Here is a 70,185-nt window from a genome sequence, read left to right on the forward strand (position 1 = left end):
TGAAAGCTCTTTCTCTTCTTCTCTTCAGCCACACAAAACACCAAAGCCGTGTTTCAACTTTCGACTCATTGACCAAAGAAACGCACACGATCATAATCATGTCTGCCACCCACCGTTACATTTCCTATCACTATCTATCCATTTTTATTTTGAATAATATTTGACAACATTTTTCTAATAACATTTTAACATTTTTTACGTGTCATTATATAATTAATCTAAAATTATTTCACAATCAATAATAATAATCATAAACATCAATATAGACCAGTCACATAATGACACGTAAATAATATTAAAATATTGTCAAAAAAATATTTCAAAATATCATTATCCTTTTATTTTTCCAATTAATTATGTCCTTCAAACCATTATCACTACTGCTCCCAATAACTAATATTTGAAAGAAGTATTACAAACACAATTAAGGAAAAAAAGAAGATTGTCATGGTTTTAAGCAAAATCAGTTTTTCAATAATTTTTAAAATTTTTAAAGATTAATTATGTTTTTAGTTACTTAATTTTTGAGCTTAACATTAAAGCAAACATTATTATACAGTATAAACAATTTAAATACCATCATGAAATTATTTAAAAAATTAAATAAATATAATAAAATTTAGTTATAATAATTAAATTATCAAACGATTAAATTGATTCAAAACTCCTCTAAGAAGTTATTCTAATTTTTATTTTTAGTTTAACTTTACAAAATCGCACAAATTAAAGTAAAAATAAATTAGGTATGTAATTGTATGAACCCTATGGCTTTTTATAGCTTTTTGGTCAAAGCAATTACTGTCCTATGTATTTAGGTAACTGTAGCACACACCATGTGACGAAAAGCAATTTTCAGCTGCTTCACCAATTGAAAGACTACACTAATGGCTGGTAGGCCATTCCACTTTCTCATCATATGTTCTACCCACTTCATTATTATTGTCCTTCTTCTATTTACTCAACCCTCTCGTTCTATTTCTTTTATTTATTTTTATATAAAAATAACGATTATCATGATAATAGATCTCTTTTCCATCATTCTCATAAGCCCAAGTTCGACTTGTTAATTTTTTATTGAATTTTATTAGCATACACGTGAAATATTTTTCTAGAAAACATTAGAAATATCTAGTTGAAAGAGAACGAATAAGATTATATTGTATATTTTATTCAATTTGCAATAATAAGTATTGTTTTTTTGCGTAACCAATGAGAAATTTTGTTTCAGCACTCTTTCTAGTAATGAGTGTTATCTAAGAATGTCCAAAATTAATTTTTGTCTTCTTTTTTTCTCTCACTTTCTTAAGAATGCCTATGTATATACGTAACTGAGAAAAAAAGCCAAAATCTTGAAAAAGAATCTAAATAGATTGCTTCTGGAATGGTTCGAGACCAAACGAGGCCACGTGTCACCTTCCCCAACATGTGTTAGTATTATTAACTCAACAATTTCAACGTCAATAATTTTCTTCTCAAAACACTTCAATAGCATGTTCTAAAAGGACTGCTTTAAAAATCTTCTACAAATCTCACATGTTTCAAACTAGATTTTGAAGCAATAAAATAGAAAATCGTAACACTACCAAATAGATGTAACATGTTTTTCACTTTCTGGTCTCTACTTATAAAATTCAACTTTTTGATAATATCGTAACTAAAGAAAATATCTAATCTTTGTTTTCTTTTTCAACACCACCATGCTTATCTTTAATAATTTTCTTTCTTCCCAACTGTTAATGATGTTTTTTTTTTCAGAATTAAAAATTAACTTAAAACTAGATTAAATCTGTTAGTTTAATGTTACATGTACTGTTTCCGTATAAGTCGATAATTTCTATAAAATGTCGGCAAAAGGGTCAGAAAAAAGAAGAAGAAAGCAATAAGAAACTGGGTTTAAAAATGAGATGTCAACGTCTTGGCCCTATATAATAATACGCGCTCCGCAATGAAAGAGTGTGAGAACTTGTAAGGGTGGGTAGTCAACATGTCATGTTGTCACCCATACTGGTAGCAGCAGAATTGGAAATCAAAAAAATCATTTTTTTATTATCTTTTTTGAAGACGTTCTCCGTGTTACTTTTCTACCTGAATGTTATGACAGTAATGGTATAAATGTGTTCCTTTGGCCCCTTTTAAACTTGACGCAGAGAATCTATCTAGCGAGGTTGAAAGTAAGAGAGAGTGAATTTGATAAAGATCAAAGGACGGAACAGAGGGAAAGAAGAGAGAACGAGATGAGGGTGTTTCCTAGATTCAGATCCCTGTCGAGAGCAGTTCATCAGGAACAAGAACAAGAGCATGACGAGGAGAAAAACAACGCAGAACAGTTGAGTACGTCCCTGACAGTTTGGAGAAAATCCTTGGTGATGAGTTGCAAAGGATTCACAGTCATCGATTGTTGTGGGAATTTGGTGTATCGGGTCGACAATTATATTGGTCGACCCAACGAAGTCACTCTCATGGATGCCTCGGGAAAATCTATCCTCACCATGTTCCGCCGCAGGGTATGTTTAAATTATTGTTCTTTATGTATCAGAGACTTTCTCTTGTTTCTTTTTGATTCGTTGTTTGTTGAAGATTGTTTATTAAATAGTTTATGCATGTTTGAGCATGTGCAGAGGCTTGGATTGTTGGAAGAATGGTTTGTGTATGAAGGGGAAGTGGGGAACATTAGAAGGAGAAGTAAATTGTCTGAGCCATCAAAGAGTCCAATTTGTTGTGTAAGGAAGCATGTCAATATTTTACATGGAAACTCCAATGTTCTGGCCTACGTGTTCCGTGGAGTCTCACATTCAGATAAACGGTGTGTGGCGTTCACTGTAGAAGGTTCCTACGCAAATCGTACGTGTAAGGTGTTGGATGAGTGTAGAAGGGTCGTGGCTGAAATTAAGAGGAAGGAAGCTAACACCAAAAACGTCTCTTTTGGGATAGAGATTTTTCAGTTGGTTGTGCATTCTGGCATTGATCCAGCCTTTGCCATGGCACTCGTCTTACTCCTCGATCAAATGTTTTCGTGACACTTTTTCATTCTATGTACGCTTTTTCTGCCTCGTGTTTTGTTAATATTTTGAGATGTAGTATATTTCTCAAGTTTTGATATGCTGGTCACGAGAGAGATCATAAATAAAGGATGAAAGGAAAACCAGATTCAACTGTTAACGTTCAGTTTCTCAATTCCTCATTTCTTTCTTTTTGATAAAATTGATAGAAATTCAACTCGTTTCTAGCAATTAATTTCCACTTTTCATTCATCCTTTTATTAAAAGAAAACAAATTATTGTGTGCTTGTGCTTTAATAAGATGAATAGACAAACAGTTCAAATTATGAGACTCCGGCAAACTACAGGAGAAAAATGTTACTGGTTTTTAGATAACACACGAAACTAAAAGTTATGGTCACATTCATGTATCACGTCTCTAATCAGTAAGTATGCACCGACTGACTACCCACGGTACCGTAAGTCACTCCAGCACTGAGCAATTACTTATGATGAGAAATAATACAGTAGTGGCATGCTATGGCATGTCTGTTACATAAAGTCATCCTACATAAGCACGCGCAAAAACAGAGAATCTGCTTGCTACTGTTGCCTCAAATGCTCTACATTACATTGAACAAAGAATGATGTTTTCTGTACACCTACAGTTAATTACAACATTTGAAACGAGTTTTCCCTTGACAATAACCTCTGCAACAATCTGATTGCAGCCATAAGGATAATATACAAAGCAGCCAATGACTGAATCTAACTTTCGGTAATCACAACAGCTGTCACAGCAATAGATGTTTCTACATGAGATAAGGCTTGATCAATCTCACTTGTCCTTTCCCCGTTTCCAATCCACTAATCCTAATTTTTTAACCTTGAATTGACTAACATAAGCCTTACCCTTATCCAAAATCCGATTAGTTGGGTGCATCATAGTAAGCTCCTTCAGTATGGTAGCTGTCGAGTGCTTGTTTTCTTTAATCAAGTCCCTAACCGGTTTACTGGGTAATGGCATACTTGATTTTGAAGAATAGGGTCCCTTCTTATCATAATGTGAACGAACACCATTCCTGTACTCGACTGTGGAAACCCGTGGCTTTTTTGCAGGAATTATTTCGTCAACAGATCTGGCCATCAGGTTGGATCCAACCACTGAAGTTGGTGCTGAAGACATTTCTTCATGGTTTGCAATTGGCTTCAAGTTTTTACCTTTCATGTTCTTATGTAAAGTCTTCTTCTGTGACCTCATGATTTCATATGGGTTATGTCCTGGAGAGTTTGTTGCCATTTCACACAGAATTTCTGCAGCTTCTAATAATCTTGGACAGTGCCCATCTGCCAGAGACCAAAATATTAAGCAGGGGAGAAGATGGAGACACCTAAAACCACTTGTAACTTCAGCAAATGATTTAAGATTTACAATACATGAAACGTATTTCAGGCTTGCTGTTCATGCTGGCTAGATTATAAGATTTAAAATGAAATTTCGTGAGGGAAATAACATAAAAGGAGGTTTTGAATGATTTGTCCTGAAGTCCAACCAAAGAAAAGAGCACGCATAAGAAGGAAAAGTAGGGTAAAGCAATAGACAGACAAGTGTGCAGATATACAAATTATGTGTTTTATTCAATAACATCACAGTGACGAAGGGGGGAAATATATTAGATACAGAACAAAAGGTAAAATAAAAAAATCAGGTAGCCGAAGAAAAAATTGTACCTGTAGTAGCCTCGAAATCTTTAGGGCGTGTTACAGAAGATGAGGAATTCCACTGACAGAAAGGAAGAATAGCAAATAAAGATGGGCAATCTTTATGGCTTGAACTACTGGTTGAAGGAACAAGGCTCTGATCATAACTGAATGAATCAAGGTTTGTAAAACAACCACGACTGATATCAGTAGAGCTAGCAATTAAATCTATCCGTGCCCATTTACCTTGACACGTGCTTCTACTTGTTGATAACTTAACTATGTCTGAATTAGTTCTAGAATGGCTTCCAAAAGCATGTGACCATGGGAAAGTTGGCAAGCTTGGTTGATCAGATACCTGCTTGCCAGAACGTAGATTATTACTATTCTTTTTTGGAACAACAGGCTTGGACTCATCAGGGAACAGAGAATCCAAGTCCTGGGATCGAGGGACTGCAATCCGTTCCAAGACATCCTTCGGTTGATATAATGGAAAGTCAAGTAGACTAGAGGAATTTTTGTTTTCAGTACAAAGATCCTGGATGTCAAGTACTACAGAGTATAAATAACATTACCATTATATAGTTTTACATTTGCTATCACTGAAGGTAAATTTGCTTGAGAACTAAAGAACAAGACCAACCAAAAAAAGTTATAGATACAGCTTTTATGCGCATGAGGTAGTCCATTATAAGTCATACCACTCCTATAAGATACAACTTGAAATAAAATGAATCTACTGAATAATAACTATTAAGTACTAACCTTGTGGCATGCAGACATGTCTGATGTGCAAGACTGCTCTTTATCCTTGATACCATTGCTTTCTACAGCACTAAATAAACTCATTTGGCTATCAGACATCTTGTATAAGGAACTATCAATGTCATCCATATTTTTGGATTGGACAGACTTTGGTAACTGAAGGAGAGAGCAAGCCTTTCTAACTGAATCAAAAATACTTCCACTTGTATTTGATGTCTTCTTCCTTACATCTTCACTCAAACTAAGGCAGTCAAAAGTTCCCCTAAGCAGTCCATCCAACGATGGGACATCCATAAGTTTTGTCACATCATGAATATCATGCTTCAGACCATATAACCCTGACAAGAATTTCCAAAATTTCTAGTTTAGAAATACGTAATCTTAATTCAGTAATGGCAGCTATATATCATAAAAACCAGAAAGCATTCTGGTAGAGAAGCTTACAGAAATAACAACAAAACCTTATCCAATTAGACGGTGCTCGCTAAATAGATAATTGTTATTGTGTTATAATGGCTCTGAGAGTTCTCTTTGGTCTTCTCCTACCTTTCTCTTAATCTGACCATCTTCCAGTGGATCCTTTCTTATTGGTAAAGAAACTTAGACTAGATATTTATATCCATGGAACCAAGAGTATATGGCCAAAACTTATAGGATGTTTGATCAGAATTCATACCAATAATATAGTACTTTGTTCATGTATAACAGCATTTGGGCTGGATACTAATAGATGGTAAATATTACTGGTAACTGATCCAAAATCATATTTATTAGGGGGGCTATTATTTTTAAATGCTCATATAGTAAATTTGGTTGACTTAAAAATGAGAGCAATAATTTAAATAAAATAAAATAATAACACATTAAATTTCTAGAAGTACAAAGAACTGAATATTGATAAAATGGCTTCAAAGTAATATAAATATAACCACAATGAAATTCATTTCAAGAATGATAATATAATATAGCATGTTTTTTCTTCAAACAAACATGTTACAAGAAACATTATCAAGTTCCTACATTTATCTTACGCAATCATTTAACTGAGACTAAACACATGTGGTTATGAAATCAGTTTCTGGCTTCCATAGCATCACCATCACAACATTAAGACTAAATAAAGACTTAGATATATTATGTACTTAGGTCTTAAAGAGAATATTTTAGTACATCAACATATAGCACAATAGTTAACTAGGAAGCTAGGGATGGGTGAATAGAGTTCCGACATAACTTACGTTAGAAACACCTAACCAGATTGCTAACAGGTTAAGAGTCATGACCTTAGGTAACACGCATAACGATACACTCACGCACAACCACAGTGAACCCAAGACTGCAAATAATCACATCAAAAAGTAATTCTATGCAAATAAAATGAAGAGTACAATAGAGTTATAGTTACATACCAAACAAGTTTTTCCCTCCATAAGCAGAAACAAAGATTGTGGCACCCGATTTCAAAGAAGAACCGCACTTAGCCGTAGAAGAAGCCACCTTGATGTTCCTTTTCTCTCCACACTTGGTAGAATGGCTCTTTTGCTTTGGAAATTGACTTTTTTCTGTACCAAAACAAAATCAAGGGAAAAGGTTGTGAAAATATATATATGAAGAAAATAACGTCTGCTTTCGGGGACAGAAAATACTAGGAGAAATACTCTTTATGTGGTCTGATCCAAGCCTTTCAGAAGCATCTCTTGACTCCTCTAGTTTATTCAGGCTTGAGAACTTTTCTGATTTAGACATCCTTGGTCTCTTTGAACACGAACTACCACTCCGGCTAACTTTTGTTGTTATTTGTTGTAATGACATAGCTTCTTCGACTTCAGGACAACTTTTGTCCTTTCCACTAGGCACATTTTCAGACAACTCCTTGCCCTCAAGACTGCGAAGCTGACTAGAATTCTTACACAGTTGAGTGTCTAGAAATTCATTTCCAGGGGAAAATTCAACTTCATATTTCATATTTGCAACATGTGGCACAAAAAAGTTAACTGGATAAAAATCCCGCAACGATTAACGTCTATAAAAGCAAAACACCAAACACCATGAAAAAGTTTTAAGAGTTGAGGCTGAAATTGATGTACTTTACCTAAAAGACAACAACTCAACCGATGTGGCATGCATAAAATGGGTAGTTGGAGATGGCAACCACCTCAATTCTCATATATATATATATATACGTATCTATTGCTGAAGTATTAAGCCCCTACTAAACAGTTAACAGGCAACACAGGGAGTAATTGCTATTTAAAACAAAAGTAGTGCCTATGTGATAGAATGAAACCCCATTAGGTGCCATGGAACTACTCAAAGAGCGAGAACCTCCAACATGTACATATGGCGTACCTAAACCTATACCTAGCTACTCCAATCCATTAAATGTTCTTTTTTTTTTTCTCTCGAAAGCATGGAGCGATGCAGACAAGTCATGTTAACAATGAATGGCATGATAATCTGAAGAATGCCAAACAAGTATAGAATAAAAATAATTCAAAAATGGATAACGAGTGAGTCACTTACCATCATCTCGTGAAACTGAGAAACCCTTCTGATCCCATCAGTTGAGTAAATCGAATTGCAGAGCAATTTCGAAAATTACACAACAGGTGGTTGTGCGAGTGTTGGTTATACACTTATGCATGATCGGGAAATGAAGGTGTATATTTACAAATGTGGCAAGTTCTGTTCGTCAGCAGGGAATATTCCGGCCAAGAACACCGCCGCACACACGGTCTTCTTTTTTTCTTGCTTTCTTTTTCTACTCCTCAAGCAATGGTTTGTGTCACTTTGTTTTCAGGATTCCTTTTCGCATACAAAATTGTCAGTATTTATATCTCTAAATATAAGAGTAAATACTTTAACATTTCTTATTTTATATTGCCAAATATGTGTTAGAAAAAAAAATATAATTCTAAGAATTATTTGTTAAACTTTTAAAATTATATTTTGTAGTTACATGTTAATATCTCATCACCATTTTATAAAAGTATATTATTATTTTTCGCTTATACTGATTATTTATTTTAACATGATAAATACTTTACATTGAAACAATAATTATTTAATTATATATTTATATTTTTTATATCTTTTGGTCCTACATTTGATTTTAACTTAATTGAGTCACATGGATGGTTAAATAGAGTTTATGTAATCTCTTTTATTAAAGGTGAGTAGTTTTTAATGAAAAAATTAATTAATTAATTAATAATTTATTTTCTATATTTTTCTTATGAGTTAATTGAATCTTTATATCTTTATATGAAGATAATATGGGTTTTTTTAGTCATTATCCATTAATCCTGAATTTAAAAATCATAATTATATTAATGTGTCTATCTTCAACATATAATAGACAAAAATGAAAATCTTATATTCGAAAAAGACTATGTCAATAAGATTATGTAGATAAAAAAAGGTTGAAAATGAATAAAATGATTTGAAATTACACATAATCACATCAAATTTAAAGATAATTTCGTACAAGGAACCAAATTAGCTTTATTTAAATAATATAATGACTCAATTAAATAAAAAATATATAAGAATAAAAATAAACCATAAACTTAAACATATAAATCAAATTATTAGTTAAGTATTTCATTATACTTATATGTGATCATTTTTTAATACAAATGTAAAGAAATAGATCATCCTATTTAACACATATTATAACTCAATTGAATAAAAAACACCCATAAGAACCAAAAGTAATAAAAATCTAAATGTAAAAATCAAATTACCATTTAAGTTAAGATTAATAAAAATCAAATTATCATTTAAGTCAAAATTATTTCATATATTTAAAGTTTAATAAACTGTAAATTATAATTAATCCATATAAACTATATAATTAAAAATTATAATAAACACAAACTTGCCCAATTTACGAGTGTTTTCAAATAATATAATGAACACAATTTTTTTTCTTCCCTATAATCAATTTCTACATATTGCAGGAATCCATGTCAATTTTGACGTATCTTGTAAAGTTTTCAAACGGTTTAACGTTATATTGTCAAAACAAAATATGAAGCATTTACATTCATTTTATCTGTATAAAAGTTGGTTTATCTTTTTATTAGCCGGCATAAAAATTGAATTTTAATGCATAATGTTTTTTTCTATAGAATCTGATATACCAACTTTTATTACTATATAAAAACTACAATCTCTCAATTTTTTTCCCTTAAAACTTATTTATCAATGTTTTCTTTTGATAGCTTTGACTTTATTCTTCCATTTTGAAAATCATAAACAAGATAAATGATTCTAAAAGAAAATTCTATACATTCAATTATCCATAATTTAAAACACAGTATGTTTACTTTTTTTTTTCTCCTTTTTTAGTTAAAAATATTGTTTTGAGTTGCACGTGTCTCTTTAGTCTATTATGTATCTAACTTAAAATAGCTCAATCTTTGTTTGTTTGTGACATCGAAGATCTATTATGATATTTTACAATACTGTTTTTTTATGTAGTTAGAACATTATGTAAAAATCATAACTTTAGGAACAACCTTTAAATCAATGATTTTTACTCCAACTCTACTGTTATATTTTTTTTACTTATTTATGCTTTGATTGATGTCTATAGGGATTTTTTGATAAATTGTACTATGTTTAGTTAAAATTGGAATGTTAACGTGCATGAATGTGGTGTTGGTTAAATTGATGTGAAATTATGTTGTAATTATGAATTTTGGATTGATGATTTTTTATGATGTATCACATTGCTCAATTTAGTCATCCAATACATTTTAAACTTATATTTGTGCTTTTTATGAAAAAAGAACATGTTACTTTTTGAAATTATATTATGTTAGATATTAACTATTTGAATATATGATAGAATATGATAATAAATTATTATATTATATGATATTAACAGTATATATCTTTAAAATATTTCACAATATTTTAGAAATAATATATTAAAAATATAACAAATTATGATAATAAGTTGTTATAAGCATTTATTATTTAATATTTATACTCTACAATACTTATTTACATTTAAATAACTGAATTTGTTTAATGTTTATTTATGATTTAGGAATCTTTTAAATATAGTATCCTATCATAAGAAGAGTCATTTGCACTTTGATTGATTTTTCTATGTTTATTCTCAAAACTCGAAGGTTTCTCACCAATAAGTAATAGCTTCATTTTTTAAAGCTTCATACTTCACCTTTAAAATCCGATAAAAACAAATAAAAAACACATTTTCAACATCATATAAACACTAAAACAAAGTAAATGCAACATCATATAAACACATTTTTGAAAGTTACAACTTTAGAATAATAATTTAAAAATTTAAACTTTCAATATCTACACCACTCAAAACACCATTTTTTTTTATCATCAAATAACAAAAATATATCATTACTCAAAAGAAATCATAATTTACTTCACTTCTCTCAAACTTAACAACAAACACATTTCATATCTTCAAAACAACATAAATTTAAATCACGACCAAACAAATGACAAAGACAAGTTAGTTTCCCTTTAGTTATTTTCAAAGGTTTAAAATAAAATATTTCAGCCTCCATTTTGAATTCAACCTCTTTTGCAACACTTTTCTTAAAAATCGTTTCAAAATTATTAACTTTTTTCTTTCCACTCTTTCATCTATGGAAAGACTTTTGTATTTGATAGTCTTATCCAACTCACTTATTTACTTTGAAATTCTCAGTTCAAAAGTTAAATTACATTCTAAAAAAATATTAATTAAAAACTCAATTTAGATATTATTCTATATTTATGGAATCCAATTCAATTTGTACATATGTTATAACTATTTTATTTCATACAAAATCTATATAATATCTTATTAATTGAAATAATGTTCACAAAATTTAACTTTTTTAAAACATGTTAGATAAATCATTTTATCTCTTATCATAATTTTTTTAACTAAATTAAATTTCATAAATTAAATAACTAATTTTAACATTTTATCTTTTCTCATAATCTTTTAAAATAAAATAGTTATTTTTAAATTATATAACTAACAAACTATTTTATCTTTTTACAACTAAACAATCCTTTTATCTTTATATAAAGAGTTTGCTAATTTACGTAAGCTTTTTTTTAGTTTCTACATTTTAGAAGAGTGTACCAAATTTTAATGGACAAAAAAAAATCTCCAAACATATTTTAAACCCAAGAGTATTTTAATAATTTTAATATTTAATTTAAAATAAAAAAAATAAAAGTTTGTTATTTACAATCCATGTCTTAATAATTTCCCTTTCATTTTTTTATTTAAAAAAAAAACTAATAACTACTCATACATGTGACAGCAATCATGAATGATAAATAAATACGTGACAGTGAATGATAGGATTTAGGATTTAAGATTTTTTTAAAAAATATTATATATTTTGGACCAAACCCTCACGGATTTTTTTTAGTACCACTTCAAAAGATTTCTTAACAATGGAGACTTTGTTTGTAACGAAACAACCAGGAGGTAAAGAGACTACTTACATTATTCTCTTAGAAAAAGTTATTATATTAAGTTTTAATTTTCTTAAAATCTGTAATGTTATGATATTATCTATAAAAGTCACATTTTAATTAATATTTTATCCTGACAAGCCCGAAATGAAAATCCAGTTACAGCTAAGGCACGTACCACACCTTGTTAATCAAGTTTGGTTGGTTTGGGTAAAATCAACCCGACCCGAATTGTTCAGCCGAGCTGAGTCGGACCTCATACGTGTTAAGCTTTACAACCCATTTTTTTGGGAGGCAAAATTGAAACCCTCTGCTCGGTTGAAGGAAACTACGCCAGAGCAGATTCCGTGGTCATTGGCAGCTCCAAAAACTCCAAGGCGTAAATGAACGGGGCGGTGGGGTTGCCATTGCCGGCAAATTCGTCGCCATCAGTGATCAACATGTACAGAATACAAAAGGTCACGGAGCGCTTGGCTTGGCTTGCTCAACCTGGCAACCGAGGCGATCCTAAAGAATTTTATAACCACTGCCTCTCCCTCTCTCGGTTCTATCTCCTTCTACCTTCTAATTATTTATTTTTCCCTTCGTCGGAAATGTTTCAGCTTACTTCTAGTGACAGATTCTAAATGTATTTGCTTGCGTTTTAGTTGAAGCACCTTAGTTGGATCAAATTCTGGTAGTGATAGGTCTTAAACTGTATTTTTCGAAATATTGCGTTTTACGAGTGGGTAGTGAAAATTTACACTGGAAATCATTAGTGTTCTTGTGGTGCACGTTGTTGTTATGGGCAGCAATGAATTTCGTTATCCTTAGCTTCTTAGCCATCACCTTTGAATTTGGAGATTTAGCTTTTAGCCTCAAGGAGACAATGGATATTTATTATCTGAATGACTAAATAAATAAACAGCTGAAAAAAATGTTGCGTTTGCATGGAATGACCATGTCGTGTTAACTTATTGTTTTAAATGCGCTGGCTTTTTACTTGGTTTATTTTTTACATTTTACAGAGGCATTGATTATGCACTGGCCAATGGGGAAATTCCAAGCAATGCTCACGAGCTGCCTTTGCTGGTGAAGCAGGTGATTTTCATGACATTGTGTGGGTGTCTCTTGTGAACCTTTTTTTTCCAATGATCGAACCAGGAAAAAGTTTCATTAGTATTTTTAATTATGGTGTGCATGTATGTTGGAAGCTTTTACTTTTTCCCTTTCCATGTAGATTTGTCAACTAAAGAATGATGAACTTTCGCAAGCTGCTATGATGGTGTTGATGATATCTGTAAAGGTAAGTTCATTTTTCCATGTTGTTGCTCATTGCCATCAATAACTTGTTGAATTTGCATTTTGTATGACCAATGAAAACCTTGGTTTGGATAATAGAGAAGAAGACCAATTAATGGATCTTGAGGTGCATAATTGGTGTCGACTACATGATAACTAAGTGAACGTTTTCAGGAATTGTTGCCAACTACATGATGTTCTTGCATTTTGACACAATAATTGTGTTGAAACTATTAAATCAGGAAGTTTATACTGATGTCTGAGTCTGAATGGTTTTCTAGTTCTTGAAGAATTTTGGAAGTTTTGTATCGCAAGTTGAAAAATCTGCATGAAAATGGGACATTGTATTTATACCAGTTATTTCTGTGCTTACCTATAGTATGTTTCTCAAAAGCATCCTGAAGTTATGCACCATGACATTTATGTAGTTTTGTATTTCCTACTGACACTTTCCACCATTGTAGGGTGCCTGTGAAATTGGATGGTTCCAAACGAAAGAATCACAAGAACTTCTTACTATTTTGGATGAGGTTTGCTTATATGTTTTGTTTTCGTCTTTTGCTATCTGGTGGATTCTAATTTTCATGTTTTTTATCATCATCTTTTTGTAGTATAGATCGGAAAAGTCTACAGCAGTATGGGGAGTATAAATGCCACATCTAGACAATGCAGTTCTGAAATATCAACTATAATGGAGAAGTAAGGTCCTATGAGCTATTTCTACGTATCTTCACTGACACCCTTTCTTTTATTTTTCAAATAGACAAGAATATTTTACTTTTGTGTATTTTTTGTATCTAACAAGTTACAGTTATCACCGTAGACAAGAATGTTAGCCAGGAAAAAATGAAAGGACCTATAAGAAATAATGCATCTGATTTTATCACTTTATTTGATGTGAAATAGTAATATTTTTGGTTATGTGGATTTCCAAGCAGGTTCTATCCCCATGTTAAATTGGGTTCAATACTTGCATCAATTGAGATCCAGGTTCTTCCTCGGGAGTTGTCAATTCAGTTCTTATTTTGTATTGAGAACATATTTAATATTGTTTTATCTGCAACGCAGCCTGGATATGGAGCTTCTCTGGTTGGTTTTCATATTACCAAGAGTGAATTTGTTAAAGAGAAACTTGTAAGAATTGCTCGAGTTGACTTGTCTTGTTAAACATGGGCTATATAGTATTATATATTATCATAGTGCATTGCGCATTGTCTATATTTTCTAATTTTTAGTTATCAGAATTAACCTATTCATTCACATTAGGATTTTGGGAGTCATAAAGTAATATGAAAATTTCTTTCCCTCTCCTCATATCGAAGATGTTGCTTGCTTCATTTTTTGTGTAATGTTTAACATATTTTAGATTCTTTTGTATCTTCAATCACTGTCTATTTTCCTTTCAGTAACAATAATAGATATCATTGTTGTTTTTTATTTGTAATTTGAATGCACCCAATATTATTATTGTTTTTTGGTTTATGTTCTAAGTTATATTACTCATTTCAACTTGCAGTTTTTATTGGTGGCACAGATAGATAACATTGAGATATCAGCATGCCTCATAAGTCCTCCGCAAGCGAAGTATGGTTGCTTTTAAACATATTAAACGTGTGGATGAATTCTACGCTGATGCTGACTGACCTTTTTATTGCATGTTGTGTAGTTTTCTCCTCAATGGAAAAGGAATAGCCAATAGGACCTATGTTGAAATGGTCTGTTGCATATTAGCTCACATTTTTAAAATTTATTAAAGACTTTTTTGTACAGTTTGGCATAAACTTTTATCTGTCATTTTGTTGATCAGGATCCTGGACCACAAATGCCAACTGATGTGACTGCTATGCTTAAATTTGGGACAAATCTTCTTCAAGCTGTGGGCCAGTTCAATGGTAATCGTTTAAAACTTCTATTCTTCCCTGTCATCCTTGTAGTTTTCAATATCGGCATCTTTCTGAAATGTAAGCATTATCATTGTCAAGGTCGTTACATTGTACTCGTTGCCTATATGAGTTTTACACCCTTGCATGAAGATCCAGTTCTTCAAGATTATCTCCAGCCTGCTGTTACCTCTATTGATTTTGGTATGATTTGGATATTTATAATGACTGCACTCCAAGATAAAACCCTAAATCTTATTCTTATTTGTATTAATCCACCTTTGACAATTCATTGTTATTCTTTTACGTGTAACAAGATTCAGATATTGTTGAGGGGGCTTCACAGATTTCGCTAAATTGTCCAATAAGGTATGTGTTCAAGCTACTGATCAGTGATAACTTTTTATTCCTCTGCTTTGTCCGTTGCTAGATTTCCCATCTTTAATATAGTATAATTGATGGCATTTTTTATTGGAGATCCATTTTAATCTCTCACTGTCTATTGATTTAGTGCATTAGAAATATGGCCCTTTACAGACCTTGAATTTGAAGAATTATGGAGTTAGTTATTTGTGGTCTTATCTATTGTGTGTTCAGAATTAATATGTTGATGGTCCAATACTGTTTTCATTAAATCTGGTTTTCATTTGCTATATTTTGCGTTTGAATTTTAGTCAAAACTATTTTATGAATTGAATGTGGAAAGTCAGAGGTAACAAGTCCTCTTTAATTGAGGTTTTCCACTATTAAATTATTATTTGTATTGTTTATTCCGTCAGTGCTATTTTTGCAATTTCACTTTAGTGGAACTCATGCCCTGTTTTCACCTTTGGTGGATTTTCCCCTTTTTTTCTTCCTTTTTCTGTTGAGCTGCAGTTAGATATGAATGAACACTGATTATGTGGATGTCCCAAAGCACTTAATTGAACATCTACAACATTAATAAATGTAAATTATTAAAAATATTTTTGTGTGAAAATTATCTTTTTATCTTGATTTCAATTTTTGTAATGATGTTTTCTATTAAATAATCATCATAATGAGTTTTATATTTCTATTTATTCAACCAGAACCCAGCAGTCTGTTTCTTGTTCCAAAACCTTATTGTATCACTTTCTAATTCTGATATTGTTCTTTTGTAACTAGTACACTACAATATTATTGAATGCTGGATAATTGGAAATAAGTTTTGTTCACTACTGTTTAACAAAGTTATCATGATTTAACATTGTTTCTTGGTGTTGTCATTAGCTATAATTTTTTGAAGTTTTCTATTTGCAATGGTTTCTCTATCACTCTTCTGTTATATTTATTCTTAGGCTCAATGCCTTTTACTAGAATGCTTTTCCGGTCAGAAATTTTGCTTATGATTATTTGCTCTATTATATTTGAAGTACATTGGGTTTTTCACTATTTTTATGGTAATCCTTCTCTTTTCATGGTAATTTTTTTTTATAGAAGTTGATGTGTTGTGTTTCAATGTGTACAAACAGCTTTACACGTATTAAGACTCCTGTCAAAGGGCGATCATGCAAACATTTCCAGGTGAGTCTTCCTGTACTAGCATCACTTAATGTGGAAAAAACTTAGGGTGGGTCCTAATGTGTTTCTTACGACAAATATTAAAACTGGCTTTAGAAGTGTACTATCACACGATAAAGCTAATTGTCACTGCTTGAATTTAGAGGATGACCAAAAATCACTGAGCTTCTCAGCTGATGCATTTTGTATTTATAAAATCTTTACAACAAAATATTAAAGAACTGTTTTAAGGCTTAACAATACTTTCCTCTCTATTATCTGATCCGTATACTAGTACTAAAATTTGCTTAAATCTATGTAGAATAATAACTTGTCATGATAAGTTAGAAGAGGAGTGCTAACAACACTTTTTTTTTAACACACTACGAGTGTACCTCTGACTAAAATTTATTGAAAATAGCCGATATGGTGGATCCCATTTCTAATTTAGTGACTGTTTCGATTTGAAAGTGAAGCCTACTAAAATTAGTGATTTCAAATAAATTTCAATAAATTATAGAGTGAGTGTATCCGACATTCCTCTAAAATGAAAAATTTATGATGTGGTTAATTGTTACAAGTCTTTTTGTGTACTGCGGTTTATGTATGTATTTATTTATTCCCCTTTGTGTCTTCCCTTCTTCCTAACATGTTTTTGTTCTTTTGTTACTGTAGTGTTTTGACTTTAACAACTTCATTAGTATCAATTCTAAAAGGCCATCCTGGCGCTGCCCTCATTGCAATCAGTATGTCTGTTATGCTGATATTCGACTTGACCGAAACATGGTTGAGGTTAGTTGATTTACTCCAATCCATCAATTTAGTTATCTATTGTTTATTGGCGCACCTTAAAATTGGGAGTGGAAATTTTAGTTTTGTTTTTAATCTGCAACCTCCACCGCACACTTTCAAATTTTAAGGGTACACCAAATTGACCCTAGGATTAATTGAAGGTTGTAAAGATTTGAAAAATAAACCTCTATTTTTTTTTTCTTTTTAACCAAAGATCCTGAAAAATGTTGGTGAGAGCATTACGGAAGTGATTGTCCTTGCTGATGGATCTTGGAAGGCAGTCTCGGAAAAAGATCATGATGTGGATAAGATGCAAAAGAAGGCTCCCAACCATGAAAAGGAACAAACTGAACCACAAGAATATACTTGCTCTCCTGCAACTGTTGACCTCACCGAAGATGATGATCATGTGGAGGCAATGGACTCTTCTGAAATTGTAGATAGAAAACCTCTCCTGGCATCTATTCAAAGTCACTTTGTCGCTCCAAATTCAACTTCCTTGGGTATGAACACTCCTGGTATTAATCGAAATGTTGCTGGTCAAATGGATGACTTTTTGTCTGGGGTTTATATTGCCTGTAGTAGGTCTGATACCCCAATGGTTGGTACCTTGGAGCTACCTATTCTGCCCGACACTATTTCTCCAGCATTTAATCAGGAATCTGCAGGTCGTGACAATAACCCTGCAGTTAACTCTGGCATGCGTAATCAAATTTCAGGACCAAACAATTTACCGATGCAGATGAATCATATGAATTCAGTTAACGAGTATGGTAGGTCGTCCTCGGTGCCAAGACATATTAATAGAACTCCAGTAGCTGTTCAGGCCCTCCCAGTCCAATCTCAGGCATCGGGAGATACTTTGAAAGCCATACTTAGTGATACTGAAAGACAGCAACGTTTTTCTCGATCCCCAATGAATCTGCCTCAGGTCTCAGGTGTGAATTCACCTGCATTTCGGCATCACAATGCAACACAGGTTGGTTTGTTGACTGCATGTTTACTATTTTGTACTAAATTATTACACGTTTTTAGGGGCTGCTTTTGAGGAAAACTTGACAACTGAAACACTAGGTCATAATAACAATGTGCTGATCTTAAATTGTAATTTTTTTGGGTATGGTAGTCAATTCCGGATAGGTAAGGTCAAGAACATGGGTCACAGGGTTAAAAATCATTCGATCATCAGTGCCTTCTAGTAACATTCAATTCAAACCACCTTAATCATTTTTCTGTCTTCTTTTTCCATGATAGGTGTCAAACCAATATTTCCTCATATATAATTGTTCCATATTGGATCAGTTTTTGAGATTACATATCCATATTAGCGTGCTTGTTAACTCTAAGTTAAGTAATAAGACTCCCCTGTACCAACTACAAGGAAAATCAATTTGTGACGAGATTCTATTCTTACAAGTTACTAGAAGCTCTTCTCCATCTTAGGGCCTGTGTTGGACAAGTTTGTAGTACTTTTAGGAACGAGAAAATAAAAAAGAAATGAATTTTCATAAGTTAGAATTAAAATGAACTTATGACGAGCTAATTTGTAGATGTTCTTTTGTATAGTTTTTAATTTTTAATTTTTACTTAAACTAATTTTAGTGTTTCATTTTTTTTTTCATTTTTATTTTCCTCAGAAATGTTTGTAGAGAAACTTTTCTAAACAAACCTTTAAATAAGTGTACATACATAAACAAACCTCAGGAATAGCCTGTTAAATTTCTTATCCAAGAAAAATATCAGTGGGAAATAAGAAAATTGGTTCAGGAAAGAATGATATTTATTTATCTTCTTAAAGAAATTATACAGCCGTCAGGGCAGCCTTAGGATATGTTAATGTCCTATTATACTTCATATTGAGTTGTTACTCTTCATTTCTCGTACAGTAAAAATCATTGATGCCTGAATTTAGTTTCTTTAACCATGAAGTTGAAATTCATTCATTAGAAGAAGCTTAATTTTGAGTTACTTGGAGTCCATGGCTCTTGTACTTATCTTTAACTTCTCATTAATCAGAGTCGGGTACCATTACAGAACCCGCCAACATCAACTCAATCGCAGAACCCATACAGACCTGGTTCGTTATCTGATTTTAGAAATTCACACCTGCAGCAATCTCTGAATATTCGGCCATCTCGACAGCATTCAAATTTCCGACCATCTACTACCCCATGGTCTCACATCCAGCAAAGTGTTCCACAATCTGGGAATTTACAGGCTGCAGGCATGGCTGCTCCACCGGCTGCCAGACAAGGTATTTCCAATGCTAGGAATGTTTCGCCAGCTGCTACCACTGCTCATAGCCAACAATCTAGGGGTTTGGCCGCTAATCAGCCTCCTAGATGGACACCACTAGTTCCGGTCCAAAATCAAAGCGGTGCTGCAGGCACACCTTTTGTAACTGACAGTTTCCAGGGAAGAGGAAACACAGCACATTCAGTCTCTAGGCCTGATGAATTATTCAGTACGCAACCAGAACAGAATTGGGCTCCCACTGGACGAATGCGTGGAAGTCTAGATTTAAGTCAGCCTTACGACGAATCTATTGCGCAGCGAATAATTACTCCAACACAAACCCAAGGTTCAAGACCACCACCTCCACAACCTCTCCGACGAGCCACTGGGTCGACCCAACAGGATGTGCTTATTGCTAACAATAGAAATGCAAATGCTCACAATCGTCCTTCCACTTGATGACACTTGTGCAACTCTCCACTTTCTCATAGCCTTCATCACAGCACTGTCTGTCTGTATATAGACTTATCTAGTATAACAGATACAGAGAATTACATTCACAACTTATTCTCAGACATCCATGTTCAAGGTTTTATTTTGTTATATAGAATATTTTCTCACAACTTATTCTCATACCCATCGAAAGTGGGGATTGATTGATGTTTATTCAGTAAATGTTAAAACTGTTGTAAAATTACTAAATATATGCGTAAGAGATTTTTAATTCAATATGTTTTGTTTTTATTTAAGAATACTGTTTCTTAAGTGTTATGATTCAAGAAAAAAAAAAGTGGAGATCATCGTCTACCCAATTGGGTTTAGGCAAACTGGTGATACTTAATTGTATTTCTTGAAATCGGTCACAAAAGAAGGGAGCTCGCCTACAAAAAAATTATATCATGCCACTGAAGAAAAGAATTAAGATGCACGTAAAATTTGAGAATGATTCATATATTGGATGGATTATTCCTTCCTGAATCTACACTATTGTATAATCTACACTATTATATAAAAAAGGATTCGTCTTCGTGGTGTCAACATTTTTTTTTTAATTTTATCTTTCAAGTGTTTTTAAATTTAACCGTTTCTTTTTAAATTTAATCATTTTAAAATTAAATAATAAAATTATTTGTAAAATAGATAAAATTATAAAAATTATTTATATTAATTTTTATAAATTATGATGTCAAGAAGAGTATCCGTTTTCTCTAATATTGATAAAAAAAATACAATACAATTCATATCTAAAATAGTTTCAAATTGACTAAATTTCGAGAAATTTATAAATAATAACTACTAGTACATTGACTGAATCACTTGAAAGGGAGAACCAAATATAATTAATTATTTTTCTTTATAGCTAACTTTTTTCTCGTTCCAACACATTTATGACTTTTGTACTCTGTATTAAGTTATATTTATAAAATAAAAAGGCATCCTCAAACAGGTAGTTTCTTGATCTATCCAACTCATGCAGTACATTATCACCTTTTTTCCGGTTTATGAGATTCAATAACTGCCCAAATTCTAATGTTGTGTTGCATTCATATACGATTATTTTGATTCGATGTTCAGTTTGAATCATTTGAGGGAACCTAATGCAATCTTCCATTTTTACAGATTTGACTAGCAAAAAACTTACCTTTATGTTTATGATGGTGTTATTGATAGGTAAGGAAAACTGAGGAGACTCAGTTCCCACATGGCACAGGTTATATACAAAAGCTAAAGACTACGTTTTGCCTCCTACTTCTCTGAACCAAGGATGATGACTTTTATCTTATGACGAAGCTCGGACAAGATTACTGCTCATAATCATCTCCACAGTCAAACTTAATTTCCAATATTTAATTCATAAGAAAATAAAAACTTGGAATCCGACATTATATGAACACATACCAAGAAAATTAAATCCACTCCTACAGCAAAAAGCAAATTAAGTTGTTCACACAGAAAAATAACGTCCCTTACACAAATAAAACAGCATTAACAATGATTACATTCCCACAAGCATCAGCTTCAAATATGGATATTTTAGTACCCGATTAATACTCCCATTTTTTCAGCTCCAAGCCATCTGGAGGACTGCCTTCCACCTTCTTTGATCCCACTTCTTTCCAATCAGTTGATAGCACTGTTCCATTTGACTCCACCTACAAAAAGAAAGCAGTTCAAAAAAAGGGAGTAAATGTTAATGATTTAAGATAAAACTAGCCGCAATCGGGGGAAATAAAACACGTCAATATCAAAGCATGCACAGAATGGATATCTTACGAAAGACTTGCTCATTGCTCTCCTCATGTCCTCATCTGCATTTTGGTAAATATCACGGAACAATTTATTCAAACCAGCATCACCATCAAGCTTTTCTTCTTTCTCCTGAAAGGCAGGCCACAATTTTGTCAATATCGTTGCAACAGTCTCGTATCTTACAAGATGAGGTACAGATTCTGTTTGATCTAGATTTGCAACCTTCTAATTTTTTATTATTCGAATACGGAGTAGGTTTAATTCAGGTCTTCCAGCTAAACAAAAAATCTGAATTTGGTCATCTACAATTTAAAATCTGAAGTTTTCACATTAAACTCTACACTCATCCATCAGCATGTCAATGATTTGGATTCTCATTGCTGGTAAGGAATTGAAACACACGATTCCAATGTCTTCAAGGTAATCCACATCAGTAAAAATATCATCAAATCAACTAAGATGGTGCCACAATTAGTCATTCTGTCAAACATAAAACTATATTTTGTCGATGTACTGCCAAACAATCACACAAAGAAAGCTAATTGCTTATCCTAAGTCATGGGCAACTAGTAAAAATTGAAATTGAAATTATATGGAGCCGCTAAAAATTAAGCCTAAATTATCCCGAAGGGAGAAAGGGATAGCTTCCAAACCTCTTTTTTCACTAGAGCTTCCAACTTATCCCAATCTTTTGTCTTTGCTTTTGATGATGGATATGAAGGCCTTTGAGATTGAACTGCATGCATTAACAGTGGGAGTAAGCTCACAATCAGGAAAGTAGTTGCCTCAAGTTACATTCTCAATTATTCAATTAACAATTAGAAGGACACAAAGGTATCACAAAAGGATAAAATAAATAAATAGTCATCTCACCTATAGGCATGCTTATTTTAGTGGGTAGTGTATCCTTGCTATATTCCAGAGATGTCCAATTAATAGCTTCAGCTTTTGCAAGACGAATTTCAATTTTGGTTGACAATACCACAACTTTGCAGTTGTTGGGTATTATCTGATTTGCTCAAGCAAAAGGAAAAGGTACGGAATGAATAGTGAACTTGAATATTTATTTGCTATTATTTGCCCAAGCAATACATGGCTTATTTTAAAATTAGAAAAATAAAATCAAGTAGCTGTCCCCTGATAAACAAACACAGATATTAAACTAGCACCAGCCCACATCCCCAAGACTTTCATCCTGAATTATAAAGTAATATTCAAATATACATAAAATAATTCAACAAAAGAAAGAAATAGAATGCCTTGCTATTAAAAAACAGATAAATATAAGGAATAAAATCATTATTGAACCAAGTTACATAATTGAGTATTTGCAACACTATAAATGGCAGATGGCCAAAATTCAACCAAATAAACATGTCATTGTGGCACACGGTACCACCAAATCGGGCCACTGTACATAAATTGCCTATGGTGGAAGCCCATGGGGTCAAAGAAGCCACATTATAGCTGTATGGTGACTGCTATAATGATTATTTAGCCATAGTTCAAAATAAAAAAAAAAAAAATCATAATTTCATCAGTAAATACATTAATGTACCAAGTTTATTTAGAATAATATTAATTTAAGAGATTAATTAATTTTAAAAAGGTTAAGGACTTCTACACCAATTCATTCCAAATGAATCCATTTAAATTCTATAATTGAAGTATTCCAAAACAAATCTAGAAAAAAACAAGAGGAATATTATCAGAGACCCCTCAGATCCCACCAAACAAAAAATAAATAGTCATCCTGAGTCTATTTAATGGTGAAATTAGAACAAAATCACAAGGTAGATAAAGCAGGATCTTTTTGTTATGGCACTGTCAGAAAATTGTATCTATTTTATGTGGTATCCAAAAAGATAGAAAATCATCAAGTATAGACAAGTAAACTATTAATATAAATCAGTTACCTTCCCAAACAATCGAGGTTGGAAACGATAGACATCTTGGCCAGGAACATCAATAGTTACACTAAGCTGTAATGTTCAAGTACTTCAAGTTATCTGAAGAGTTATATATGAAACACATGAAGAAATAAAACAGCGGTACAGGGGAAATACTAAGCACCCATTATATAAACCTACAATCTGTTCACCGAAGTCAGCAACCAAATCTTTTGCTGATATTCCTTTTGCAAATATTGTCACAACCACTTCTTCTGGCTTTTGGTAGTATTCATGTCTGGTTAAGCATAATCAACATGTTATCCGTAAGTTGAGAAACAAATTTCAGCATAAAATGAAATATCCATTGAGAAACAAATTTCAGCATAAAATGAAATATCCATAGATACAACACGAGAGACACAATGCCAAAAAAACAAATTATTGGAAGTTTATAGAATTGTAGCATGACGTATTAACACTCCCCATACTCCTAGACCCTAGTGCACGCTTGATAAGCACTTTTTTAGACGAAATAATCATTAAAGAAACATCATCCCAGGAGGCTTTTGATTAAATATTTTTTATGATATACATAATAAGCTTAAATGAACCTAGTAATAATAAGATTTAAAAACCATAAAATACCATATAAAATGTTCTTGATTCTTATATCTGGTAGAATTAATAACGGATTTCATGGGAGTAGTGACTCATGATGGTGGTTATAGTTTTTGTACAGAACTTAATAATGTAAAAAATAACAGCATGGAGGAAAGAAAAATAAAACGGCGAGAACCTGTATTTTGGCCTGTTTATTGTGATTTCCTTGATTTGGGATACCAAACTGTCTTCCTCAGCTTCTTTAGTCACCCCGTCATTTGTATTGTTCAAGTGGAAACCATTTGACGATATGGTGCTAACAAAATCATTTGGTTCCTCTGATAAATGAAGAGATATAATACATCAAATGAAGAGAAGCACAATTTCTCAATCACAAAAAAATGTTATATTAGTACCCCTCACTCATTATACCATTATACAATACAATACAAATGTGAATTTCGCACTTCACTATCTACTATCTATAAATCTAATAAAAAGATCATACTCATTGGATACGATAAAAAGGTTAATTACTACTAAAGTTAAACTGATTCATCCAATGTCAACAATCAGTCACTGTATATCGGCACACACAGTTCAAACCTAAAAAAAGGTTAAGTGTAATGTGTGGTCACCTGAAATAAAGCGGTCACATTCTTGAATCAACTTGGAGAATCTTAAATCGTCTGGCGCAAAAGCGGCACCGCTTTGAAGTGCCAACTTGGCAGTGTGATATTCTTCTAGCTTTATACAAGCAGTCCTGTAAAAACAAATACCAACAGCAACTAAGAAGCGTAGAAACATAGATACGCTGATTCGATGTGAAAATTATGACAACTTTTGAATTTGTATCTAAATTACTGAAAGAGAAAAAGAGCAAACCCTTTACGAAGATAGGCCTTGGACAAGGAAGGGTTTAATAAGATGGCGTTGTTGGCATCGGAAATTGCTTCTGGCGGTGGAAACATACGTTTGAGTAAGGAAGAGAGCGAGAAAGTGAAATTAATGAAGGGAATAGAGAGAGTGAAGGTATGAACCAGTGAAAGCGTTGAGCTTAATATGGGCTTGTGCTCTGTCAGCGAAGAGATGAGCGTCCTTTGGATCTAGTTTTATGGCTTCGGAGTAGAAATCGACGGCGAGAGCGAAGTCGTCATCGAAGAATGCTTCCTTCGCTTTCCTCTCAAGTTCTTTCGCCATTTCGATTTGGAGTGAGCTCGTTGACGTGCGATTCCACAGTAATATTTATTTCTAAGCAGGGATTTTTCTTCTAGACCCTTCTTTTCATTTGCTTTACTTCTCCCTCCCTCTATGGTATTTACTTTACTTCCACCCAAACCAAAAACAACCTTTTCAAATTCTCTTTTTTTTATTCAATAAAAAGAAAATATTAATGATATAAAAAAATAAAAAAGATTTGTTCTGTTCTGTTGAATTTTATTTACACTTACTTTTAACATTAAAATAATCATCCTTTTTATTTTAAATATGTACATCAAATAATGGATCTCTTCATATATTATTATAAATATTAGGTGGTTTATTTTATATTAAAATTTATTTCACCAAACATAAAAATTAAACCCACTTATTAAGTTAGATCTTAATTTAGTATAACATTTAAATTGAATCAAAACAAAATCGTTATTTCACATTTATATTATTTTTATAGTTTTGTTTAGCATAACTATTAATAATTTATAATAAAGGATTAAATATATTTTTATTTTCTAGATTATAATGTTGTTTTGGAGTTTATTTATATTCAAAATTTTAATTATGTCAGGTATTTATATTTTGGAAACGAAGGCATACTTTTTATTATCTGTGTTAATTTTTTTTTAAATGTGAGAAGGTTTTACTAACACCACAAAGATCACTTAAGGTGGGTTCTCAATTACATTTCCAAAAAAATGTTAAAATCAATTTATTATATACGATTTTAGTGTAATTTGCGTTAAAATCATTTATACTATTTACACTATTATATGAAAAGAAAATCATATATATATATATATTTCAATTTTATCCTTTAATAAATAATTATTTTTTAAATTGAAATAATTACCTCACTTATATTTACTTTATAATTATATTTTCTTTTTTATTATAAATAAAGTAAAGATATATATGTGTTTTCAGTTATGTTTATAAGCTTAATTTCATCGTAAATAAATAAATAAAAACTAAATGAAGCGAAATTGTGTTACAAAGTATAACTTATTGGTTAAATGACGTGCTTCTAAATCATGTAATTTTTTTAAAAAGATTAACTCATATCGATAAATAAAACAATTAAACCGCACCATTTTAATGTTCGCACCATTTTAATGTTTTTACCCTCAAATGATGATTTAAAAGAGTTTATTGCATTTTTAAGAGTTTATAGAATTTTAGTTAATTAAATTAAGCTAGCCCTAAATCCTATAATAGATAAGGTAAAAAAAAAATTTAATTTGAATTTGAATATTATTAAACCTGTTTAATTCCTTTACTTATTAAAAAATTAAATTGAATTAAAAAAATGCTTCAATTTGACTCATGTAAAGTCGAATTGACTTATTAGAAAAGTTTTATTAAGCACCTAATTCTTTGACATGTCTTTAAAAAAATCAAAATAACATCTAGACAGAGAAATTATTTATTAATAAAAAATTACAATTTCCCAATAACTATTAATTTTTCATTACAAATAGTATATAAAGGAATTGATTGTATAATATTTGTTTTGCAATGTACTATGTATCTAATTTTATATATTAAATGTCATTAATAAAAAAATGTTTATATGTAAAAAGTTATTTTACGTTAGTTTTGAATTACATAATATTTTAAAAATATTTAAAAATAATTATTACTAACATTTTAAGAAGTAAAAGTCTAACTCAATCCACTCATAACATGTTATAAATTAGACTTATTTCTCATGGGATTTTCAATATAATACGTGATTGTTATATATATAATATTTAGTTGTAAAGATAAAAATACGTTTTACATTTTTTAACTTTAGAAATAAAATTAAAGTCTGTAAAAACTAAAAATAAATTATATCATAACTATTCAAAATTATAATATTAGAAAGATAGAAAATAAATTACAATTATTTAAGCTAGTTATATTTTTTTAATAGAAATACAATATTGAAATTAAATTAATAAGTTATGTATGTAATTTTCTTATTTATATAATAAATATATTGTTTAATTGAATTACATATGTAATCTAATATTTTAATTTAAATTATGTTTTCACTTTTACCTGAATCAAGATTTTTTTAGTGTTAAGTTACCTTTAATAAATGATGACGAAGACTAAAAGAATGGTTAAAAAAATCCGAATTTTAAAATATCAATTTATTTTACAGGAGTAAAATTAATTGGTTTGCTTGAAAATTGGCTGATTACTAATGATGTTTCGGGACAACTATTTGTACATTATTTAGTATTTTATTAAATTTCCCTTTTCTCCCTTCCATTTAGGTTTATCATTTGTAAGAAAATTAGTTTTAAATCCATGGATGGATAGATGTTTTTTTTATATATATTTTTATAGTAAATATAGATTATATTAAAAAATCAATATTTTTCTGATAATTTAAATATTATTTTATTGATGTATATTGGCATATTTATTTTCATAAAATTTGTCATTATATTTTATCAACAATTTTTTTTTCTCTTAAAAAAATTGTTTTACTAAAAAAAATTATTAATACATTTTTTGTCAATAATTAAGAAATTATTGTAGTGTTAATTTCATCATTTCTATATCCTAACTCGTTTTCTCCTTTGGTTTTTCTCACTCCTAAAACTTATTGAACTCGAGAGTCATCTACACAAATACACAAATGTAGATTTATTTTTGGATACTTCTAATAATGCAGGTTTTGGGAAACACCAATCAAAGTATGATATTTTTAAAAGGTTTAGTTTCTAATCCAAACCCATACTTTGCAGTTCCAAATATTTCAGCTGCCAACCTTTGTATTTCTAAACAAAAAATCCAATATACATCTATGTGTAAGCTTTCATTCCCCTCCATTATTTTGTTTTGGCATGTTTTAAAATGATAAAAATGTTACATGACTTTAGTTGTGTGATACTGTTATATTAAAAAAAAAAAGTATTATTTGATTATTTTGCATTCTGCACACAACACATACATCTTACAAGATATCAGTACATCTGTAACGTCCCCGGCAACTCACAGGGACCATCTACTGCCCCCACAGATCACCACGAAGCTTTCAGGCTACCGAAAAGCAAATGCATTTGGTGATATGAGTAGCCAAATCAATCCCTTTAAGCTATCCTTCAACTGTATAGTCCCATACCTATACAGTCTCCAGATCCCTCTCATTCCGGTGTATGTTCGATTCGTCCATGTACCCCTTCCACCCGAAGCTGCCAGGAGCCGCTCCTTGTCTGTGCCCCTGCACCATGCCTCTTGCACCGGCGTCACTCCCCGCCCTCGTCAGTGCCCGGATGTCACAACATCTCTATGTTGGATATTATCTTAATTGCAACACTATTAAAATCAACAAATTTAATACTTGACACATTAAGAATTGTATTTATTTTCCAAATCATATTAAAGAATTTGCCATCATCAAATATTACTCCATAAAATTTTATATGCTTCAAAGTAGCACTTAGTTTGTGAGTATTGTTCTCTGAGTAATATAGGGTGATATAATTTTATATTCATATCACCTAAACAATAAAGATAAAATGATTATAAAAGAGTGAATTTTTATATATTTTTTAAATAATAATAATAATAATGTTAAATGAATATAAAAAATTTATATATGTCAAAATATTTTCTCTCTCATTCTTTTCATCTTAACTAGCGAAGTAAAATCAATTATTTGAGATTATACATATATAAAAAAAGCTATAACAAAAAGCTAGTTTCAAAATTTTGACTTTATGCAGAATTAAACAGAGCTATTATTTTGACTTTATTTCTTAATCAACTGGCACAGCATAAAGTTAAGTATTTATCGTTGCGCGAGTGTATGCAAAGTTGCGACAAGACAGTGAATAGTTAATTAGTTAGTTAATCCCAATATAATTTGCATGTGGGTGTGATATTCTTGTTCTCTCCTTTTCTCAGTTAATTAATTTACTTTGAATGCGTTAACCCGTGCAGCAAGTGATCTGTCCCACCATAGCTGGAAAACAAAATCTATGTTCATGTATCGCCGAAATGTATAGTAAAGTATAACAACGATGAATTATGATGCCTATATAGTTTGTTAAGAGATTGTACCAAAATTTCTCCGAGGATGGCACGTATGCATGTGATATGACGAACATGAATCATTCCGGAACAGGATCAGTTTGCACAGAAATAGTAATAGCCGAACACTGTCCTGTTGTCAATCAAGAACTTAAACCTCTCGGAATAAGTTGGTCCCACCGGATTAGAGTTTCGATGTTTCTGGTGTTTGCCTGTAATTTCGTATCAGAACACGGAATCATAATTAACCTAATATATATCCGATGTATCACGTTTTCTTCAAAAATTAGGTCATCCTCGTTGAAACATGAAATTCAAGTGCTGTGAATGTCAAAGTACTTTCACATTTGTTGGTTTCTTATTGATTAATGCATATGGCTTATATCCTCTCCTATGAATTGAATGATTAGAAAAGATGGAATATTTTCATTTGTCCTTATTTAATATACAGTTTTTATTTTAATTATATACATCACACGACTTCAAATAAAGAAATTATGTATACATGATTTCTGCATTGCTACAATGAAAAAGGTGAAATAGTGCACTTATCAAAAGTTTTCCATTATTCGCAATCAATTACAAAAAATCATGTAGAAGTACACCACTTATGTGCAACGGATGAAATTTGAATTATAAACCTATGTATACCAAAAGAAAAATAGAGAAATTAAGATATAATTAATTATAATTTAAATTTTTTAATTACAATTAATTGTAATTAAGATATAATTGATTAAGGTTATAAGGTATCTACCTATTTTTCCTGTTATAATTAAGATATAAATGATTATGAATGATTATGATTTGTTTTAATTACAATTGATTAATTAAGATATAATTGATTATGGTTGATTATATATTAATTTATCACTTGTATCCAAATAATTATAACAAATAAATAACACAAAGACTGCAATACGTACTCAAAAAATCTATTTATGAAAGACAATTCAAATTTATTATTTTTTATTGTTTTAAAATGATATTTTAATCATTATTAAATATAGAAATATTAAATGCAAAAATTGTCACAAAAAAACATTGATAAAAATAATTTTGTAGACATTGATGAAAAATAATTATTACAAAAAATAATTTCATTACCACAAAAAATCTGAAAAATATTAAAAAAAATAGTTCAAATCTATATGGAATAATCAATTACTCTAATAATGTCGATAAAAAACCAACCATAAAAAATCTAAAAAATGTTAGAAAAAATAGTTCAAATCTATATTGATCAATCAATGACTGTAATAATGTCAATAAAAAACCAATCTCTGTTAACACTCAATAAGATAAGGTTTGAAAATTAAGTTCAGAGATAAAAATATTATTTTAACTAATATGTGATCAAATAATTCGGCCATAGAAAATACTCTTGACATTTTGGTAAATTAGTCAAATAAGATGAAAATTGGTAAAAACACGATTTAATTTTCCAAAAATATTTTAAGATTTATCAATTTTTAAAATTATAAGTATAATAAAAGCATAGAAAAGAAAACAAATTTTGATAAAATATAATTTAATAGGTTAGGATTAATATATATATATATATATATATATATATATATATATATATATATATATATATATATATATATATATATATTCAGTTTAAATATTATATCATAAATGTTTTGCTCATCATTGTAGAAACAATTTTACTTTATCATTATTGAAATTATAAATTATAATATATAATAAATTAAGATATAATCAACCATAATTAATTATATCTTAATTATAATCAACTGTAATTACAACTTATATTATAATTGTTCATAATCATTTATGTTTTAATTATAATAAGAGAAAATAAGTATATACCTTATAATCTTAATCAATTATATCTTAATTACAATTAATTATAATTAAAACTTAAATCATAATCAATTATATTTTAATTTTTTTATTTTTCTTTTTTGTAGTCTATTCCAACAATGTTGTTAACACTGTGTAATCAATTTATAAGATTACTAAAATAGAAAACATGTAAAGTTTCATGATTAACTGTGGTATAGTGCAGAAGTCGTGCACCTCACCTCTCTAATAAGTTTTTTTTTTTTCTCACATTAAAAAAATAATCTCATAAAAGAAAAAATCTGTTATCGAAGGAGATGCCAAAACGAACGCAACATCAGTGTGTCTGTATGAAATGGAGCAATAAGAAAGCCAAACGTGGATGAGTAAATTAAGAAACAGATCCACTCATGCTGCCTAACTTTTTCTTATCTAAAATACTATTAATTAGATACCAAATCAATTGCCCACTTGCTGTAAGAAATTGATGGTAAGCCCGAAAAAGAGATGTTGGTAATCACGTATAGAAGTCTGTTACGAAGAATAATGCATGACAAACACGGAAATTTAAAGGGAATGGGTTGTGGAGTAAATTTCTCTTGTCCATCAACGCTTATAATCAGGCACCCTATCTCCGTGACTCCTTACGTCTGACTTCGATTACTGCACGTCACTCTATCTCCCATTCCACCTCCACTTCATCGAGTTATGTAGCAGTTAGGTAATGCCGCAGGCATTTTCCCTCTATATATACCAACTATAGCCTGCCCGTTTAGCCCAAATATTAGCTGATACTCATACATGATGGGGTACAATTTGGTGTTCATTGGTGTGTTCTGGTGGAGTTCAATGGTTAGTCACAATGGATTAGCCATGATGGATGCCGAGAAGTTGACGAGCTCCTCAGGCTCACCTAATTATGATTATGCAGATGCTCTTGGCAAAGCCATTTTGTTTTTTGAAGGACAACGCTCAGGAAAGTTGCCGTCAAACCAAAGAGTGAAGTGGAGGGAAGACTCCGCTCTCTCTGATGGCAAACTTCAGAACGTATGACTAACTAATTAACCCTACATTCTAACAACATATAGAAAGCTCAGAACGTATGAACAGTGTTTCTTATATCTTGATTAATCATTTATATATTATCTCTGACAGGTGAATTTGATTGGAGGGTACTACGATGCTGGTGATAACGTCAAGTTTGGATGGCCGATGGCATTTGCTACGAGCTTATTGAGTTGGGCTGCTGTAGAGTATGAGAGTGAGATATCTTCGGTGAACCAGCTTGGTTATCTCCAAAGTGCTATCCGTTGGGGTACAGATTTCATACTCAGGGCCCATACTTCCCCAACCACCCTCTATACACAGGCATGTTTCTATATTTAGCAAGGATATTGTTATCGTAATCACATGCTATAAAAACTAAATTATACCATTTTCTAAGATCAAAATTTGTGTACATATCAAAACCTAAACACGTAAGAAGTAGTTGAGAAGGAAAAAGGTGCAGCAATAATATGAATTATATATTTGACTACTTCACATTTAAATGGTATACCTATGGTGATAGGTTGGAGATGGGAACGCTGATCACAACTGTTGGGAGCGACCAGAAGACATGGATACACCAAGGACAGTGTATAAGATAGATGCGAATTCTCCAGGAACTGAAGCCGCAGCTGAGTCTGCTGCTGCTCTTTCTGCCGCTTCAATTGTATTCAGGAAAATAGATGCCAAGTATTCCTCCACGCTATTAAGCCATTCAAAATCAGTAAGCAAAATGCATCATGATATACATGATTTTTTTTTTCATGAATTATGCTGAGCAATATATAACTATTATGACGTAGAAATGTCGACGTGCTTCCAGCTAGCACAATTGAAGGATGTTTAGATTGTTGATACACAATTTACTCATAACATGTTTATATATGCTGACTATGTTTTGCATGCAGCTGTTTGATTTTGCAGACAAGAACAGAGGTTCTTATTCCGGTTCTTGCCCATTCTATTGCTCGTACTCGGGTTACCAGGTACAAGAAACGTTCAAAACTAGAACAAAATTTTGATTAATCATTAACTCATTGGGATTTTTGTAATGTGTACAAAAAAAGGATGAACTGCTATGGGCGGCTGCTTGGTTGTACAAGGCAAGTGGAGAAAGCAAGTATCTGACCTACATCATAGGTAACCAAGGATCGAGCCAGGCAGTGTCTGAATTCAGCTGGGATAACAAATTTGTTGGGGCTCAGACATTACTAACCGAGGTCTTACATATTTAATAAATTACCAGATACCTATTATACTAACGGGACAAGTTTGATTAAGAGATGATAATTCTATTCATTTATAATTTCTTTCTCCAGGAATTCTACGGTGGAAAGAAAGAACTGACCAAGATTAAGAGTGACGCTGAGTCATTTATATGCTCTGTGATGCCAGGAAGTAGCTCTCGACAGATTAAAACAACTCCTGGTATAAACATTTATGTATACCTAAAGATGTTGAAACAAACGTATACTTATTTTCATTCAAAAGATTAAATTGAATTTTTTTATATATTTTTAAAAATTGAATTACTATTAATATAATTTATAAAATTTAAAAATAAGTTGCTTAAAGTTATTAATTTCAATATTTTAGATCATAATTTAATTTGATTCAGTTTCCTCGAATTATATATAGTTAATAATTATATTCAAAATAGCTTAATTATTTGAATTGTTGTGTTTGCTGATCCTGACTGGTATTATTATTGGTGGAAAAGATATTATGTAATTACAGATTGGACAAATGGTTTTACATGTTTCATTCAACGATGTGATGTGATTAATGGAATGAGGTTCATTGTTTACTCAGGTGGTCTTCTGTTTACTAGAGATAGTAGCAATTTGCAATATACCACGAGCTCGACCATGGTGCTGTTCATTTTTTCTAGAATCTTAAACAGAAATCACATCAACGGAATCAATTGTGGCTCCGCGCATTTCACACCGTCTCAAATTAGAGCCTTTGCGAAAACACAGGTACGTATATATATATATATATATATACACACGAACACGAAACTCTCTCAACAGAAAGTGTTCTTTGTTTTTTTTCAAACAACTCAAATTCATATATAGAATAACTATTGATATTACGTGAATTGATAAAGAAAAGAGTTTAATTAATGTGTGTGGGAATTGCAGGTGGACTACATATTAGGAAGCAATCCGATGAAGATGTCGTATATGGTGGGATTTGGCAGCAAATACCCAAAGCAATTACATCACAGAGCCTCGTCCATACCTTCAATCAAAGTTCATCCGGCGAAGTTGGGTTGCAATGGTGGTCTATCAGATTATTACAATTCTCCTAATCCAAATCCCAATACTCATGTGGGTGCCATTGTTGGAGGCCCCGATTCAAATGACCATTTCAATGATGCAAGATCTGACTATTCCCACACCGAGCCTACCACGTACATGAATGCTGCTTTCGTCGCTTCAGTGTCTGCTTTGCTTGCCAAAACCTAAACTCCAAATTCAAGATTCATAGAAATTTATACATTTAAATAATTGCAAAGGTATTTTAGATTCAAATCACCCTATCATTGTACTATTGTCATTCACTAACAAAATAAATGGAAATTACACTTTTATGCGCTGTTATAAGACAATCATATTTGACTTGTAATCTAACTGAACTACAGTGGGAATGGGTCGGAGACTAAAGGCTGAAATCAGTGTATAGATATATCTCTTAATAAAAAAATAGATGATTTTGCTTAAGTGATTATATTATTTTTAATAGCAAATTCCTGATTATTTATCTTTTAATAAAATAAAAGTTTTTGTTAATTGGAGTCAATAAATGATCCTTAGTCATAGATTATTCATATTATTACTTTAAGAAACACACGGAGTCTATAGTTTAAGTGGACCGGATCATGATTAATTTCGGTTAATTATGAATGACAAAAATGTAGGACAATGGCACGAGGAAGAAGCGAGAAGAAAATATATTTAATGAGGTTTTTGTTGCATTGGTATAAATATATTGTAAACAGATTGTAGTAAATAGTTCTTTTAATATATTTTTTTTTTTATAAAAAAATTGGTTAATTATGATTTACATCAAAAGCAGTAACAATATAACTGTGGATGCTCTAGATTTGGAGATCGATATCTATATATATATCTTCACAACACTAACTTTAAAGGGAACTATAAACATATACTTTTCTATATTCCATCATTCATTTAATATTTATTAAAATATTTTGATTTTTTAATTGATCCATCTTAATTTATTTTATATTTTAAAGAAAAAATATATTTTTTGTTGGTGTAATAGGTGTAGAGTGAAAAGCATAATTTTTGTATATCATCACTCATAAAAACCATACTTTTTCTAATCTTTCTGTTTCTTTAAATAATAGTCTTTTTGAATTTTTCAAAATTGAAAGTATCTTCAATTAAATAAATGCCAGAATTTGAAAAGATTACTGTTAATTTTAGAATGATGTTAGCTGTCAACTATCTAAAACCTTTTATTTCTGTTTTCGGGAGTGAACAAACTGAAGAATGAAAGATTTACTGTAGATTAAACAAAAGAAAGTTTGGAGAAAATGATAGGGAAACTTTTAAGCCATGTCACTTCGTTGTTGGAGGAGGTGCAATGGTGGAAGTTGAGTTTTTTCGAGCTTGGTGAGGGCTGTGTTCTGCGGTGTAGGTAACTATGAAAACTCCGGGATCCAAATGGCTACGTTCCACGTGTTTCCTGGCCAAACATCCTTTGGAGCTGCTGCATCTATAATAGCTACGTGGATATGGTGATCCCTTTATCGGTTTCTGTCCATATTTACGCCATGCCCATGGGTCTGACACACCATCTGCAGCTGTCATATGCTTCACCACCCTCTTGCTCTTCAGCTTCTTCTTGCTGATAAATTAACAGTGATAAACATGTTGACTTCTGATGTAACGAAGCAAAATTATTTATGTATAGTTTGATGAATGGCTTACCTTTTTCTGCATTTAGAGACTGCGGTATCGTGCAAATCTTGTGCTTGTACATCTACTTTGTTTGATGGTTTGAGTTTTTTGACAGTTTTATCAGGGACGGGTTGGGAACTTGAAATGATGGAACTGTTACGAAATTGGGGGTAGAAAGGTTTATAAATCTCTTCCAATTCATCAAGCACCGTTTTGGTTTCTGAGAATTCCTGAAAATTGCAAAGTAGGTCATCTTGTTCAGCACAAAAATGTTGAGAAAGAATGAGATTCGGGTTGTCCATAATGGTGGCTGGGGCAATTGTACATCCCACAATAGCATGCAAATCCCAAGCCATCCCGCGTGCAAGTTCTTCCAACTGCAGATCGCATATAAATAGGAAAACGTAGAAATAGAGATGGAGAGATAGAGATGAGTTTTAGTCAAAGATGAAATTACAAGGAAAATAGGAGAAATGTCAACCAAGGTTTGGCTATCTATAATCATTGTGACTTTGTGCTTCAAGGCTTTAATTTGCTTCAAAGTTCAAACAAGATTTTGTTATTTTCCTGCAATTCGATGCAAGAATCACCTTTTGATGAAGATTGTCCATTGTGAAATCAGAAAGATGTGTCGTGTGTGAGCACGCATGTACAAGACTATGGAATCAATCTTGCCGTTACCCTATACAAACAACAGCGGGCCGACAAGGAAGAAAAACGATTGATGTGCGCACTCTTTTTTCTTTTTCTTATTTGAACAATGACAGATTCTTCCTTTTGTATATTTGTTTTTATATATTTTTTGTTCCAATTCTATTTTTTAGTAATTTTTGAAACTAAAAGAATTATTCTATCATTTTTATTGACTGTTAAATAAAAATCATTAAGTATTTATATTTTCTTCATTAAATTATTTCCAAGAGAATCTTAGATTGTTTGGATAACATCAATTTTAAATTCAAACTTCATTTCATCTATGATTGCTATAAATATATATAAAAATTTGTTATAATACTATTAAGAAGTTCAAAATCTCAGATTTAGTAAATATGATAATGTTGACACGTAGATAACAAATTATAAATATAATATTTTAAGAACTTTTGTAACATCCTAAAAATACAACAATAAACTATATATATTAGAATAATCACATTAATAATAATCCAGAATCAATCTTACACTAGAGTCGAGCGTACGCTCATGGCCGAACGGCCTTACAGAAGGAGTTACAAATTTAAGCCGCTCAAGATAAGCAACCCTGACCGAACGGTTTACAAAAGAATTAAATACCGAACGGTCACATAGAACAAAAGAGAGGAGGTGACCGAACGATCACCTCACAACAAAAATTACTATAAACTAGCCGAACGCTCCTATGGCTCGATCTTTGCTTCCACTTCTTCCAAATTTTCTTCTTCCAGTGCCTCTTCCAGCCGCTCGTCTCCTTCTGCTCACATCCACACGGATGATCATTGCAATGACAAGGACGGACGTACAAAACCAGACACGACAGGAAACGCAGGGTAAGCTTATGTAATTTAATTCATGCATAAACATACATTTCAAATAATCCAACACCAAATAAATTTCAACGTACGTATCATACAAAGCCTATCACTAGACTGACTGTCCGGACTGTATGAAATCTGCGTAGCTACAGGCGTTCGTGCACCCGGGTGATGTAGTAACTGGAATACTCTCATCAGCTGCCACCCGAGGTTAGTCCTATTCATCCAAAGTACCCCTAAGGACGGGACCTCCTGTCGTTTCCACACATGACCTACCCTCCTCTACGTGAGGACGAGTACCCACGAAACATCAGGATGAACAGCCAGCATTAGCATAACCACAGTCATACTTTACAAATCTCAATTCTCAATCCTGAGTCGTTCCTCCCTGGAACGCTCGTACAAATCCACAACATTCCATTCATCTCATATTTTCTTCATCATTCATTATCAATCATCTCAAGTTTGTCTTTCCTTGCCAATCATTTTAGTTTCATCTTTCATTATCAATCATTTCAATTTCCTCTTTGATCAAAAGTTTATAAAAGACACCAAATACCGAACGTTAATCCTCACTCAGAACGAGGACGAACACTGAAGACGAGACAAATAGGTCTCCAGTTCCAGAATAGGATAAGACCGAAAGGTTTACTATCGGTTTGAGAGAGAAACCGAGTGTAATAAATATAGCAAGGAACGAATGAACCAAACGTTCATTACAAAGTGAATCAATTATATGAACTGACTCTTGATAACTCTGACCGAACGCTGAAAAGACCTCGCCAAAGGCTACGACTCTATGCTGGAGCCAATCGATACCAACACTTCGAGATATTCCAATAAAATACTTAGAAGAATTCTCATGAAGAAACCGAACGCTTATGAATATTTAACTTATTTGATTTTACATCAAGAAATCCGAATGCCAGTAAATGACCGAGCACGGTAGAGAAGAAAATTCTATTGAAGTTAGACGAACACTATTTTCATCAAGATAGATTATACAAGAAACGAGTACGAGCGCTTGGTGTAAGACCGAGCATTACTTAGTACGAGCGCTTGGTGTAAGACCGAGCACTACTAAGTACGAGCGCTAGGTGTAAGATTGAGCACTACTAAACTTATAATAAAAGGCTTGATAAATATAATAAGATACTATCGAAGTAGTGTTTATGAACAACGGAAATATACCATTATATATATATATATATATATATATATATATATATATATATATATATATATATATATATATATATATATATATATATATATATATATATATAAATTGAGTTTGTAACAGGATACCCAGATACGACTGTGCTTGGCCGAACGCTCAAGCATAGTATTATCACCCGAGGACGCTCGTCCTCAACTAGGATTCTCTCCAAATGAAAGAATCCCGTTTCAACTAGGTTCACCAGGAAAACCGAACAGTCAATGACCGTTCAGTAACGAACGTACACTTTTATATGAGAAATTTCATACCAGACTCATTTATTTTCAACTCATTTCTTAACATATAGTTTCATAACTTTATACATTTATATCATAATCAACTTTCATACTTCATACAATCCATATCATATAAGTTTCATATATTTCATACATCAGAACATGGCAACCATCATATATCATATAGTCAAATATCACAATAATCATACTTCATTTTAATTTAGTAACTCAACGAACGTTCATTCAATCCAATCACCTCAGTCATCATGCATCAAAATCATTCAATCAACCAAACGAATGTTCAAACATTTCAACAGCATACAAATTAAATTAAATAAGCTTCACTTACCTTTGAGCGTGACCGAACGTTCCCAGACGCAGAAATACAATTTCGCCACTACATGTTCTTCTACTGTCAACGCTCGACAATTCAAACTACACCAAGTGACAACCCGACACTATTCAGAACTACTCATTTTAAGAATGGTGATCAACACACGAACCCAGAACTGGGTTTGCATGTTTAGGAAAACGAGCGACAGAGCTAAGAGAAAGACTTACCAGCCCAACTTCACAAACCGAACGGTTTATCTGGAAGCTCTTGATGCTGGAAGTGCTTCTACAGTGCCAGAATAGTGATCGGAGGAGAGAAAGTGAGTGTTTTCTCAGAGAGAAGATGAAGAGGATGTAGAGAGAAGGAGGAGAGAATGAGATTCTTCAGAAATATGAAAAGAGGGTGCATGCAGAGAGTGGAGTAGATTTTCTGAAAATCCAAGTTTTGCTCCACACGTCAGAACGAAAGTCCCCTCTTTAGTCGACACCTGTTTTCCACTAACTGATTTTCGGATCCTCTTCGCTTGACACCTGGCGTCCGCACAGAGAGTTTTTGGAGGCGTTTTAAATGACTGACAGGAGGGTTTGGGTTCGTTTTTCCGAGGTCTGACAACTTTGGATTAAATGTGATGTTTTTAATATATATGTTGTATATTATATAGTTGCAATTTTTTTATCAAATAAAATTTTGTCACTTTTATTCTATTATTGTTTATATATATATATATATATATATATATATATATATATATATATATATATATATATATATATATATATATATATATATATATATATATATATATATATATATATATATAAATTGAGTGATGTATAAAAAAAACTCACAAACATCAATTTTTAAAGTTTTTTTTATTGAAAATATTTACAAAAAATTTATATAAACAATATCTCGGTAAAAATCTCCAAAATGTATTCCGAGTACAAAAATCTCATTAGTATGTGATATCATACTTTTATTATAGACAACTTACACCTATATATAATAAATCTCCCCAATTATCCCTATGAAAAAAAAATCCCAATATTTTAACAATGAAAAAGATCATATTTACGTTAATTACCATCAAGCAAGGTCACGAACAGAAAATAAGCTTAAATGAGAAAGAAACCAGGGATACTAGGAATTAAATTGCCAAAACAAAGTAAAAAAATGGAGTTAAAACCATACATATTAGAACTTAAAACACCACGTGCTAGTTCTAAGGTATTTTAACAAAAATACATAAAAATACATATAGATTGTTAAAGAAATTTACTAGCAATTAGTAAAATAAAATATATTATTTTCTCTAAAATGTCTGTTATATGTGTAGTTAAACGACATACAATTGTTGTGTTTGACACAAGACTATCTTATTCAGGCATTGCGCGCCAATTATACAGTTATGGAATTCTGAAAATTTCACGCTCCCATGGAAGATCTTCAAAATTCAGCTCTAAAATTCTTCTCCGATCAAGAGCTCTGTAATGCCGATATCGTCCCTCCTGCTCAGGTAATAATACTCTTTCACAATCCATCCGATTTCGTTTTTCTGTTGCTCTTGATCTTGATCTTGATCGTGCCAGTTCCGTTTTGACGCGTGCAGGTTCGAGCGAGAATTGAAGTTTCTGTCCTCAATTTTCTCAAAATATTAAATGCATCAAACCCTGCCATCTCAGATTTGCCTTTGGTACAATTTCGATTAATCATAAGCAATAATCTCTCTGTTTCACTTGAATAAACTTTTAAACACTAGTTTGCCTTGTTCTTGTCACTGTTATCTTGTTCTTAGTTATTTGCTATCAGAAAACAAATATGAATGTATTTCAAATTTTATCTTAATAATCCTAAGAAACAAACAGATTCAGAGGAAATATAGCAATAGTCGAGTGAATCATGGCCTTTTGACAGAACTTTCACGTGTTTTTCTCTCCAATTCCATATCCACAAGGTCTCTGATGAGACCTAATGCAGCAAAGGCCTTCGTTAGGGGTACGGATTACGAATGTAGTTTTTCATTTTTCTTGTTCTTTTCTTTCCAATATTTTTTGTGTTTGAGATATAAATTTAATCTTTGACTTGCAGTGTGGAAGGTGATGGAGATGTGCTATCAGATATTGCTTCAGGAAAAGCGGGTCACGCAGAGGGAACTCTTCTACAAGTTGCTCTGTGATTCGCCACACCTGTTTCCCTCTCAAACGCATGTTAACAGGACAATCCAAGGTTATTACTAATGTGTCGTTTCGTTTTGGATAATCATTTATAAGAAAAAATAAAATGAAACTAGTGTTTCGTTAAAAGATAAATTAATAGATTTCTCATTTAGTTTATCTAAAATCTAATTTTAATTAGGCTTATGTTACTTCTAACTAATTAGTAAATATTATTTCTTTTATCTTTCTATTATTTTTTTCGTATAATTTTGAAGTTTTAACTGGAAAATCGGTTTGAGTCAAACAGATCTAGTAGCATTGCTTCGGTGCAGCCGATACAGTCTTGGAATCATGGCTTCCAGTCGAGGACTCATAGCTGGCCGTCTGACTTTGCAGGTATCTCATGAATACTTCATTCGAGGATATTACAATTTCGGTATTTCATGGTTAGGATATTTTATACGAATTGTTTGATGAAATGTTGTAAATGATTTTTTTTGTACAGGAACCGGGCAAAGAGGTTGTTGATTGCTCTTTGTGTGGTTCTTCTGGATTTGCAATTTCTGGTGACTTGAATTTGTTACAGAGATTGGTTCTACATGCAGATGCTCGGTACATTATAATAGTTGAAAAGGTGAGCTTGTTAGAGGTTGTTTGGTTTATTCAAATTCCTAATTTCGCTGAACAATACTTTTTGATACAATAATATTTGGTTCTCTTTTAGCACGCAATATTTCAGCGGCTTACTGAGGATCGGTTCTTTCATCAAATTCCGAGCATTCTTATCACTGCTAAAGGCTATCCAGACATGGCCACAAGGTACTCTGCACACCAGTTTACAAGATAGATAATTCAATATCTTTGAGCTCTTACAGGATCTCATAAAAGTTCTCAATTCATGCTAGACACTATCATGTAATATATGGTGGTGTTAATCCATTGATATGATGCTTTTAATAACTGAAACGCCAAAGTTCAAATGCAGATTTCTTCTTTATCGGATCAATCGAGCTTTTCCAGACTTGCCAATTTTAGCTTTGGTGGATTGGTATAATTCCTGGTCTTTGTACCGATAATAACTTCCCGCTGTAATGTTTCAGAAAGACATTCTGTTCTTTTATGTTAAAAAATATAACATTTTGTTCTATCCGTGTTTAAACTTATAAAGGAATCCAGCTGGATTAGCCATTCTATGCACCTTCAAATTTGGAAGTGTAGCAATGGGCCTAGAGGCCTACAGATACGGTAGTTGAATAATCCCGTTTTAACAAAAGTATAGAAGCTCTGATGTGTTGAAAAGAAACTTAAGAAAGGTTTTCATATGCATTATCTAGCTTGCAACGTCAAGTGGTTAGGACTGCGGAGTAATGATCTACCTTTGGTGCCTGATCAATCTTTCGTTCCATTGAAGCCAAAGGATCTGCAAATTGCTCGAAGCTTGATGTCCTCAGGAATATTACTGGTAAGCTATCCAGAACCCCCTCTGAATTTTGCCTACTGTATCATTTGCCTCCTCGAGTTTTGTTTAGTGATTTATGTTTATTACATCTTTTATTTCAATTGATTAAATTCATTTCTTGTACAAAACATTTTGACATACGTTGCTATTGTGATTCGTACCTTCTGATTTATTCCAAATGATTCCAATGATTCTGATTGTATATGCATATTGGCCGTTACAAGAACCGATCTATACAAGCATTATGTTAAAATTGATGTCCATCAAGATCCTTGAGGCTCACATAAGAATATTATCTTCGACCAAAGCGCGTTTTACTTTAACAAAATGTTGTTTGACAGGATAGTTACAAGGATGAAGTGGCCGTAATGATTCAAAGAGGAAGGAGAGCTGAAATCGAGGCTCTATACTTTCATGGATATGACTATTTGGGGAAGTATATTGCTAAAAAAATTGTACAGTCCGATTACGTATGATTATACTAAATATATGTCTTAACTGTAAAATACAAAGCTAAATAAAAAACGGAGGTTTTTCTGCGTAACTCAAGTGTATAAAGATTCTCACTTACCAAAAATAAAATGTTTGGCAGGCCCAAATTTTATTTAGAGAAATAATAAACTATTCTATAATTTGTTTAATGAGAAATATTATAGTTATTTATTATACCTTCTTACGATAACAGAATTGAATGCTGTTTTAGCTATTTTATCTTTATTTTTAAAATAAAATTTCATCTTTAACCTTACTTTTATATTAAATTGTTATGAAATATTTGTATCAAATATTAATTAAATAAAATTTACAAACATAATGTTATCAATATTTAACTTCAAAATGAAAGAATTTTTTCCCAATATCATATGTTAAGGAAGAAATTATAACTATTTAAATGTTAAATAAATAAATAAATAAATAAATATATATATATATATATAAGATAAAATTTAAATAATTATATAAAAGAATAAATATGAAGAAATGTGCTTTAGAAATCAAAGATTAGATAGAACTTAATATAATCTTCTTAAATTATATAATAAATTTAAAATATTTTAATAATTTAAAATAGGAATAGATACGAAAATGAGAATGAATATAATATATATATATATATATATATATATATATATATATATATATATATATATATATATATATATATATATATATATATATAGATGTTTTTGGTTTTTAAATTTTACATTTTAATAATACTTAAAGATTATTAGGTTGATCAGGATATATTCAGATAGTTCACTTCGTATAACATGATCATAAAAAACGTAAACTCTATTCTTAAATTATTTCACTCTCTGATAAAAAATAATAAGTGATGCGATATTAGTTCATAGATCATTCTGATATCTAATCTAACTCAATAATAACATAGAGCTTAATTGCCGTGTAATTATTTTTGGAACCGTGCTAACAATGGAGATAAAAAAAATATAGGAAGAACCAAAAATGAAAAAAATATATTAGAAAGGACCAAAATTAAAACATCATAAATTAATTAAACGTAATTTCTAAGAAAGAATCAATGAAAGAAATATGGAGAAGTAGAATATAAGGGTCAAAGTAAAATTCAATATTTAACTCAGATAATATCTCGGATTGATCCCTTTGTTTATTTTTTAAACACAAAGTCTAACTTGTGGAACTGAGCCGCCCCTACAGGCTGCTAGTAACTCTCAGACATGCCACATAGAAACATAATATATGGGACAGTGTTGTTGTGAGCCACTCACACAAACTTGTGTCGCGTCTGAATTTGTTTGTTGGTTCCCATTTCAATCTAGACCAGATCCGACACTTCTAAGCTTCAAACGCTATGGCAGCTTCTTCGTTGGCAGCATCTTCCATCCTCCTTCCCTTCACAACAAACCCTAAATCCCCTCACCTATTTGCCTCTTTCCCTTGCAAAAACAATACCCTCCTTCCCAGCCTCCGTCTCAGACACATCTCAGCCTCAGCCTCAGCCTCAGCCTCAGCTGCTTCAATCCCAACCCCTTCCGTTCAAGTTGACCACTCTCCACCCTCCGCCGCACCTTCCAAGGTTCTCCCCTTTCGGGTCGGTCACGGTTTCGACCTCCATCGCTTGGAACCCGGTTACCCGTTAATCATCGGCGGCATTAACATACCCCACGAAAGAGGTTGCGAGGCTCACTCCGATGGGGACGTTCTGCTTCACTGCGTCGTTGATGCTATTTTGGGGGCGTTAGGTCTTCCTGATATAGGCCAAATATTTCCTGATTCTGATCCTAAGTGGAAGGGTTGTGACTCTTCAGTCTTCATCAAAGAATCTGTGAGTATTATACGACAAACATTTCTTCTTTTTTCTACTTTTATTTTATCTACAACTAACTGATTCTTGATTTGGGCATTTGTTTTCCGTTGTATTAATGTTGATTTGAATTCAATTTTTTTCCTGGGAGTGAATTAAAGGGCCTTTTAATTTAAGCATCCCTATTAAGTTAGTATGCGGAGTTAGAACTTAAGTGGTATCTTGGATTTAAGTATGGTGTAAGGGAACGAAAGGAAGCATGATGGAATGACACTTTTTCTTCTTGTTTAAATTTTTTAAAACGACATGCAATGAAACCTCGTGTATTCTGTTCAATTCTATCACATAAGTACTGATATTTCCCTCGAAAACGGTTTCCTGTTTTGAATTTATGATTAGCTACTTGATTTCCCACTCTGTATTTACCTGTTTTTATTAGTTTTTACATGCATAGTTTTTAGTATCTGATTCGGACGATTCAACTCTGCACTAATCACATAGGACTTTGAATCACTCAATACAGTGATGAATTGGTAAGGAAAAGAGGGAGAACTTTTGATCACACCTTATTCTTAGTCAACTTTTTCTTTCTGAAGGTTCACACTTTGTTATGATATGCGTGCAAGTTTGGTTTGGCATTTAAAACCCCAAATCCACATTTCAGATTTGAAAAATAGAAATGTGGTTTGGCATTTAGAACCCCAATCCAAACTTTAGATTTTAAAAAATAGAACTTATTCTTAGTTGTTTTGGCTTGGATGTAAAAAGTAAATCCACATTTGACTTGATCCGATGCTAAATCAGTCATGCACACAATCTATTTGTCCGTCTCATTCTTCTAAAATAGAGAAAGTTCACAATTCAGTTATTGCTTATCTTTGTTGTGATACTTGTATCTAAGCATCTTTTTTGTCAGTATAGATTATTGGTATGAAGTTATTTGTCATTGTATCTCAGAATCCTATGGTTCAATTTGATTTATGATTCACAATTTGATTACTTCATGCCATTTGGTTTGATTTGTATTTGCTACATGATGGCCGATTGGCTGTGCAACGAAATCGTTTTTGATTATTATAAATATTTTTATTAGGAATATGATTGAAGATAAGTAGTCCGACTTCCGGATATTTTATCTGCAACTTCTAATCTGTGTTGTGGTATTTTACAGGTTAGACTTATGCATGAAGCCGGTTATGAAATTGGAAATTTAGATGCTACATTGATACTTCAGCGGCCAAAACTAAGCCCGCACAAGGACACTATCAAAGCCAACTTATCTGCACTGCTTGGAGTGGACTCTTCTGTAGTAAATATCAAAGCAAAAACTCATGAAAAGGTGGACAGCCTTGGAGAGAATAGAAGTATAGCGGCTCACACTGTGGTTCTTTTAATGAAGAAATGAGAAACAATCTTGAAATATTTTGGAACATCATGGAACTTTAATCCGTAAAATCATAATAAGTTTGTGTTTTTAGCTTGCAGTGTACTGTCTATTGTTTATCATATCTTATAGTTCACCCTGGTAGCAATTTTTTTCTTACTGCTGTAGCGCTTGCCCTGCATTTTTCGAAGAACTTGGTAGTTGTCTTTATGTTTTTTTTTTTCTCTGTCATTTTGGAAATAAGAGTGACCCTGTTTAGGTTTAAAAGACAAATGCGGAGGCAAAAATATTTAGTGATTCTGTGTATATGTTCATGGAAAACTAGTGAGCAGGGTCCATAGAAATTTTTTTATGGTTACGTATATGTTCATTTCAAAACAGATTCATGGTTCACGGCGTTGACTTTTGATCATTGACCTTTTCTTCGACCGCTTTGTAGAAAATTTCACGCCCATTTTGGTCGGTCAAATTTACTAAGCTAATAAAAGTGATTATTAAGTTCATACTTGGATGTTTTTAGAAGCGTTTGGGGATTGAGAAAACAAATGCTGCAGGCAAAATGTCTTTAAAGATTATTTTTAGTATGAAAATTGACGGTGAATAGTTGCGGTTGAACGAGAATGTTTGGATAGGGATTTGTAAGTCTATATGCAAAAAGAAATTTAAATTTTTAGGATGTTTTTTATTAAAAGAAATTTAAATTTTGATGATTATCATAAGAAATTTTAATCAAGTACAAACCGAATTCAAAATTTTATGTTGAATCAGAAGCTTTTAGAAATTCTAATTCAGTCAATTGCCTATATTATCATCTAACTTTTGAATGGGAATCAGTGATGATAAGGTGCATTGAAGGGTGTGGGAATCAGTCAATTGCCTATATTAATTATAATAATAATAATTCAAACACAGTTATCTCTTCATCTGTCTCGTCACTCTAACCATTGTAGAGTTGGTTGATTTAGATTTTGCAATTAGAAGCTCGATTCTCCTAATCATATTGTTTGGTGCTGTTACGTTTTCTATTAATGTTAGCTTGAATGAGCTTAGTGTTCGTAGATTTTTTTTCCTCTTTAACATACATTGATTTTAAAATTACCAATATAACATAGTTTGTGTTTTTATACCACACTTTTTATTTTAGTTCAGAATTCGATCTTTCGAAAACTAAATTCTGACTTTTATTTATGATAAAAAAAATAGATTATAATTTGATTTTCGAAAAATTAAATTCTGACTAGTATTTGATCACGATTACAAAAAATGAACATCAAAATTTGGTTTTCGAAAACTGAATTCTAATTTAAAATAAAAAGTGTGATATCTTCGTAAATATGAAACAAAGTATGCTATATTAGTAATTTTAAAATCAATGTGTTTTAAAGAGGAAAAAAAAATCAGTGTTCGTAAGGTCATCAAAGTGAATGAGGGACGTGTTGGTACCTACCACAGTATATTATGAAGTTATTCAGCATGTTTTTTAATTATTGTAAACGTGACGAAAGAGTTTGTTTTTATTATTTTTCAGTACCTACCTTATCTGGCCAAATCCTTTTCACTATTATATTATATATTATTATTATTATTATTATTATTATTATTATTATTATTATTATTATTATTATTATTATAGGAATAATGTTGAATTACAGATCTATAAATTCTGAATTTTGGGAGTTAAAATTGATAGGATGTCATGTTATGCCATTTTTTTAAGAGAGTTTATTGTAACATGTTTTTGTGAAGTGAGACGGATTGGGTTCAAATTAAAAAAAAAAAAAAAGACAGATTTGAAATTTAAGCACTTATATACGTGTCGGTAAAAAAATATTTGAAGAAAAAAGGAAAAAAAATGTATTCCATCTCTTTAAAACATAATCGTTGTTTTGTAAATCATTATTAAATTTTATTTTATTTATATAGATAGACTCCATAAGTTTAATTTCGTTTTAATTCGTTGTTAAAATGTACATTTTTGATAAATAGATATTTTTAACATGATTTAATTAATCCTTTAAATATATTATTTTTATAAACTGCTCTTTTTACCAAATTAAAATCCTTCGTTTCCATAAAGTAAAATAAAAATGAGAATTTAAATGAAAACAAAAAATAAAAGTTATTTAACTTTTTAATAATAAATCGTATTACGTTTAATGTTAGAAAAGTATGTATAAAAAAACAAATGAAAAATTAGAAGAACCCATAAATGCTTCTCATTGTGCTCATCAGGCTGCATTCTTTTAAATTCTTTGACTCTTTCTATCTTCTTTGAGGCTTGAGTCATTGAACATACACTTTGTTTCGATCATGCAGAATTTAGTGGGAAAAAATGTGCACAATTTCGGTTTCTGTGTTTCTTTTATTTTGAGAGTTTGTTCCACCAAGAACAATCCTCGTATTTTTCACGTTTATTTAATGAAACTTACATCTGCTTCTGTTGTCATTTGTTGATTTGTTTCTTCCTTGTGATGACAGAAACCATACTACTTTTAAACCTTCAATATCTGCAACATTTCTTATATATCGAAAATAATTTATGTTATGTAGCATGGTGAGCAAACCTCATGGAATTTTGCTCTAATACTGGGTAGATCAATAATATAGAAAAATAGGTTTTACATTAAAGTATTGGCGGATTAATTTTAATTATTTTGAGATTTATGCATAAACAAAAGTATATACGTAAAGCTTCAAGCAGAAAGTGAAAGAAGGACAGTTCGCTTAACAAATTATAATCTTTAAACGAAAATTAGACAAAGAATTTGTTCAACAAAATAAATCCATTAAGAAAAAAATGAATACTCTAAAGACAGTAAATATGTGGGTGAAAATAAGTGCTTTTTCGAAAGAGAATTAGCAAAGAAAAAACAGGAAACATTCATTAATTCACACAAGAAGCTCAAAAAAAATAAATAGGAAAGTAATCATTATTTCTCTCTCTCTCTCTCTCTCTCTCTCTCTCTCTCTCTCTATATATATATATATATATATATATATATATATATATATATTAAAAAATAAATATTCAAATATTTTATTATTAATAAAAAATAAATTTAACTTAAACTTAAACTCATCAACAATAAATATTTTTATAATTTGAATTTTTTGATAAAATAAAAAGTTAAATATGTTTTTTGTTTTTAAATTTGGATATGTGAATTTTGACAGAGATTGATCACTAAACTTATAACTTTTAATTTTTTTTAGCGTGTTAAACAACCTAACTTTTATATTAAATTTAATTTGTTTATACTATTCAACACTTCTAGTTCAACTATTAAATTAAAATATAATTCATAAAACAAATTAAAATTATTAGATTAAAAAGACTATATCAATTCATTTAAAATTTAAAAATCAAAATATAGTTTAAACATGAATTCTAATCTTGCATCTAAATTTAAGAATCACAAATCAAAAAGATATTATTAAAATTAGCTTGTTAAATGAAAATTAAATTATAAAAGGTTCAAGCATCGCAAGCTTGTATGATGCATGATCATTATAAATGTACTGATAATGTGTGTTTTTTTTTCATATATAAGTATATTTTTTGTCAGCAAACTAAATTGTATTGACAATTCAAATTTTAATTAAGTAAAGATTATGTATTAACGAATAAAAACTTATTTTGTATTGACAATTCATATTTTGTTAGGTTGCAGACTTGCAGTAGGCTAGTTGCATAAATACAAACATAAATAAAAAATATTGAATATATTTATGAAACTTGTTGAAGTCTTATATGAACAGTTGATTATACTGGAAACACTAAATACCAATATTTTATACAATCTAAATTTTGCGCCGACTTTGAACGGCGTATCAGAAAGCAGAAAACATTAAGCTTATTCGTACATGTTCTTAGTTAGTATAATTTAATTTTACTTGTATATTCTTCTGCTTTATGTTTGTCTTTTTATTTTGGGGTCAAAATATGTAAGATTCTACATTTATCACGTGAACATATAAAATCAGCTTAAATACATTTTGACCAAAAAAACAAAGTCTATAATGGAATATCACCAAATCAAACCGGTCTACTTCGAGAAACATATGGCAAAGGTTGAGCGAGTAAAACTAAAAAACCAAATCTGCACATAATTACGAACCTTTGACTACAAAACCTCCTTCATAATTTCATATCATTCTTTTTCTTGTATAGAACCTACACAGTATTTTCTTTTAATTATTTTTAAAAAGTGGCTTTACCATATTCTTTTCAACACCTACATTTTAGATGCTAAAAAATATAACAGCGGTCGTTCTAAACTATTAAAATTAATTTGGTTAATTTTTTTAAAGTTAATATTTATTGTTAAAGAAAGTAAACTTAATCCTACAAAATTAATTTATAAAATAAAATTTATATCTATTTTGTATATTATAAAATTATTTCATTTTTAATTAATATAAGACTTTCGTGTTGAAATATATACATTTCAAAAATAAAATTAAATATTAATAAATAATTTAATAGTAGATAAAATAATATATTTAATCAATAACAAATATGCATGTCACGTAATAAGTTAAATAAAAATTTATTAAAATAAATATCATATTAAAAAAATTTAACTTAATTTAACATCACAAAATTTATTTATAAAATAAATTTTATATCTTTTTATATACTATGGAATCATATCTAACCTATAACCTATGAGGTCTTTGAAATGTATAATTGTAAGCCAGGAGTGAGATGAGCCTCCCACGTGGGAAAAAACATTATACGTTTTCGTGTGATCTTCCTTTCTGGAAATTCTGAAATTCTAATTTGATCACACGCAGACAGCTGACAGTGACATCACTTTCCATTTCCGACAATATTGGTGTTGTTCTTTTGTCATCACCGAAGGCACACTAATTTAAGAGAGCAGAAGAAGTTCTTTGGTCTAGAAACAACGAACCTCAGTAAGTGCTGCAATCAATTAAAGTAGCATCAATAGCAGTAAATGTCAAGGTTAAATGAATGTAACATTATTTCTACTGCATTGGAATTGGACGTTCAACAATTTTAGGAATAATAATATTTTGATAATATTTTTTTAAAACATTTTAATATTATTTGTGTATTAATTAGTTTAAAATTATTTTTATAATCAATAATAATAATTATATAGACCAATCATATAATTACATATAAATGATATTAAAATGTTATATAATATTATTCAAATTTTAATACCATAATGAATGAGTTGAATGAGAAACGAGTGTTCTATTAAAAAGCAATTAATGAGAACACTGGGTGCATTATTCAGGTTATAGTGGATAAACATTGACCTTTTTTAAAAGTATAATAAAAATTATTTATTTTCTTTGTTAGTATAAGACAACATGAATGTATTGTTATTCAAACGAGAAATGGGAAATGTTACATGTTTTTACTATTAAGTGAATTTTTTTTATATAATGATATTTTTAAATTATATAATTTTCAGTATATTTTAATACATATTAGAAGTATGTCTGAAAAAAAAGTGTATACTATTAGTATTTAACAGTAATAGTTACAAAAATTTATTATTACAATAAAAATATTCATAACAAAATTGTAAAAGTATATCACGTTTATTAATTAGTTGTACATACATCATGTAAGGCCGTGTCCATATTTTAAAAAAGTTAAATTTATATTTTATTCACATTTTTATTTTAGTTTTTATTAAATAATTTATGTATTTTTTCTAATTTTTACTTTTTCATTATAATTAATTTTCCTAATAAAGTTATGAACTTTAACATTTCAGTTTGACACTCCAAATCTATCAATAATTTGGCATCATATCAAAATTTATTAAAAATAAAAAATATATAATTGAGGGATTACATTAAATTTATGATAAAAATTATTCTTAACAAAATATAAACAAATTATACTTATAATAAAAAATAATTAAATAAATATGAAGAAGCACTTATATTATTTTCCATAAATCAAAAATAAATTAATTAACGTGTTACACAATAATTTTCTTAAAGAAATATATAAAATCTTTGATCTATATATGTTTATAAAAATATAAGTTTGACGTCATCTAAAACTTAAAATAATCAGAAAAAACTATAACAGATTAAAAAATAATCATTAAAATTAATTTCACATTCTTATTTTTTTATATTATTTATTTAAAAGTGAAGTAAACAGAGAAAGTACTTGTTTTTTGTCATAAAGTAATAGGTGTGTAAAATAAAGTTTAAATTAATCTATATAAAAAAATTAATATCTAAATTAGTCTTTAACTTAAAATAATTAATTATAAAAAAACCCAATTTAAATACTAATTTTGTCGGTACTTAAAACTTTGTTTTTTAATCTTAGAGAAGGTTTAAACTCTAATTCATAATAAGATTTTTTATAACTATTTTAATTAGAATTATAAAAACATTATTTTTACACATAACATTAATATTTTGTTTGAATTAGATGGGTGCGGAAAAAGGAAAGAAGTGAAAAATATATATAAAATAAAACTGTTTGGTTTGATTAAAAAAGAGAGTGAAAATGAATGAAAATTTTGTATTAAATATAATTGATATAATAAGAAAAAATAATCTACTTATGAAATATAATCAATTACAAAATTGTCTTCAATTCCATAATTGAAAAAAAAAATAGAATTTTCCTTCATTAAAATATTCCAACACTAAAGTAAATATAAACATCTCATTTTTTAATTCAGATAAGGCGTCCTCTTCACTAATAATGCTACAATATAACGGAACCCCAATAAAAGATGATAAAGAAATAAATAAAAGAAAACAAAATTAAATAATTAGACGAAGAGGAGAATTAAGATTGCTGATAGGTCTGAGCACCGGATCATATTTAAATCTAGGTATAATTCAAATTTAACATTTCAAAATTTATATTTAACTGTTTAATTTATTAGATTAATTGAATACATTTTTTTATAATGACGGATTAATTTAGATAGGTTATTCGGATAGCGGTTTATATTAAGCTAACATAAAAAAAAATAACATGTATGATTTTAACTGTGATTGTTATTTCATTAATTAGATAATTTATTATTATATTTGAACAAAAAATATCATGCCAAAAATAAAATTTAAAACATATCTACGTTTATAAATATTAAAGATAATTTAGAATTAAATTAGATATCCATAAAATTGTAATATCTATTATTCATTAATATCTATTTATAAAGAAAAAAAAGATTATCCTTTTTTATGTTCACGTTTATTTTCCATATTTTTTTAAAATATATACTTTTTAAAATTTATATCTATCTATATAAAGGTGATTGTTCTTCTTTATGTTTATATCTATCTTTTAATTAAAAAAAATTAAAATAACTATTTTATTAATTTTACTGTCTTTTTAAAATTTAATCGTTTTTTTTTCAACTTAATTATTTTTTAATTATATTTAATTTCATAATAATAATTTAATTATTTTTATTAATAAAAAGGTATACGCATGGAGTGATGCTCAGTGATATATCCAATGATAATTATTTATTTATTATACTCCAATGTGTGTTGACACTTATCTGAAATTACTTAAATTTCGGTCATATATAATGTTTTTCCATATGCCTAATGACTGAATGCTGAATTCTTGACTCATTGCAAGTCAAAAACATGTTTGCTTTCTCTAACTCTTATACTTATTCGCCTCCACTCCTTCCAGATCCAATATTCCAATCTCATAAACCCATTTTAATAAACAATCACTTTTTTTCAATAGTGATCTTCAAACTACGTCGTTTTCACCATTTCAATACCATCTCACCTGTTTCTCATTCTATCTTCACCTTCTAAATTCATCAACTAACACCCATCACACTTTTATTTTTTTTAATTTTATTTTATAGTAATATCATAACCGTAAAAAAATAAACAACAGAACAAAATAATAATAAAAATTCAACTAAAAACATCCAAATTAAAGAGAGACTTAACATTATAATGGATATATAAGTATATTTAATGGATATATAGTAATATCACCATTCTAGAAGGTATATTTAATTTTAACAATATTAGATTTTTTTTTTCCATCAGACGATCTCTTCTGCAGACTATCTTCTCCACATAATTTGTAACCATTATCAGAGTCATTTTATTTTATTTTAAGCTATTAATGTAGAACTTACTTTCCTCATGTTATCTCCAAATAACTTAGTTAAGAAAGGTAAAAGGAATTGTAAACCGTAAACATGTATACATCGTATAGTATAGTTTGAAAATATTAAGACAGCAAGAATCTTTTCTTTTTTAAGGTAAATTGAAGATTGGTCACTGTCATGGTATTTTGTTTGATGTACTTAAGTATTGAAGGATTTAAAAAGGACCACTCATGGCGGTTTCCTCTGGCACAAAATTTCTTTTTATATTCAGTCAACCAGGATTTTAACCTTTGAAAATCAACGATCATGTGGTGGAATTATCTCTATAAATACCTTCACAGACTCGCCTTGTAACATCAACACACACAAGCACAAGTTAGGGCTTGAGCCAAAATTTTCCTACCACTCAAGAACAGCCCTTGCTTTTTCTTCACATTCAACATCGTTAAACAACGTAACTTGAGATAATGATGAACGAAAACCAACCTCAGTTACTCTCTAAGATTGCCACCGGCAATGGCCATGGTGAGGACTCCCCTTACTTCGACGGGTGGAAGGCCTATGAAGATGATCCCTTCCACCCCACCAAGAATCCTAACGGGGTTATCCAAATGGGTCTTGCAGAAAATCAGGTATATATAATCAAATCAACCTTCTTTTAATTCTCAGCTTCTGTGAAAACGAAAACTCATGGCATCATCCGTAATCATGGTACTACAAAACCCAACGAGAGTTTGAACAAGCTCACAGCACAAGCCAAAAATCTAATTTTTTATTTTTCATTTTTTGCAGCTTGCTTCGGAGTTGGTTCAGCATTGGTTAGTGAATAATCCGGGGGCTTCCATTTGCACACAAGAAGGAGTGCGTGATTTCAAGGCCATTGCCAACTTTCAGGATTATCATGGGCTACCGGAGTTCAGAAATGTGAGCGACGTACTAGGATAAACTGAAAAACCTTAATTATTCAAATCAAGCTTGCTATATATAATATAATATAATATAACATAATTAACTTTGGGTTGAAATTAATTCCACAGGCAGTGGCTAAATTCATGGAAAGAACGAGAGGAAATAGAGTAACGTTCGACCCTGAGCGAATTGTTATGAGCAGTGGAGCAACGGGAGCACACGAGGTGACTGCGTTTTGTTTGGCAGATCCCGGTGACGCATTTTTGGTCCCCACACCTTATTATGCAGGGTAATACTAACATTCATATTATCTTTGTTATCAATTTGCGTTTTTTTTAACATTCCAGCGTAATGTTTCGAGATTAGATGCTAAGTTAAATGTGGTCCATTTAACTAAGTGATGACCAAGACCTGGTCAAAAGCTTAACTAAATCACAATTAGTTGAACAGCATCAATCAACTCTCCTGGGTCAATAATAATACACCGTGATTTAATTATCCACTGTCTCTTTCTGATCTTTGTTGTCACCCCTCACGACCAAAGACTAAAACATGACTCCAAATTGACACGCAAAATTAAGTTTTTTCACAAAACTATATTAAGATTCTATTGAAAATCACCTTCTGTTCTAAACCGTTTCTTCATGCATAATGCTTAACTTGGATAAATGTCATATTAAATTGTCACTTTTTATTCAAAAAACTTCGTACTAAAGTGAGATTTTAAATATTATTTCAGCGGTATGATATTTCATGACATGAGAATTGACGACTTCTGCATGTTTTATAGTTTTTTCTTCTTTCTTTTTGGTTGTGTGCTATTCATCTCTATAACACGACAGAATTCGATTGACCCAGATTCTATATAAGCTGTAATAATAATTGAATTGATTTTCCTATTGCAGTTTCGACAGGGATTTAAGGTGGAGAACGGGGGTTCAACTTGTTCCAGTTATCTGCAAAAGCTCTAACGATTTCAAGTTGACGAGGAAAGCATTGGACGAGGCGTACGAGAAAGCCAAAGAGGACAACATCAGAATAAAGGGGTTACTGATTACCAATCCATCAAACCCACTGGGAACTGTGATGAACCGAGAAACTCTAAGAACAGTGCTGGGTTTTATCAACGAAAAACAGATCCACCTAGTAAGCGACGAAATATACGCGGGTACGGTTTTTTGCTACCCTGAATTCACGAGCATCGCGGAGGTAGTGGAGGAAGACAAAGACATCGAATGTGACCGTGACCTTATCCACATTGTTTACAGTCTTTCCAAGGACATGGGGTTCCCCGGTTTCAGAGTTGGCATCATATACTCTTACAACGACGCAGTGGTCAGTTGCGCTCGGAAAATGTCTAGCTTTGGGTTGGTGTCCACGCAGACACAGTACCTTATGGCATCGATGCTTTCTGATGATGAGTTCGTGAAAGGGTTTCTGGAAGAGAGTGCAAAGAGGCTTGCGCAAAGGTATGGGGTTCTTTGTAGGGGTCTTGAGCAGGTTGGCATAAAGTGCTTGGCGAGCAATGGCGGACTATTTGTGTGGATGGATTTGCGTGGTCTTTTGAAGAAGGCGACGTTTGAGGCGGAAATGGAGCTGTGGAGAGTGATCATTCACCACGTTAAGATCAATATTTCCCCTGGCTCTTCCTTTCACTGCTCTGAGCCAGGGTGGTTCAGGGTCTGCTATGCCAACATGGATGATAGAGCCGTGGAGGTTTCTCTGGCGAGAATGCGCACCTTTGTTCGTCAGAACACAGAAACAAAGAAGAAATCTTGCAGCTACAGAAAGTTGAGTCTGAGCTTCTCATCCAGAAGGTTGGATGATTTTTTGGTGTCACCTCACTCACCTTTTCCTCAGTCACCTCTAGTTAAAGCCTCCACTTGATGATCCTAAGATTGATTCTTGCTCTAACCAATGACATTACACATACTGCTTCATGGATATAATAACTCCATGGTCTTCGTCTTTTTTAACTTGCAAGCAATGGAATTGATGGTGAAAGTAGTTTTTTATATCATACAGGGTTTGTATGGTTTTTACTTTTACTTTACTTTGGTTTGGATGATTTATGTATATCTGTTATGTTATGCAGATTGTAAGGTCAAGATTAGTATTAATAAATGTCTTTATTTTTATTTTGCCTCGTAATGTAATTTCCCTTGAGATGATAATTAGATGGTAACATATATTTCGTAATGGTAACTAAAATTGCTTTATATTTTATCGTTATGTTACACGATGAAATACAATTAAAAAATCATGTTTATTTACTTTTATAAAAGTAATCTAATAAATTAATTGATGAAATGCAAAGCATATAAGGAAATTAGCAAGTTACCTATGGACTAATAATGGATATTTTTCTATGTTTAAATAAGATTTTAAAAAATAAAATTAAAATTATATACACTAATACAATGAAGAATTTTGACATCAATTTTTTTTATACTATATTTCGATTTTCTAATTGAAGCATATCCGAATGAGATTAAAAATGAGACTTTTAATTTTGATTTTTAACTAGTCTATACTTTCATAATAGGTTTCGTTCACAACTGAAGCCAAAAACAAAAAAAGATTGAAAATAAAAAAAATAAACTTTCAAGTAAATAAAAGGCTTTGATTTAAAAAAAAATAAAAATTATTCAATTATATGTTTGAGTTTCTTGAAAAAACTTAAGTCTATTCTTCTTTACATATTTTGTATTTTCTATAACTCAAACCTATTAGAGATTTTTTTAAGAATTTTTTTTTTGTTTTTCTTTATGTCTATATTATGAACTTAGAAAAAGCAAAACAATTAGAAATATCCAAACATAAATAAAATATATCAAGCATTTAAAAATATACATTAACTACATAAATTTTTAAGATGCAAAACACTGAAAGTAAGAAAATGATGCTACAACAATGTTACCTTAATACAAAACTTGAACCCGAATGATGACACAAAATGTATTTTAGGAAAAACATAACGAACCTTAACAAAATAGAAAAAAGAAAAGTGAGGTAAAAGAGAATGAATGAATGAGCCAACGATGGAAATACAATGACATTCGTTTTCATATTAGGAATGGAGAAATGACAATGGTGTTAGCGTCTTCCAGTTGCAAAGAAAACAAAGGAGTTCTCAGTGTTATAATGAAACAAATACGAACTTTTAAACATCCAAAAAAATAACTCTAGTAAAGAAAAAGGTTTCGATTCTTTGTAAAATTAAACCTAAAACCAAATCTATTATCTGAAATAGATAAAATTTTAAAATAATAGTGACATTTTTTAAAACTTTAAAATAATTTTAGACATTAAATCTTTAAAAGAACTGTAGTCCATATTTGTGTGAAAAAAAATTAAAAATGTTATCATATTTTAAAATATTTCTTTTTTTTTAAAAGAAGTCTATTAGATGATTTCGAAAGTGTTTTTTTCTAGTAATAATAACAAGTTATTATTAATTTAGTTACGTGTTTTAAAAAAAGTAGGATTAAATATGTTTTTAGTCTCTAAAATATCATGCGATTTTGAGTTTCATCCATTTTCGAAAAGTTTGTTCATTTTCGACTTCTTAGTTTTAAAATTCTAATTTTTAGTCCTTAAAACTGAACGGCTTTAAGTTTTCTTTGATGTGGCAAACGACAAACCACCTGTGATGCCAACTTTCCTTGTCACGTTTGTTGTTTTTTTTCTCTCTCTCTTTTACTACTCATCAACAGAGCAGCGTCCACCGCTTCCGATAAAGTCTCCACTACCGTCTGCAGCCACCACCACATCGGCTTTCGCTGCCGTTGCCTGAAGCAGCCTCTTGTCGGTAGAAGAAATTCACTCCGGCCAGACAACACCATCATCACTATCGACATTGCTCTCCTCGGCACAAGCCAACCAAACTGAGGTCTTTCTTCAAATTCCCAAATTGCAAATGATCAAAAGCTGCAGACTGCAACAAGAACATGTTTACTCTTTATCAATGTACAATTGTATAAAACTCAGTGTAGGCTGGGTGATGATGAGGACACTTAACGTTGTTCAATTTTAAAGACTAAAAATAAAAGTTTCAAAACTAGAGGATGAAAATGAACAAACCTTTTGAAGAGGGACGAAACCCAAAATCGCTTGATAATTTAGAGAGTAAAAACATATTTAACCCAAAAAAGTATGAAACTTAAAAGAGAAGTTTTTATCGTAAATAATGAATATTTTAATTTATTATACAAAAATATATTAAATAGATAAAAATTTAAAATTAAATAAAAGTATTTGAATGAAATGTATTATTTATGTACTGATCTCCTCTAGTCACTAATGCAGAAAGCGCTTTAGACGTCTGTTATTTTGGCCTTTTGACGTCTGACATGAACCCGACAAAGGGGGCCGGACGTCTATATATTGTAGACGTTCGGCCCCCTCCAAGACGGACATTCAAAAGGCTGACAAGTGGAGTTGAAGAGTTTATTGCTTCAGCCTTTTGAACGTCCGTCCGGCCCCCTCCAGAACGGACGTTCAAAAGGCTGAATCTTCAACTCTCCCGTCAGCCTTTTGAACGTCCGTTAGAGGGGCCGGACGTCTACTATATTATAGACGTCCGACCCCTCCAGGACGGACGTCTCCACACTCAGTTATTTACATTTATGCCACCGGTCAATTATTTACGTTGGGGTTTTGATAGACGGACGTCTATGGGGTGACGTTAAAGGTCAATTCTACACTAGTGAGTAAGAATGATCTCCTCCCATTCTTACTCTTAAATTCGCGCATATAAATAGAAATGTATTATTTATGTACTAATTCACACGCATATTAATGGGCTAACCCACTCGTTGTGTTTACATCCTGCAATTGGTCTAGGCCAATTTAATTTAAACACTTAACAATCTATCTTACGATAGCTTGAACATTTGTAGACAAATATTTGTAGGTATGTATGAAAAAAAATGTATTATATATTTGTAGACACTATATTTTCTTATATATTTTATTTTATCATTTTAGAGAAAAACTCCCATTTTGTTTGTTATAGATAACTTATGTTGTATATAATTAAAATAATCTATTTTTATTGTGTTTACGTGAACTATAATAATATAACTCAAATCATTTAAAATTATCAAACCAATTTTAAATCTCAACTTTTACTACGATTGAGTTTAATTCATGAAGTTTTTTTTTTTATTTTCGTCGAAAATCATGCTTAAGAAAATTGAGTTGATCACGTGATGAAATAGTGATATGTTTTCACGTCACTGACTACTTTAATTAATTTTGACTAATTATATGTTACACAAATAAATTTTTTATAATGTGAGTTTATACAAACAGTACTTAAAAGGATGGAACTTGTCATAGTGAACTCTGATCTCTCCTCTCATTTTCTGAAATATACCCACGTGTTTTAACCGCTTTTTAATCTTCAAACACTGCAACGAAAGATTCTCATACAATCTTCCATCAGCAATCAAGAAGAAGCGCAGTCAAAATCTCAATTTGTAAATAAATAAAAAACAAAACCAAAAATTCTTTCCTTTTTTTTTTCAAGGGAAGGGTATGTTGAATTATTGTGATTGGAAAAGTCAGTGATAAAATGATATTGGCTTGTTCATTTTTCTCACAATCTGCCGTTTTCTCTATTCCATGTTGAAATTTTCATATTGATAAAGTGTCACTAATTTATAATATATAAATAAATACAAACTTTATTTTAAGTTGATTTTTTAATTGAGTTAAATTTAAAATTTATTTTTTTATTAAGATATTGATTGATTTAATGTGATATGGCAGCCCATTTTTCATGCATAATTATGATTGTTGTTTTAGCTTTTGTGACTTTTGAGGGTTCGATTAGAAACAGGGGAAGGAGGGGTCCATATGAATGACTCCACCACCATACACTACTGTAGTAGTAGCAGCAGTAGATAATTAGTATGGATAATGTAGTTTGATTGATGAAGATGTAAAGAAAGAGGCAATGGTGGAGACATTTCATCCATGACTTAATAACTTAACCAACCATGCTTATAAAGGCAATGTCCTTAATAGTGTGTATGTGTGTTTTTCCTCACTAATCACTGCTTAAAAATCCAACTGGGGCTGACCCACATGAATCCCTCCAATATTGCTCCTCCTTAAAGCTAAGTACAATGATTTTCCTTTTCATTTCCTCCCAAAGGTCTATTTTAAAAATCATTTGTATATTACTTTCAAAGCTTTAGCTTGCGATTCATACAAGCAAATATCACTTTCCTCCCTTCTACATCAACTTGGTGGTTCATTCGCATCAATCAACCCTTCCTTCCCTTCCCTTTCGCTAACTATGTATATTCCATATACGTATTCATACAAACCTTTCAAATGCCATATTAATACTTTTTTTCCTCTAACTAATCAACACCCAAAATAAACTCATTTTCTTCATCTCAATATTCTACTTACAATATTGTACTTAATGGACACATTAAAAACTGTTGAAAGTCTCACATCGAATAAACATAAAGTCAATTTATATATATATATATATATATATATGGGTGCAAAACTCAGCTTACAAGCTCATTTTGTAAGGTTGAGTTAGATTTAAAACCCACCTCTTGACATGGTATCAGAGTCAGGTTAAAACCTATCCTACCGACATTTGTTGTTTGTTGGGCATATGACTTAAAGTTCACTTCTTAACAAAAACATGATCAACAAGGTCTATTAATCTTTATTCTAAAATAATCCAAATTTATGTTTATTAGAACTATACCCACGTATCATAATTATTATTCCAATAATAACATTTAGGTCTACAACAAACACTCTTACTAACTTAAGCATCAAAAAGATTTTTAAAGATGTATTTTTTCTTTCTAAACAATTCCAATCATAAGAGCATTCAAACAAACAAACAAACTCATTTTCTTCATCTCAACATCTCACCATTGCATTCTACATGCACTATGATTACTAAATTTTAAAAATAGCAACTCATGAACTTATACATTGATGGATTGAAGGGTGGGAAGAAAAATGGAAGTGATTGGGGGCATAGAAGTTAGAAGAGGGAGTCTTAATGGAATGATTATGAAGAGAGAGAAATGATATTGGAAGTGTTGGAAAATCTTGATGACGAAACGAAGATTGAGGAGATTAGTGAAGTTGAGTGCATGGGTTACTTTAAGAGGCAATGTCATTGTGTAATAGGAACATGATCTCAGCTGCATAACTAATGGGGCTTTTCGATGGAGGTATCATTGAAACACGATAATAGCCCACTTTAGGCTAAGCCGACACTCTGTCTTTCCTCAATGTACTACTGCTGTGGGTCACCTCTTCCCACTTCCCAGATCATCCTCTTATCTTTCCATATCTTCTTATGTTCTTTTTTTCTCTCTCCTCTAAAACATCTTTTTTCATAATTGAGTGCCAGATATTTTTTGTTATTATATGAAAATAAATTTATCTAAATCTTAATGTAGTTGATAATTCTGGTTTGAGGCTTATGTGGTGGTATGGTATGGATGATGAGCAATGATTATAGGTTTTATGTTGTAAAAGTTGCAGCTGGTGAAATCTAAAACCTGAGATTTAGAAGTCCCATTTAGGCTATTAACTTTAATTGATGTCAATCATGTCACTTATACACGTTTTTCCAACACCACTAATGAAATTATTATTCCTTCTTAATTAAATGAAAAGACAATCAAGTCAAAATAATTAGTAGCTTGGGCTTGCTTAAATCATAAAACAACAACTCATTTTTCAGTCTCTCTCACACTTGTTCTATACATTATATTGCTTTTGAAGATTCTGTTGGAAGAAACAAATATTTTAAATGTCAATTTCTTTCCGAATATATGAAATTTACGCTATCCCACCTGCCACTATCACCAATACATTTAGTAAATACTATGATAATACTGTTCAATCAAAATTAAATCAAGAAGTAATAATTTACATGTTAAAATATAAATATATAATTAACATCGAACAAAAGAAATTTTTAATGTTTCTTTTTAAATAAATGATACTTTTTCAGACACAAATCTTTTATATTTATTTAACATTATTTTTACTATGTGATTCTTCATCGCCTAAAAAAATTATTCGAAATTTATTCAATTTCTCATCCCGATGTTCGTATGGTTAATGAAAGTGAACCTTATAGCCTATCATATTGAGGTTATAAAACTATATATATGAACGACAGATTTGAAACTGAACTCACCACATATTGTTAAAAGACAAAATTATTTGTTTCCCATAGCATACCATAATAATGTTGAACTCAATGCCACCACTGTAGAACCAACTTTCCTCCATGAGGTTGGGAGTTATATGATAGGCACATGGTTACTTTTTCTTTCAGTGTCTCAGGAATAAGAATATAATATCTATTTTAAAAACTATATATAAAAGAGAGAGCGAGAGATTATGGTCTCTATAAATACATCAGAATAATGCAGACTTCAAAACAAAATCAATTATGCATGACTGAGGCTGTAGAATAAACATTGCTTAAAAACTAAAACAACTTTGTTCAAATTGTAGGGTAGTTAATTAACTATATGTATTCTGAAATTCTGGCCTATATTATTCCATTAAAAATGCAAATCATTATCTTCATTGAATAAACACAATCTTGATGTAATAATAAAGCTTAAAAATGATTTTGTTATTTTAAACAAGCATAGAATGATCAACAGTTTCAGCCTATCATACTTTGGTCATAATTTTTATAAGAAAATAAAAGGAAAATAATTACTCATCTTACTAGTAAGTGTTTGATTTGATTTATTTTATGTAAATAATTAGTTTTTTATTTTAAGAGAATGTACTATTAAGAACGATCACTCTCAGTGAGCAATTGCTGCTATTGATGAAATGACGTTGCTGAATAGTTTGAGACAGGGGAGCGCATGAAACAACCGGCAATATTCTTTCTCTCGTTTTCATCTTCCGCTAGCAATTGGGTTGTTATTAATTTTGGGAGTTTTGTGGAAGTGGGAAAGAGTTAAGTGTGTGAAGAAAGTTTGGGTACGTAATACTACACATGTACGTAGAAATGCTGACACTATTACAAGCACAAGGTTGATGAAACGTCGTTTTAGGGTTAGATGGAGATGTGGGTCCCACTCGTGGACCCCATCAGGTTGTAAATGTCGGCTCTTGCACTGTCTGCTTCTCCTCTCTCTTTTAAAGGATGGCAGAGAGAGAGAGAGAGAGAGAAAGAGATTGCATACAAATTAATCCCCGCATTTGATCGAGGCAATAAGAGGCCACTGAGGAAACATTTAAGACTAAAAGACAGGAATAGAAGGAGACTACATAGGTAGCTACAAAAGAAGTTAAGAAATTAAGATGGGTCACCATTCTTGCTGTAACCAACAGAAGGTTAAGAGAGGCCTTTGGTCTCCCGAGGAAGACGAGAAGCTCATCAGATACATTACCACTCACGGCTATGGTTGCTGGAGTGAAGTTCCAGAGAAAGCTGGTCTCTCCTTTTATCTATTTATCTATTTTTATATCAAAAATATGTCTTCTTTCCTTCATCATGTATGGAATTGCCCTAGCTAGACTTGCTTTTTTGTGATGAAATCAACCCTTTTCTTTTATTTATTTATGATTGATGTTCATTCTTTGGCCTGGCTTCCAGGGCTTCAAAGGTGTGGCAAGAGTTGTCGCCTGAGATGGATTAATTATTTGAGGCCTGATATTAGAAGAGGAAGGTTTACACCTGAAGAGGAGAAGTTAATTATAAGTCTTCACGGGGTTGTTGGCAACAGGTTTGAACCACACTTCATTGTACACACTATCAACCATTTTTCATTATGATCACTGCATTTTCCGGTTTGCTCTTGCCATTTCTTTCCAATCACTACCTTGTATACTTGTCTTTCTTCTTTCTATCAAACACCAACCCTAAAATTTTCATATTGATCAGTATGAAAGGATATTTCAAGAAAGAAACTATGGTAATGGTTCAAATTAATTGGAACACGATCAATCACAGATAGTATTATTATGCAGTTAATTTTCCATAGAACGAGCAATTAGAAATAGAGTTGAGACCTGTAGCACTAGTTATGTAACTCATTCATAGGAATTAGTCGTAATTAAATCAGCCATAGTTATTAACGAATCAATCTGAAGGATCATGCCCGGAGCTACAGTTTTGGAGAAGTTAAGCAGGCAATTTTGTCAGTTGAAATTTACTTGTCTGTTTTCAGTGTGTGTGCACTCACAGCCTCTCGTGTCGACATTCATTCTAATACTACTTTTTCTTGAAGCAACTAAATTGTTATTTTATTATCCATTTCTTTCCACGTTTTTCTCAACACATTTGCTTCCAAATTACGATTCTACGCGAGACATCTTAACTAAGAAGATACTGTTTTTAATAATGTAAAAACATTATATAAACTCGATTAATTAACTATACATGTTCTTTCTTTTGCTTGGGAAATGCAGATGGGCGCACATTGCAAGCCACTTACCAGGTAGAACTGACAATGAAATAAAGAACTATTGGAATTCTTGGATCAAAAAGAAAATTAGAAAGCCTTCGGTGACTTCATCAATCACCACTACACAGAGTGTGGATCACCACCCTCAGTTCAATTATAGTTCCAACCAACTAGATCACTTTGGCAACCAAGACAACGTAACAACAAAACCAGCGGTGCAAGAAACCATATTTTCCTCGACGTGCCCTCTATTTATGTTTGACACTAGTTCGTTAGACCACGGGACAACAACAGTAGACACCACCAATGTTCGAGCAGAACTGTTCCAAGATTCATTGGGTTTGAGCAGCGAAACGTGGAACTTGAGCCACCACCAAGTCCATCATGCTCTTCCTCCTCAACCAGCACAGGCAGCAGCAACTTTTACAGCAGCTACAGTGATGGATAGTACGAATTATCTGCCACCATTGATAGAGAATGTGGAAAACATGGTGCCAAACATGGAAGTGCAGGGTTGTAGTATAGACGAGGAAGGAGAAATGGCACTGGAGTGTTTGCGGAGACAAGAGTTGAATGAGTGGGTGGAGAATCAACAACACTGTCCCAGTTTTCTTTTCTGGGACAGCGTTGAAGGACAACTTGGGGGGGAAGAACTAGCACCAAACACGTCAAATATTGGAACCAATACACTTTCACCTTTTCCTTCATCTTTATGACTGAGATCGAGGACTGTCCCCACTGCTCTTTTTCTCATGCCCCTTCTAACCAGGAAGAGCTTTCAGAAATGGTCCAGGCCAGCCTGAAACTTATGCAGAGATTGCTTTTCTTCTTTTCATTTTTTTTTCCAACCTCGCTTTCGATTGTTGATTGGAAAAAGATTGCGAAAAAACGAGTGAAGATAATATTATTCTATATATATAAATATAGCAAAGAGTGTTTATTGAGTGTTTGACATGGAAGAGGATACTAATAAAGGCGATTGGCAGCAGCAGGAAAGTTTGATTTTGAAGATATGGAAAAATATTGAATTTGTTATTAATTTGACTGTACATTTGGTGTTTTTTGAATGAGAATATACAATAATGGATTTGCCTTTTAATTTTGACTGTCTTGTTTTTTTAATGTAACGACCAACTCCCTGTCCTCTCTGTCTTACCTTACCACGCATGCACGTCCCAAAAGATTTTCATTCTGCACTGCAAGTCTTCCTTTTGGAAATGAAATGTACCTTGTGCTTAAAGTGCTAACCAACCATTATTCATTCGCTAACTATATATATTTTCGTCATCTCTACTCATCCACTCGATAAAGCAATGCTAAATAATTTCATACATTTACTTTTCTTTTCTTTTCCAAAATTCATTTTTCCTTTTGCTCAATCATTCTCTGTTTAAGCTTCTTCCTGTGGAACTCCTACTTAAAATATGGACAATGGTATGGTATATTCACATCTAAACATTTTTCACATCTATTTAATATTATCCATCATTACTTTACATTTTTTTTCTTTATCTTTTTAATTTTTTTATTACTGTTTTAGCCTTGAATATTAAATGGTTGTCATCAAACTACTTTTTTTTTTCTTAAGTATATCCAATATGTATTAACCACTGCTTCGTGTTTTATTTTGTTCTTTCGAGTATTTTTTAGTATAAAAAACGCATTTGAAGTTGTAACTTGTTTTTTTATAATTTTTAGTTAATTTATTTTTTTAGTTAATTTATTTTTTTAGTTATTTAGTGTGTTTTTTTTTTCTTTTTAAGTATAGTTATTTGGTGTGTTGTTTATAACAAATGTTGTAATTTATTTGTTACAAAAATGAAAACAACACGAGATGTCTCAAAATACTTAATTGAGAGCTTTACACAGTAAAGTTGAAAAAACTTCTTATTATAATTGGTCCTGATTTGGATGAGCAACTTATATTGTTGAACAAGAACATGAGAACACTGTCCTACAGGACATTTCTTTGCTCACAAGTTATATTGATCAAGTAACACATGTTGTGGAAAGACCATGTTAGTAGAATTGAATTTCGAAATTCAGTATATTCCTAAATTAAATTTCAAAATCCGATAAATTCTTAATCTAAATTCCAAATTCCAGCACATTACTAAACTAGATTTCAAAATTTGAAAAATTTCTAAGTTGAATTTTAAAATTTTATATATTTGAAATGTATGACACTTTAAAACCAAATTTCGAAATTTAGACACTCATATATATTGGATTTCAAAATCTGGTATTTATTCTAAAACAGATTTTCCATTCTTCAAATTGGATTTCAAAAAATTATAAATAATTACGAACGTTTAAAACTAAAAAAAAATAATGTAAATAAAGAAAAAGTAAATAAATACATAATTCTAAGCTTCAACCAAAATGAAGATGAAAAACGAAATCCAGGAAGAAGAACCTATACGAAAGGAAAAGGAAAAACACTAAGAAAAGAAAAACCAATTTGAATGTTTCGTGAGAATGATTTGAGGGTAATGGAAGAAGCAAATATAATTAATTTAATAATTTATATATATTTTTATAGGATTATAATGGGCAGCTCGAGAAGTAAATACATGTGGGTAAGCAGAAAATGCTTAACTAATTAATTTAATAGTTTATATATATTCTGTAAGGTTATATTGGGCATGACAATGATGTTTTTGTTGTAGAAAGAAGAAAGTGTGGTTGTAGGAAGAATAAGGTGGGCTGATTACAAAGCAAAGAAACAAATGGGCTCTCATAGGAGTCCATTCGCTGGAGTAAGTCACAGGAAGGCTTGAAACTGGGGCAACATATAGCCCAATTCAATAGTTGTATTACATGGAGAGAAGTCTGCTATAAACCATAGAAAGCGGAATTAGGGTTTGTATCGCAGCAAGCGGCAAAGGCATAGTGAGGTAGTAGACATTCTCTCCGTCGCCGCTGCACCGTAGCAACCATGGTATCTGAACTTCATGCTCTTAGCTGTTTCTTTCGTGGATAAAGATTGAACATTGCTTGCATTGTTGGAATTGGTTTATGCAAATACTTACTTAATTTATTTTCCATTAATTTGTGAAGATCATTTCCGAGAAGAACCGTCGAGAGATCTGCAAATACCTCTTCCAAGGTCCGTTAATGTTCTCTCGTGTCGTTTTTTAAGGTTTGTGTCGTGTTAAAATTGTGACGTGGTTGGTTTTGTTTCAGAGGGAGTTTGCTATGCGAAGAAGGACTTCAATCTGGCAAAGCACCCAGATATTGATGTTCCAAATCTGCAGGTGATAAAGCTGATGCAGAGCTTCAAGTCCAGGGAGTACGTGCGCGAGACATTTGCTTGGATGCATTATTACTGGTTCCTCACCAACGATGGAATTGAGTTCCTCAGAACATACCTCAACCTTCCCTCGGAAATCGTGCCCGCTACTCTTAAGAAGCAGGCCAAGCCCGCCGGAAGACCATTCGGTGGCCCACCCGGTGATCGCCCCAGGTAATATGCCGTTGTTGTTCTCGCTATATCTTCGAATTGTGATATTGGTGTGTTTGATTTGACTGTGATTTTCTTTGAACAGGGGCCCACCTCGCTTTGAGGGAGAGAGGAGGTTTGGTGGTGATAGAGATGGATACCGTGGAGGTCCCCGGGGACCTGGTGGTGACTTTGGGGACAAAGGTGGAGCTCCTGCTGACTACAGACCTTCATTTGGGGTAACTTATTGCAACCTATCAATCATCATTATGTTTCTAATAGTTTATTTATTTCCTATTT

The 70,185-nt window shown here is 31.3% G+C and overlaps 10 protein-coding genes across 21 annotated transcripts in view; 7 read left to right on the plus strand and 3 right to left on the minus strand.

The window, feature by feature from the left end:
- The first annotated feature begins 1,956 nt into the window (after nt 1–1,956).
- Nucleotides 1,957–3,159, plus strand: LOC108320341 (protein LURP-one-related 17). Its single transcript, XM_017551728.2, has 2 exons — nt 1,957–2,504; nt 2,619–3,159. The coding sequence occupies exons 1-2, from the start codon at nt 2,235–2,237 to the stop codon at nt 3,015–3,017; spliced, it is 669 nt and encodes a 222-aa protein (XP_017407217.1). The 5' UTR covers nt 1,957–2,234; the 3' UTR covers nt 3,018–3,159.
- A 158-nt stretch (nt 3,160–3,317) lies between these two features.
- Nucleotides 3,318–8,252, minus strand: LOC108320310 (uncharacterized). Of its 7 annotated transcripts, none has more exons than XM_017551694.2 (6): nt 7,968–8,252; nt 7,103–7,337; nt 6,854–7,006; nt 5,445–5,782; nt 4,710–5,217; nt 3,320–4,325 (listed from the first exon to the last, which is right to left on the minus strand). In XM_017551694.2, the coding sequence occupies exons 1-6, from the start codon at nt 7,971–7,973 to the stop codon at nt 3,817–3,819; spliced, it is 1,749 nt and encodes a 582-aa protein (XP_017407183.1). In that variant the 5' UTR covers nt 7,974–8,252; the 3' UTR covers nt 3,320–3,816. The 7 variants fall into 7 exon arrangements, with proteins under 7 accessions (XP_017407186.1, XP_017407182.1, XP_017407183.1 ...); XM_017551695.2 differs by having other exon boundaries at nt 3,321–4,325; nt 7,103–7,341; XM_017551696.2 differs by having other exon boundaries at nt 3,321–4,325; nt 7,103–7,366.
- A 3,940-nt stretch (nt 8,253–12,192) lies between these two features.
- LOC108320367 (E4 SUMO-protein ligase PIAL2) lies at nt 12,193–20,187 on the plus strand. Of its 5 annotated transcripts, none has more exons than XM_017551762.2 (16): nt 12,193–12,459; nt 12,923–12,995; nt 13,135–13,200; nt 13,661–13,726; nt 13,813–13,895; nt 14,135–14,186; nt 14,265–14,330; nt 14,713–14,780; nt 14,863–14,911; nt 15,004–15,088; nt 15,179–15,280; nt 15,394–15,445; nt 16,570–16,621; nt 17,273–17,389; nt 17,604–18,368; nt 19,406–20,187. In XM_017551762.2, exons 1-16 carry the CDS (start codon nt 12,299–12,301, stop codon nt 20,081–20,083), a joined length of 2,535 nt encoding a protein of 844 aa, XP_017407251.1. In that variant the 5' UTR covers nt 12,193–12,298; the 3' UTR covers nt 20,084–20,187. The 5 variants fall into 5 exon arrangements, with proteins under 5 accessions (XP_017407251.1, XP_017407253.1, XP_017407254.1 ...); XM_017551764.2 differs by having other exon boundaries at nt 19,424–20,187; XM_017551765.2 differs by having other exon boundaries at nt 19,502–20,187.
- A 1,257-nt stretch (nt 20,188–21,444) lies between these two features.
- Nucleotides 21,445–25,651, minus strand: LOC108320375 (protein SGT1 homolog A). The gene is made up of 10 exons (XM_017551781.2): nt 25,407–25,651; nt 25,252–25,321; nt 25,005–25,129; nt 24,563–24,704; nt 23,965–24,061; nt 23,791–23,856; nt 22,748–22,883; nt 22,528–22,610; nt 21,899–22,003; nt 21,445–21,777 (listed from the first exon to the last, which is right to left on the minus strand). The coding sequence occupies exons 1-10, from the start codon at nt 25,564–25,566 to the stop codon at nt 21,670–21,672; spliced, it is 1,092 nt and encodes a 363-aa protein (XP_017407270.1). The 5' UTR covers nt 25,567–25,651; the 3' UTR covers nt 21,445–21,669.
- A 6,569-nt stretch (nt 25,652–32,220) lies between these two features.
- Nucleotides 32,221–35,065, plus strand: LOC108320350 (endoglucanase). The gene is made up of 8 exons (XM_017551739.2): nt 32,221–32,469; nt 32,578–32,790; nt 32,993–33,193; nt 33,378–33,455; nt 33,537–33,689; nt 33,789–33,897; nt 34,282–34,448; nt 34,614–35,065. Exons 1-8 carry the CDS (start codon nt 32,224–32,226, stop codon nt 34,938–34,940), a joined length of 1,494 nt encoding a protein of 497 aa, XP_017407228.2. The 5' UTR covers nt 32,221–32,223; the 3' UTR covers nt 34,941–35,065.
- A 944-nt stretch (nt 35,066–36,009) lies between these two features.
- On the minus strand, nt 36,010–37,012 carry LOC108320321 (probable WRKY transcription factor 29). Its single transcript, XM_017551710.2, has 3 exons — nt 36,992–37,012; nt 36,432–36,778; nt 36,010–36,348 (listed from the first exon to the last, which is right to left on the minus strand). The coding sequence occupies exons 1-3, from the start codon at nt 37,010–37,012 to the stop codon at nt 36,060–36,062; spliced, it is 657 nt and encodes a 218-aa protein (XP_017407199.2). The 3' UTR covers nt 36,010–36,059.
- A 4,124-nt stretch (nt 37,013–41,136) lies between these two features.
- On the plus strand, nt 41,137–43,792 carry LOC108320359 (meiotic recombination protein SPO11-2). Of its 2 annotated transcripts, none has more exons than XM_017551749.1 (11): nt 41,137–41,217; nt 41,311–41,394; nt 41,567–41,696; nt 41,790–41,927; nt 42,165–42,253; nt 42,363–42,491; nt 42,582–42,676; nt 42,843–42,905; nt 43,026–43,102; nt 43,192–43,349; nt 43,658–43,792. In XM_017551749.1, the coding sequence occupies exons 1-11, from the start codon at nt 41,137–41,139 to the stop codon at nt 43,790–43,792; spliced, it is 1,179 nt and encodes a 392-aa protein (XP_017407238.1). The 2 variants fall into 2 exon arrangements, with proteins under 2 accessions (XP_017407238.1, XP_052725368.1); XM_052869408.1 differs by having other exon boundaries at nt 43,192–43,319.
- Nucleotides 43,793–44,972: 1,180 nt separating this feature from the next.
- Nucleotides 44,973–47,080, plus strand: LOC108320320 (2-C-methyl-D-erythritol 2,4-cyclodiphosphate synthase, chloroplastic). The gene is made up of 2 exons (XM_017551709.2): nt 44,973–45,624; nt 46,775–47,080. Exons 1-2 carry the CDS (start codon nt 45,151–45,153, stop codon nt 47,006–47,008), a joined length of 708 nt encoding a protein of 235 aa, XP_017407198.2. The 5' UTR covers nt 44,973–45,150; the 3' UTR covers nt 47,009–47,080.
- An 8,245-nt stretch (nt 47,081–55,325) lies between these two features.
- LOC108320353 (1-aminocyclopropane-1-carboxylate synthase) lies at nt 55,326–57,957 on the plus strand. Its single transcript, XM_017551741.2, has 5 exons — nt 55,326–55,331; nt 55,560–55,727; nt 55,888–56,019; nt 56,133–56,293; nt 56,910–57,957. Exons 1-5 carry the CDS (start codon nt 55,326–55,328, stop codon nt 57,889–57,891), a joined length of 1,449 nt encoding a protein of 482 aa, XP_017407230.2. The 3' UTR covers nt 57,892–57,957.
- A 7,314-nt stretch (nt 57,958–65,271) lies between these two features.
- Nucleotides 65,272–70,185, plus strand: part of LOC108320319 (uncharacterized) — a 6,020-nt gene continuing 1,106 nt past the window's right edge. Inside the window, exons 1-7 of the mRNA XM_052869456.1 lie at nt 65,272–65,470; nt 65,633–65,762; nt 66,448–67,155; nt 69,345–69,384; nt 69,504–69,552; nt 69,630–69,909; nt 69,992–70,124. Of these exons, the coding sequence (XP_052725416.1) occupies nt 65,338–65,470; nt 65,633–65,762; nt 66,448–67,155; nt 69,345–69,384; nt 69,504–69,552; nt 69,630–69,909; nt 69,992–70,124 (1,473 nt within the window). The 5' untranslated portion in view covers nt 65,272–65,337. The remainder of the gene's footprint in view (nt 65,471–65,632; nt 65,763–66,447; nt 67,156–69,344; nt 69,385–69,503; nt 69,553–69,629; nt 69,910–69,991; nt 70,125–70,185) is intronic.

Source organism: Vigna angularis, chromosome 10 (genome assembly GCF_016808095.1).
Source record: "Vigna angularis cultivar LongXiaoDou No.4 chromosome 10, ASM1680809v1, whole genome shotgun sequence".
Lineage (NCBI taxonomy): Eukaryota > Viridiplantae > Streptophyta > Magnoliopsida > Fabales > Fabaceae > Vigna > Vigna angularis.

Bases quoted from the DNA above. Each gene is read 5' to 3' on its own strand.
- LOC108320341 (XM_017551728.2), top strand. From the start codon at position 2,235: ATGAGGGTGTTTCCTAGATTCAGATCCCTGTCGAGAGCAGTTCATCAG. The intron at 2,505-2,618 runs GTATGTTTAAAT...GAGCATGTGCAG, and splicing joins TCACCATGTTCCGCCGCAGG to AGGCTTGGATTGTTGGAAGA.
- LOC108320310 (XM_017551693.2), bottom strand. From the start codon at position 7,409: ATGAAATATGAAGTTGAATTTTCCCCTGGAAATGAATTTCTAGACACT. The intron at 7,007-7,102 runs GTATTTCTCCTA...GTTTTGGTACAG, and splicing joins TGGATCAGACCACATAAAGA to AAAAAAGTCAATTTCCAAAG. The intron at 5,783-6,853 runs GTATGTAACTAT...AATTCTTGTCAG, and splicing joins TGGAGGGAAAAACTTGTTTG to GGTTATATGGTCTGAAGCAT.
- LOC108320367 (XM_017551762.2), top strand. From the start codon at position 12,299: ATGAACGGGGCGGTGGGGTTGCCATTGCCGGCAAATTCGTCGCCATCA. The intron at 14,187-14,264 runs GTTCTTCCTCGG...TCTGCAACGCAG, and splicing joins TTGCATCAATTGAGATCCAG to CCTGGATATGGAGCTTCTCT. The intron at 18,369-19,405 runs GTTGGTTTGTTG...CTCATTAATCAG, and splicing joins GGCATCACAATGCAACACAG to AGTCGGGTACCATTACAGAA.
- LOC108320375 (XM_017551781.2), bottom strand. From the start codon at position 25,566: ATGGCGAAAGAACTTGAGAGGAAAGCGAAGGAAGCATTCTTCGATGAC. The intron at 22,611-22,747 runs GTGAGATGACTA...TAATGCATGCAG, and splicing joins TAAAATAAGCATGCCTATAG to TTCAATCTCAAAGGCCTTCA. The intron at 21,778-21,898 runs GTAAGATATCCA...TTCTTTTTGTAG, and splicing joins GAGCAATGAGCAAGTCTTTC to GTGGAGTCAAATGGAACAGT.
- LOC108320350 (XM_017551739.2), top strand. From the start codon at position 32,224: ATGATGGGGTACAATTTGGTGTTCATTGGTGTGTTCTGGTGGAGTTCA. The intron at 32,791-32,992 runs GCATGTTTCTAT...CTATGGTGATAG, and splicing joins CAACCACCCTCTATACACAG to GTTGGAGATGGGAACGCTGA. The intron at 33,194-33,377 runs GTAAGCAAAATG...TTTTGCATGCAG, and splicing joins TATTAAGCCATTCAAAATCA to CTGTTTGATTTTGCAGACAA.
- LOC108320321 (XM_017551710.2), bottom strand. From the start codon at position 37,012: ATGGACAATCTTCATCAAAAG. The intron at 36,779-36,991 runs GTGATTCTTGCA...TGCGATCTGCAG, and splicing joins TGGACAATCTTCATCAAAAG to TTGGAAGAACTTGCACGCGG. The intron at 36,349-36,431 runs GTAAGCCATTCA...TTAATTTATCAG, and splicing joins GTCTCTAAATGCAGAAAAAG to CAAGAAGAAGCTGAAGAGCA.
- LOC108320359 (XM_017551749.1), top strand. From the start codon at position 41,137: ATGGAAGATCTTCAAAATTCAGCTCTAAAATTCTTCTCCGATCAAGAG. The intron at 42,492-42,581 runs GTGAGCTTGTTA...GTTCTCTTTTAG, and splicing joins ACATTATAATAGTTGAAAAG to CACGCAATATTTCAGCGGCT. The intron at 42,677-42,842 runs GTACTCTGCACA...GTTCAAATGCAG, and splicing joins TATCCAGACATGGCCACAAG to ATTTCTTCTTTATCGGATCA.
- LOC108320320 (XM_017551709.2), top strand. From the start codon at position 45,151: ATGGCAGCTTCTTCGTTGGCAGCATCTTCCATCCTCCTTCCCTTCACA. The intron at 45,625-46,774 runs GTGAGTATTATA...GGTATTTTACAG, and splicing joins CAGTCTTCATCAAAGAATCT to GTTAGACTTATGCATGAAGC.
- LOC108320353 (XM_017551741.2), top strand. The intron at 56,020-56,132 runs GTGAGCGACGTA...TTAATTCCACAG, and splicing joins GGCTACCGGAGTTCAGAAAT to GCAGTGGCTAAATTCATGGA. The intron at 56,294-56,909 runs GTAATACTAACA...TTCCTATTGCAG, and splicing joins CCCACACCTTATTATGCAGG to TTTCGACAGGGATTTAAGGT.